At 38.9% G+C, this 63793-nt stretch overlaps 3 protein-coding genes across 3 annotated transcripts in view; 2 read left to right on the forward strand and 1 right to left on the reverse strand.

Moving 5' to 3' along the window:
• The first annotated feature begins 14313 nt into the window (after positions 1-14313).
• On the forward strand, positions 14314-32766 carry dlx4a (distal-less homeobox 4a). Its single transcript, XM_036561511.1, has 3 exons — positions 14314-14722; positions 30018-30205; positions 32342-32766. Exons 1-3 carry the CDS (start codon positions 14479-14481, stop codon positions 32591-32593), a joined length of 684 nt encoding a protein of 227 aa, XP_036417404.1. The 5' UTR covers positions 14314-14478; the 3' UTR covers positions 32594-32766.
• Positions 32767-39346: 6580 nt separating this feature from the next.
• dusp3b (dual specificity phosphatase 3b) lies at positions 39347-42892 on the forward strand. The gene is made up of 3 exons (XM_036561510.1): positions 39347-39680; positions 40950-41182; positions 42611-42892. The coding sequence occupies exons 1-3, from the start codon at positions 39559-39561 to the stop codon at positions 42808-42810; spliced, it is 555 nt and encodes a 184-aa protein (XP_036417403.1). The 5' UTR covers positions 39347-39558; the 3' UTR covers positions 42811-42892.
• Positions 42893-44128: 1236 nt separating this feature from the next.
• Positions 44129-63793, reverse strand: part of LOC118801287 (dynein assembly factor 5, axonemal-like) — a 54609-nt gene continuing 34944 nt past the window's right edge. Inside the window, exons 9-13 of the mRNA XM_036561527.1 lie at positions 63595-63742; positions 54832-54982; positions 50997-51153; positions 49491-49682; positions 44129-44481 (exon numbers count right to left, since the gene is read on the reverse strand). Coding sequence (XP_036417420.1) covers positions 44303-44481; positions 49491-49682; positions 50997-51153; positions 54832-54982; positions 63595-63742 — 827 coding nt within the window. The 3' untranslated portion in view covers positions 44129-44302. The remainder of the gene's footprint in view (positions 44482-49490; positions 49683-50996; positions 51154-54831; positions 54983-63594; positions 63743-63793) is intronic.

Consider the following 63793-nt stretch of genomic DNA (forward strand, 5'->3'; position numbering starts at 1 on the left):
GAGTTTCAGTCCCCTCAACTGACTTTATTTTCTGCACTGCCCACGGGTCACTGGGTGCAGGCATGGATATGTAAGCTATCTACTTACATTTTTAAACTGCTGTCTGTAACGAGTTCTATAAACTCTTAAACTCCACCTCTCTTGTCACATCTCACAGCTTGCGGTTAGCGAACAATATCTGAGGGTCCGCAGCTGATGGGCAAAGATGTCATGCAGTCCGAGCCAAATTAACTGGCACCCAGATTTATTGAAACCCGGAACATCTGAAATCATTTGAAAGGAGTGAAACGCTTTCGCCAGCACATTTTTATTGGCTCACAGTTTATGAAAAAAAAAGAATTCGCATTTCACTTTAGGGAATCAAACTGAGGCCTGGAGAAAATTATTGGCACCCACGGCTAGAAGTGTTTACTTGAACAGCTTTTGGCAAAAAAAAAAACCTCCCGACCCAGAATTAGCTTCCTGCACCTTTCGCTGACAATCAGCCTCACTCTTCAGCTGTGAGAGACGGGCTTATTTCTTCTGTTCATGTCTTTTTTGTAATTTTTTGGAATTATTTTTATTAATTGACAAGAAAATGTGTTAAATGGCCCATATGCTACATTTTTATGTATTTCTACCCACTGAGATTTTTTTTTTCAGTCATAATTCTTCTTTACCTGAACATTTTCTAACCTCTCTTTATCTCTTAGAATTAAACAGGCTGTTTCTGTTGTTCTGCCTTTAAGACTTATATATCACTGCTGATAAACCTCATTTCCATTTTTGTCGTTTTTCAGTTTTTGGCATAGCTTGAAAATGTCTGTTGCTCTTTAAATTGTGCATAATTTTTATGATGAATGGAGCAAAAGAAACGGCCCAAAATTACTTGAAAAGATGTCTGGTTGTATTAACTTACATTAAAAGTAAAGTATGTTTTTTTCTTCTCCTGTAAAGTTACCATTTTGGAGATACGAGGTTTTGTTCCAACACCAGTGATATGTAAATGACCTCTGTGCCAGTTGGATGCTCTGCATTGTGCCTTGTTCAAAATGCAGTCCAGGCTAAAACACTTATAACTTCAGCGTGAATGTGCAGAGCTAAACTGCTGTAGGACGACGGGGCGGATGTATGTAAATGTGTTTCCGTGACATCATTAAAGCAATAAACTTAAAACAGTCAGCTTATTTTTTTTCTTATAAAGGTATGAAACTGTCACTGGGGCAGTTCCTGTCTTGTCACTGGGGTGGATCTCAGTACCTTTAGTCCACACAGCCCGTCTCGTCTCCAGGCTTTTATTTTATTGTTCTGTTTTAGAACATTAGATTATGAAAAGATACAAAAACATAGTTTTCACCTGGAAAAACTTTATTTAAGGTTCACAATTAGACCTTAAAACCACTGTTGCACCTTTGAAGGTAGATTTACATTGTTTGTACCTTGATGAACGAAATATGTACCTGCACAGAAATTATTTCTAACAGTATACTGGGGCAGTGAGTTTGCCTAGAACTGTTAATTCAGATTTTACATTTTTTTTCTGTATTTGAACCCATAATATTTGATTTATGAATAACTTTTAGCCCTTCACCAATAGCACACCATTGCTTCACTTTTACTTTAACCCTGTATTGCACTGTTTATGCAGAATTTTAGCTTTGCTTATAAACTATGACCAAAAACTTGCATCTGGCAAAACAATAAACAATATCATTTTTGTCAACATCTCAAAATAAACAAAACAAATAAACAAATGAAATTAAAAATTAATCATCTTTTAAAACTCAAGTGTAAAACTTTAAAAGTGTTTAAAACACCAAAACCCGACTAGACTCGTCAGAAAAGATTTAAATGTTTCCATGAAAATATTTAAGGCTTTTTACCTGTCATATCCCATAATGCTGTGCAGTACATCAAACTCACAGTAATCAGCTGTGTTATAACAGAAAATATCTTAAGATGAGTTTCACAATAAAAGTATGACAACAGCATTTAACTGTGTGTGTTAGCATTGTTTAACACTTACTGCAAATCATAAATATAACTGTGGCTTTCAGTTTTATAAAGATGATGTGACTGATCCATCGTTGAAACTTCTACTCGTTCTCCAGCTTATGATGTGCACCTCTTGGAAATCTTCCCTGACTGAAGGAAAATAAAAGCCCTGACTTTGATTTGGTTTGTACCCAAATAATCAGATTGTTATTACTTTTTTTCCCAGCAATTAGCTGCTATCACTCAACCCAGGCTGTTCAGACTGTCTGACTGAACTCACAAGTGCTTATTTCAGTGATCATAACAAACTCAAAAAGACAAGCAATAAGAGCCTACAGTGCGAGTTGATTTCTGTTTATTGGCTCTTATTTTTCCCTCAGATATTGAAAAAAAAAAATTCACATTATATATTGGTTAAACATAAATCTGGATGCCCTTTACATGTTTTAGATCCTAACCATGAGTGTGTTTAGTGTCTCTGCTGAGTGGTCAGTTTGGTTGTAACAAAACAACTTACATTACTGCCAACTTTGTACTTTTTCTCAAAACCGGTGTTGGAGTGAAGAAACAGTGATCATTGTGATCATTTCGGTTCCGATTAGTTAAACAACACTAGCGGAGACGGACTTTGGCGCCGGTTTGTTAACAATGGTGTTTTTCACACGATGTTACAAGACCTCCCTCGAATGAAGGTCAACGATGTTCACCGCATCATTGAGACGTGGGCCGTGGCTTCTTCAAGCAAGGTTCAAGATGTACATATCAAGCTATATTGACAACTATGAAGGCAAGCATTCTGTGTCAGCACTAGCGCAAAGCTAGTTAGCTAACAGGAGCATATTAAGCTGAACGATAATCTAATAAGCATTATAAGCTTTTAACTCGGTGCTGAGTTGTCCTATTTGTCTATTAAACAAATCGATATTAACTCTCACGAAATAAAACGAATTATTAGCTTGATATTTAAGCAATAGAACATGAGAGGCAGTGTTATCGCGAAGTAACATCATGGTAGATCATCACAGTCGTGATGTTATTCCTGATAACACACTCCCTCTCGTGTTCTATTGCTTTTATACAACAGTTAGATAAATAAAGTAAGAAATTAATAAACTGGTCCGTGAACGCGGCGTTTAATATGTTTTAATGTTCGCAGTTCCTTCACCAAATTATAGTTCCTTAACAAGCAGCTCGTTGCTACGTCAGAGTAACGAGCTCCGCTCACTCGCTGCACTGTCTGCTGTAATCCTCGCCTTTTGAAGTGCGAACTGAGCCAAAAAACTGAAGCAATATCAAGTTTAGCTCAGTTTTGTCATTTTTTGCCAGATCAGTATTAATGTTGTTTTGTTCCAGCCAGTCTGTAAAGCATCTTACAGCCCATTTAGTTTGGCGAATGGTATTGGGTTCATTTCTGGCTGATTCCAGGTTGTTTAGCTGTTCTTCTGTCACAGCTGCCAACTGAAAAGCTGCTCAGTGGTGATGACAGTTTGGGAATTTAGTGTCGTCTCATCTTCAGAGTCTGACCAAATCGGCTGTCGGTCAAATGTGATCTTCAAAGTATCCATTATCTGTTTGTGGCAAAGTAAGAAGTAAAACCCCAGAAACTGATCTGTCTTTTGTTCACATGTTCCCTGATTTACTTTACTGTAAATCCTGCAGGAGCTGTTGAAGTGTTAGTGTCAAAATGATACCCAAACAAGAATGTTACACAACACTGTAGGCTGTAAGTAGCTGTAGTTTATGTTGTGAAAACCAAAAAATAAATATTGCACGATGTACGCTTTATTTTTTAAACCTAAAAGTTTGGGTGTATTTGACTTCATGTATAATTTCAGACAAGCTTCAAAACTTAATTGATCTGAGGCAACGAGTGACCTCTGATATCCTGAGTAAGCTAAACTCATCAGGCTTCAGTGTAGGTGTCTGCATGGAGCAGGAGGAGTACAGTGACAGTGTGAATCAGGGCAGCACACTGTTAAAATATTACGAAATTTAAGGCCGTCCTGGGCAGGTCCTCGTGCGTTTTTCCGTTTTAAATAAATAAATAAAGAGAATGATAAATGCTCTCCTTTGATCTGCACAAAGAGGCGGACGCAATCACCAGTGCAGCGTTTATGTCATCATCGAGTGCGCAAAGAGGCCCGGAACAGCGCTTTTTTTCCCAACGCTAACATGTAAACACTGCATTATCCTGCCCGACCGTTTCTCCTGATGGTGGGAACTTAGCTGTGCTAGGCTGCTTATCTGGTTAGTGGCTAGCGGTAGCTGACCGTAGTACAGAAAACAATGGTCAGCACTGTGAAAAAACAACAAGATGGTTCTTTAAGGGTTTTTGAAAAGGGTTCTATATTGCACCAAAAAGCATTGTTACAAGCCCATCTACAACACATTCTCCATCAATCTGAAGAACCAATTCACCATGCAAAGAACTATTTAAGCATGCAAAAGGTTCTTTGAGTGTTCATGGTTCTACATAGAACTATTCTCTTTACAAAAGAACCCTTGAAGAACAATCTTTTTTAGTGTAGGCACTAGTACACACTTAAAAAAGATGGTTCTTCAAGGGTTCTTTAGTAAAGGGAATGATCCTATTGAATCATATCATGCCTGAATGTTTTTTTGTGTCATGAAATGTTCTTCAGATTGGTGGAGAACATGTTGGATATGGTTCTACATAGCACCAAAAAAGATTCTGCGATTGTTACAATGTCAAGCTTGTAACAGTAGAAGAACCTTTTTCTGTGCTATTATAGACCCATTTTCAACAAGGATCTGTATAGAACATTGGTCTACATAGAACAATTGTCTTTACTAAAGAACCCTTGAAAAACTAACTAGCTCCTACACTCTTAAAAAAGATGGTTCTTCAAGGGTTCTTCAGTAAAGGGAATGGTCCTATAGAATCATATTATGCTTAAATGGTTCTTTGCATAGTCAAATATTCTTCGGATTGATGGAGAACGTGTTGGAAATGGTTCTATATAGCACCAAAAAGGGTTCTGCTATTGTTACAGTGTCAAGCCATCCACCTGTTAAGCCTACAGCAGTTTAGCCCCGCCCACTCACACTGAAGTTATAAGTATTTCAGTCTGGACTGCTTTTTGAACCAGACAAAGTACAGCCAATCAGAAGAGAGCTCATTTGCATATAGCAAGTCTTAAAAGCAAAGTGATGCAAATAGCCCATTTAATTCAAAGGAATGTTCCGTTCAATTAAGACGCTTTTGAGGTCTGTTATGTTATGATGAAGGGTGCTGATCGCTTAGCAGTAAAGTTGGTGAGTTTGAGGGCTTTTTTACAGCTATTTGGAAACGTGCCATTTGTAGCTGTGCTGTCCGGGCTGGGTGGTGCTGAAACTTCTGAACGGCCCAGAATTAAAGAGATCGGTTTCCAGGGTTTTAACTGTGTGGGCTGTAAATAATTAATATAGGTTAATAGAAACAAGTCAGCGCTTGTGCTGCATTGTGAACAGTCTCAGATAAAAGGCTCGAGGCCATGCTGCCTTACATGCTGTGTGAAACCACACCTAAACTGTAGAACCTGTAGCTGCACTTTTGTAGGGGTTATAGACTTTGCAGGTTTCTCCGAGCACCTTCTCTGTGGGACCTACAGTATTTCTTCTGGTTGGCCCACAGGTCAGGGTTGAGGGTCAGTCCTGGAAGCCTTCCAGGACAAAACCGCTCCTCTGAATTTAACAGCATGTCAGTACAACCACCTCACCGTACCCTCAGCTCAGCTGTAATTAAGATGTGATGTAGGCTGTAAATGAAAAGCTGGACGGTCATTTTAAAGTGCCCATATACTACTGTTTTTCTTGAGGTCCATTTGTGAGGTTTCTTTGGTTTTGTGTACCAAAAACAGTCGTAATTCATTTTTACATGACCATTTTCCAGCCTCTCTTTGAACAGGCTGTTAACTGTACCTGACTGATAGATGCAAATGAGCTTTGTTCTGATTGGCTGCCCTGCATTGTATCTCAATTAAAAAACAGTCCAGACTGAAACACTCCTTAAAAAGACAGAGCAAATGGGCGGTGCTAAATTGCAGTAGATATGCGTAACTGTGTTGCTTTTTTGACAAAAAAAAAATCAAAAACATTACAGATAGTGGAGCTCTTTCCGTAATTTTTAAACATTAAGAAAGTAATGTTTAAAAAATGTTTGATTCACTTTTCTTGTGAATCAAATCAAAATAACTATCAAAAACTGGCCTAAAAACTAAAATCAACAAAAACAAATTTGAAATATAATGAAATATGATGCATGCTTGGTCCTTTTGAGCTATGTTGCCTTGAGGCAACATTGTGCAACAATGGACAGAGCATTATACAAGAAACTGGATTTTTTAAAATATAAAAAATTGCAATGAAACTGAGTAACTATGTTGTGTTGATCTCTGAATGCTGTAAAAAAACAGAATGATTCTATTTCATGCTATTTTCAGTGAAACCATGTTTCACCAGTAAACCCAAAACCAAGCATTTAAAACCACAGTTCTAAAATTATGTTAAAAAATATTTTTTTCTAATTATTTTTCAAATAATACAAATTGCTGTTAATTTTCTGAACAAAACTAAAGAAACTAGTAAATATTTTGGACACTGACTGCTACGTGGTATAATTACCCAGAAGGGAATTTTAGCCTCTATAATTGCATACACATCAAATACTTTACTGTACTTAAAGTTAGATTTCCAAAAATAACACAAAACACAAATAATTACAAATAAAAAACTAAGCAATAACTGCAGTGCTCACTGATGTGGCTGGATAAGTGACACCTTACTCACTGCTGGCTAAATCCGTTCCACTGTCCCACAATGTTGCCTCAAGGCCACAAATACATTTCAGCAATTTCTCATAAGAAATATTTATATGATACTGAATACTAAAAAAATGAACTTCATACTCTAACATATGTGAATCTGATTTTTGGATCTCTACTTCATTAATAACGCTTTCATCATGATTAAATATGTATCATGCCAGTGTAAAGTAAGGAAATGGGCTTGTTAACCTGGGGCAACATTGTGCAAAACATGGTGACATACACAAATTAGAAGGTCAATTTCAACAAATTCACATATAAATTTACAGTAAATTACTGGCTACTCGGTAGCATTATGTTAGCATTTTTTTGTGTAAAAATACAGGAAATTACTGTAGTTTAATTACAGCTTATTACTGTAGGTGTACAGCAGAATGCAGCTACATCACAGTATCTCATTGTCCAAGTGACTGTGGAGCCACAATATGCAATGTTTTGTATTTCTGTCTTACATTTTACTGTTATTTACTGTTAATAGAGTACAGTCAGTAGCTGAGAAATCATAAAAAGGAGCTGTTCACACTGGCAGATCTATTCTTTATGGGCGTGGATGCATCTGTCTGATCTTGATGTTTCAAGTGCATTAAACACACTAACAAATAAATACAGCTCGAGGCCCGAACAGTCCGGTTCATCACCTGAACTTGGGGGCAGCCCGTTCTTTTAAACACGGGCCAAAGAACTTCCACCAGCCTGTATAATCCACCGCTATCCATATATTTTCATGATTATAATCATAATCACATGGTTCAGATGTAAACAAAGTCATTCTAAGTGTTTTGGATTGAAATGTTTCGTTCTAGAAAAATGTGGATAATCTAGAGTCAGAACTGTTCACAGTGGTGGTGATAGGAACCAGACGTCTGAAGAGTTTCATGCCTCTACAAGCTCCCTCACAGAAACTCTGCCTGTCTGAGATATTCTTTTACTATAGTTTTCACATCAGTTTTTGGCCTAAAACATATTTTAATGTCAGTTCATAGTGGAGGGGTGCATGTAGGGTGTTGTGAGGCAAAATAGTCCCCAAAGAAAACAGTTTTTTTCAGATTAATCAATATTTTAACATAAAAATGAAACACTTAGAAGATGTGTAGGTTCTCTGGTGGTTCTGGATAGTGAACAAAATAGCTATAGTTGTGTTGTAGTCATGGCAACCCCTGGTTCCTATCACCACCCCTGTAAAGAAATGTAAAGAGTCAGTGACTTTCTCTACAGTGGACCATTCCACTACATTGACCATCAAACCACTCAGATACAGAAACTGAGAAAAATCAATGGACTTCCCCTTTAAATGAGATGATTCTGGGGATTCTGAGGGAGCAATGAGAAACGGACTAATGTAGAACATCAATACAGGGATGAACACACACACACACACAGTGCACGTAGGAGTGTGTCGCCGTTGAGTCTGCTCTCACTCCAGCAGTGTTGTTTTAAACCTGTGAGTGTGTGTGTGTGTGTGTGTGTGTGTATGACTCCAGGGCCTGGCTTTGTTCAGCTCTATAATGTAGCTCACTCATAATTACAGCTCTGAGTAACTCTCTCTCCTCTCCCTCTCTCTCTCTCTCTCTCTCTCTCTCTCTCTCTCTCTCTCTCTCTCTCTCTCTCTCTTTCTTTTCCTCTCTCTTTCTCACTCTCTGTTCTCTCTATGCTCTCTCTGTTGTTATATGAGGCTTACAAGTTTTGTAAAGTTGCATTATTATATAGTGAGCATTTTTTTACTTTTTTATCTCTCTCTCTTTCGTTCTCTTTCTCTCTCTATTCTCCCTTTTATTCCCTCTCTTTCTTACTCTGTCTTTTTTCTCGTTCACTTTCTCGCTGTCTGTTCTATTCTCCCTCTCTAAAAATATCCTTTCATACGGCTGATGTGTTTTTTTGTCACATTATTTTTACTTTTTTATTCTCCTTTCTGTTCCCTCTTTCTCTCTAATTCGTCTCTCTCTTTTTAATCTCTCTATTTCTCTCATTTGCCTCTCTCTTTCTTTCTCTCTCTCTTTTCCTCTCTCTTCCTCACTCCCTCGTCTCTGTTCTCTCTATTTTTTCTTTACCTCTCTCTCTCTCTCTCTCTCTCTCTCTCTTTAACAATATACTGTTATAAGGCTTACATGCGTTTTGAAGTTACATTAATAAAAGACAAAAGATAATATTGTCTGCATGTTTTACTTTTTATGCTCTTTTTCTCATTCGTCCCTCTCTCCTTATTCTCCCTCTCTCTCTCTCTCTCTCATTCCTCCCTCTCTTTTTCACTCTCTCGTCTCTGTATTCTCTCTGTTTTCTCTCTGTTTATCTTCTAGCTTTTTCTCCCTATCTTTCTTTCTTTCTCTTTCTTTTCCTCTCTCTTTCTCACTCTCTGTTCTCTCTATTCTCTCTGTTTTTTTCTATTATATGAGGCTTATATGGTTTTTAAGTTGCAGTAGTAGATGATCAAAGCTACTATTTGTGAGTATTTTTTAACTTTTCATCTTTCTGTCTTTTCTCCTCATGTTTTCTGTTCATCTTTTCTCTCTTTTCCTCTCTCACTCTCTCTCTATTTTCTCTTTCCCTCCCTCTGTTTTTTCTCTCTCTATTCTCTCTCCTTTTGTCTCTCTCTCTTTATTCAATCTCTTTCTTTCTCTCTTTATTTGCCTCTCTCTCATCCTCTATCGTCATCTCTCTGTTATATTTTTTCTTTAACTCTGTCTCTCTCTAAAACATACTTTTACAAGGTTTATGTGTTTTTGAAGTTAAATTAATAGAAAATAAAATATAATATTTCTTCCATTTTTTACTTTTTTCATTCTCTCTCTCTCTCGTTCTCATTCGCCTCTCTCTCTTCCCTCCCTCTGTTTTCCACTCTCTCGTCTCTCTATATGCTCTATTTTTGTTTAACTCTCTCTCTCTCTCTCTCTCTCTCTCTCTTTCTCTTACATTTTTTCAAAGTTGCATTAACAAATCCCAAAAGCTTATATACTGAGTTCTCTCTCTCTTTCTCTCTCTCTCTCTCTCTCTCCCTCTCTCTCTCTATAGGTAGTCTTTTGTGAACCTTAAATATTTTAAAGCTGCATTACAGATAACAAAAGCTTATATAGTTGGTATATTTATGTTTTTTATGTTAAATAATAAACAGATATGTATATAAATGAATTAACAAAATAACATTTCTGTTTTCATTCATTATCTGTAAATGTAAATGTAAGTGTGAGTGTGAAGTGAGAGATTCCCACAGTGTTGATCAGTGAAGGTGTGTGTGAGAGCTGGTGTGGGTGTGTGTTGGTGTGTGTGAGAGCTGGTGTGCGTGTGTGTTGGTGTGTGCGAGAGCTGGTGTGCGTGTGTGTTGGTGTGTGTGAGAGCTGGTGTGGGTGTGTGTTGGTGTGTGTGAGAGCTGGTGTGGGTGTGTGTTGGTGTGTGTGAGAGCTGGTGTGCGTGTGTGTTGGTGTGTGTGAGAGCTGGTGTGGGTGTGTGTTGGTGTGTGTGAGAGCTGGTGTGGGTGTGTGTTGGTGTGTGTGAGAGCTGGTGTGGGAGTGTGTTGGTGTGTGTGAGAGCTGGTGTGGGTGTGTGTTGGTGTGTGTGAGAGCTGGTGTGGGTGTGTGTTGGTGTGTGTTGGTGTGTGTGAGAGCTGGTGTGGGTTGTGTGTGAGAGCTGGTGTGGGTGTGTGTTGGTGTGTGTTGGTGTGTGTGAGAGCTGGTGTGTGTTGGTGTGTGTGAGAGCTGGTGTGGGTGTGTGTTGGTGTGTGCGAGAGCTGGTGTGGGTGTGTGTTGGTGTGTGTGAGAGCTGGTGTGGGTTGTTGTGTGTGAGAGCTGGTGTGGGTGTGTGTTGGTGTGTGTGAGAGCTGGTGTGGGTGTGTGTTGGTGTGTGTTGGTGTGTGTGAGAGCTGGTGTGTGTTGTTGTGTGTGAGAGCTGGTGTGGGAGTGTGTTGGTGTGTGTGAGAGCTGGTGTGGGCGTGTGTGTTGGTGTGTCTCTCAGGAATGCTGCAGGTCTTTAACTTCTCCTTTTCTTCAGAAACAGCCTCAGTTTCCCGCTCGCAGGCCTCACTGCATTCTTACACACCCAGCCTCCTGAAAGCCTTCTCTGGATTGATGCCATAGAAGAGCCACTGCTGGTTCTCTACACTGTTGCTTTTATGGTATTCGACTGAAATGTGTACGTCGGTTCCACATTAATGAAATATATTACATCAACACGATTACTGTCACTCATTCGGCTCCCTGTTGCTGAACTGTGGTGTGTTTGGTTCATGTGAAGCTGATGTGAACATCTGAAACAGGTCAATTCAAAGCAGCAGTGAGTGACCAGTTTACAGTTTTAAGCACCCCCACATAATGTTAAGGTTCTACACTACTTAAAGTTTTTCTTTCCCTAGAACTGTACCAAGAACCTTTGAAGCACTTAAGCATACAAAACAATATCAAACAGGAATCACCACTGACCTCTCTCTCTCTCTCTCTCTCTCTCTCTCTATATATATATATATATATATATATATATGCATATATGTGTGTGTGTATGTATATATTTATATATATATATATATATGTATATATATATATATATATATATATATATATATATATACATATAAAACAATAATTACAATAAAAAGAAGAAGAAGAAGGAATAAGTAACAACTAATAATACATCATAACTGCAAAAATAAATAAATAAATAAATATAAAAAAATTCACACAGAGAACACACACTATAGATCATTACAGGAACATCACACAAAGAACACACACTATAGATCATTACAGGAGCATCACACAAAGAACACACACTATAGATCATTACAGGAACATCACACAGAGAACACACTCCCTGTAATGATCTATAGTGTGTGTTCTCTGTGTGATGTTCCTGTAATGATCTATAGTGTGTGTTCTTTGTGTGATGCTCCTGTAATGATCTATAGTGTGTGTTCTTTGTGTGATGTTCCTGTAATGATCTATAGTGTGTGTTATCTGTGTGATGCTCCTGTAATGATCTATAGTGTGTGTTCTCTGTGTGATGTTCCTGTAATGATCTATAGTGTGTGTTGTCTGTGTGATGTTCCTGTAATGATCTATAGTGTGTGTTCTCTGTGTGATGTTCATGTAATGATCTATAGCTGTTACAGTAATCTATAACATTATAAACAATGTTTACTTTTCAGTACGATCACTCTTCAGAATGATCACTCTTCAATGAGATCACTCTTCATTATGATCACTCTTCAGTGAGATTACTCTTCAGTGATTTTACTGTTCAGTGAGATCACTCTTCAGTGAGATCACTTTTAAGTGAGATCATTCTTCAGCATGATCACTTCAGTTAGATAAGATCACTTACCAGCATTCATTATGATCACTCTGTGATCCCTTGTCAGTATAATTGCTATTCAGTGAGATCACTCTTCAGTTTGATCATTCTTCATTATGTTTACTCTTCAGTGTGCTCACTCTTCAGTGAGATCACTTTTAAATGAGATCACTCTTCAGTTTGATCATTGTTCAGTATGATCACTCTTCAGCAAGATCACCCTTCAGTAAGATCACTCTTCAGCATGATGACTTCAGTATGATCACTCTTCACTAAGATCAGTCTTCACTAAGATCACCCTTCAGCATGATCACTCTTCAGTATGATGACTCTTCAGTAAGATCACTCTTTAGCATGATCACTCTTCAGCATGATCACTCTTCAGTAAGATCACACTTCACTAAGATCATTCTTTAGTATGATCACTCTTCACAGAGATCACCTATCAATATGATCACTCTTCAGTATGATGACTCTTCAGTAAGATCACTCTTCAGTATGATCACTCTTCAGCATGATCACTCTTCAGTAAGATCACACATCACTAAGATTATTCTTTTGTATGATCACTCTTCACAGAGATCACTTATCAATATGATCACTCTTCAGCATGATCACTCTTCAGTAAGATCACTCTTCAGCATGATCACTCTTCAGTAAGATCACTCTTCAGCATGATCACTCTTCATTAAGATAAGATCACTCGTCAGCATGATCATTCTTCAGTATGATCACTCTTCAGTAAGATCACTCTTCAGCATGATCACTCTTCAGTAAGAGCACACTTCAGCACGACCACTTCAGTTAGATAAGATCACTCATCAGCATGATCACTCTTCAGTATGATCACTCTTCAGTAAGTTAAGATCACTCTTCAGCATGATCACTCTTCAGCATGATCACTCTTGAGCATGATCACTCTTCAGTCAGATCTTCTGTTTATCCAGCTGAAAAAGCATAGATTCCTGTAAAGCTCAAAGCTCCTGGGTCGGTAATGTTTCCTACATCAGGAGGTTTTACACGGACCAGCTGACCACAGAAAGAGGACATTATTGGAGTGAATGGCTATTAAACTCCCACAGTCACTCCACAGAGAAGCTGCAGATGCCTTTTAAATGGGAGATTATAGATTATTTCATACATTCATTTGAGGTTACGAAATAGATGAGTTTTTATATAATTAATGTACTTAATATCAAATTATAATGATCTATCTAGCGGCTACAGTATTAGCTGATATTAGTGTTAGTTTTTCATAATGACTTCATTATATTTTTTATATTTTTGTAACAAAACAAAAAAATGTTTTAAAAAATCCTATGAAGAAACCGCGAACGAACAGATTCACTGATTCATATTAATGGTTAATGAATCATTTCTATAAACGAAACGTACTACTGAGGTCTATATATAATAATAATAATAATAATAATAATGATAATTGTTATTATTATTATTATTATTATTATTGTTATTCTTATTATTATTATTATTATTATTATTGTTATTCTTATTATTATTATTATTATTATTATTATTATGGGTGCATTTTTGAAGTAAGCTTCTTTAAAACGGACTAGATGTAGCACTTTATTGCTTAGACCCTCTCTCTCTCTCTCTCTCTTTCTCTCTCTCTCAGTAAACAAAAGAATACTTTTATTAACGCTACATGTTTTTTGAAGTTGTGTAGATGACAAATGTAGTGGCTGTTTGTATTTTTAATTAGTTAAATAAATAACTAACTAAATGTATAAATAAATGAATGTCAAAATAATACCCAAATAAATAAACAAATAAATAAACAATTGAATTAATAAAGTCCTTTGAAGCGAGGCTATAGAAGAACTACGTTTGGTTTCCTAAAGAACTTTTCAGTACATGGTTCTTTAAAGTGAGAAGAACAATTTTAAAACTATTTTAAAGTTTAAAAATATGATTAAATATTCATTAAAGATCCTCTACGTCAAAAAAAAAAAATTCTGAATAAACATACAAAAAAAACATCAGACAGACAAAAAGATAGATAGATAGATAGATAGATAGATAGATAGATAGATAGATTTCTGCTTGTGCACGTGAGGGTTCCTTGTTTTTTGTTGCTCTACTTTTCTTTGTTCTCGCTCAAACTGCGTGGGCGTGAATGCGACTCAGTGCGCGTGCGCGCGCTCGGGGCCGGCCAGTGCCCGGACAGTGTGCGCGCTGAAGAGAGTTCAGAAGCACTCGCGCGCGCTCAGAGAGAGTGCGAGCTCGTCCTGAGAGCGCGCGGCGTCCGCGGGAATTTATGGTTCTTTTAATATTATGATAAAAGATTAAACTTTTTTTCTTCTTCTCTAAACCGGAAATGCTTTTTCCTTCTCCTGGCCGCGTCCTTCTCGGCTCGCGCTGATGGACCTCGCGCTGGAGGATGACCATGGCTTCTCTGGCCGACAGTCTGGTGACCTCTGACCCCGCCAAATCCGCCTTCCTGGAGTTCAGTCACGGTCACGGATACCCGGCTCGCGCGCAGCCCTACTCGCACTACCCCGCGCACGCGCTGCACGAGCCCGCGGGCTCCAGCGCGGGCCACTACGGCTACCAGAGCGCGCCGCCCGCTCGAGCATTCCTGCCTCACGGAGGAGGCCTGGGGCATGCGGGCCAGCCACATCCGGGTGAGTGAGGAACATTAATGCACATTAATAATTCATAGAATAATTCAAATAGTAAGAGAAATTCGAATTACGCGTTCATACCACTTTATATCGCTTCACTATCAGCTTTTATTGCTTTAATGTGAACCTGAAAAAACAGCTGATTAGAGTTCAGTTTAATTAGCCTCTTGTTATTATTTGTTTACAATAAATAAATAAATTACATTTTTACAAAAGAGGAAAAAAACAAAATCGAATAAAAAAAAATAGTAGTTAATTCGTTTATATTTGGGAATTTCATTCTCGCGCACGCCGTACAGTAGCGCGCACGAGCTGAACGATGGTTCATCGTGCGTTTTACCAAATTTTGATACAATCCATCCATAAAACAACCAACCAAACAAAAGAAAAACGCGTCACGTGCTGTTTGTTTCATCTGAACCCACAAGCTCTCCAGCTCTCGCGCATCTTAAAGTCTTAAGTCAGATCTGCTGGACCACCGTTTAACCATATCAGATCCAGCTGTGTCCCGCCGCCTCTGCTCCTCAGAGCTGCTGGGAGATTTTTCCTCTCCATCATCTTTCTGTCTTCTGACCAGTTGACCTCAGAAAGAGGACAGAATAAATGACCATTAATCTCCCACAGTCGCACAAACTGCTGCCCTGGCGCTGCAGAGCTCAGGCTGTAGATTATTATTTGATGGCTTTATTCTGAAGCTCGTTTCTGGTCTTCATGAGATGGACTCCAGTTCAACTGACCGGCTGGTTGTTTCAGCTAAAGTGGGACACAGAAAAGTCCATCCAAAAGACAAGAACCATATATATATATATATATATATATATATATATATATATATATATCCAAATATATATATCCAAATATCCATAAATAGAAATCCAAAAGAAAGTAGTTGTTGTATATGTTACAATACAATAAAAGTAGTTGTAGTTATTGTATATGTTAATACACACTGTTATATACACTGTTATGTGCATACTAACACATTCTGTCACTAACTAGACACATCAGTTTATTCAACTGGATAATTCAAATTACACTTAACACAAAATGTGTTGAAATATACTCAGTTATGGATAACACAGAATGTGATAAAAACAGAAAATAATATTACACAAAGTGTTAAAATAACACTTTTTGATTGATATATATATATATATATATATATATATAACAAATTATGAAAGTTGAAAATTGTAGTTTATATGTTAGTATGTATATATTAATATGTAATTGGTACACTGTAAAAAGTGGCTCGTCAGATATACTTAAAAAAATACTGTGTGTGGTAACAAGCAACTGAACTTGTTTTATTCAACCTAAATAGATACTTTGAATGAACGATTCTTTCAATCTAGTTCATTTACTTGTTACCCCATGAAGTCACTTTTAGACCTGACGAGCCCCTTTTTACAGTGTACATATATATATAACCCAATATACCTATATATATATATATATATGTATATGTATATAAAAAATACACCCACAACTCACGTGCTGTCACTTCCATTTCACTTCATTCTATTTACGAGCACGAGCTTCTTTAAGTCTTTAAGTTCTCAGTCAGATCCTCCACTGATCTGCTGCTTTCCCCCCTTAGTTTACAGTATATTTACTGCAAAACCAACAATAAACAAAAATAAGCCTCCTATTAACTTCAGCATTGTGGCTTTATGTGTTTCCTAATTAACCCTAATTCATGACCAACAGCTACATTTAGTATAATAAGCAGAAATGAAACAGAACTCAGAAGTAAACTGCTGAAACTCTGTGTAGTTACAAAAGTTTGAACAGCTCTGATCAGATGACGTTTTATTGATTTTGAGTGCAAATAAGTTCATCTCTACAGAGAAGTTAAATATGGCACCTTTCTGCAAATCTTACTGCACAGTTTCTATTTATTTGTTTAACGTATAGGAAAAAATAAAACATACAGTATGAATGTTTTGCACAGGCCACATTTTGTGTTTTTCCCCCAGTATGTTCCATTCAGCACATACACAGTCAGTGTGCATTGAAATGTGTAGGAGTGTGTCCTCTGTAGAGGGTGTGTTAACTTATTAACACTTAGAAAATCAACGAAACACGTCATTTGTCCAGGGGTGTTCAAACTTACGCACACAATATAGATATATTTGTTATTACATACAAAGTTTATACTTTCATTCTGCCACGTTGTGCAGATACAGTATTGACTTCACAAGACATCTTTCAGATGGAGCTCGATGGAGTAGAAACGTTTCTCTTGTAACAACAGAAGAACCCTTTTTGGTGCTATATAGAACCATTTTTTACATAGAACCATGTACAACACATTATGCATCAATCTAAAGAATCATTTCGACATGCAAAGAAACATTTAAGCACGGAATGGTTCTATACAGAACTGATGGTTCTAAATAGAACCGTCCCTTTTACTAAAGAACCCCTTAAGAACCATCTTTTCCAGAGTGTAGTTCTATAACACATTTCCGTCCAGTAAACTCAGAGCGCTCTGTCAGCGGAGCACAGTGCAGGTATCGGTCTGTAACAGGTCGTTTTTTGCTGAGGGCTGACCATTAAACTCCACTGAGCTGGACTGGACAGGTCTATTCAGTGTGAGATTATTAGATGAAGTCCTGGTCATTCGCAACATCAGTAACATATTATTATTATTATTATTATTATTATTATTATTATTATTATTATTATATTTTATGAGACATTTCTGTTTCAGAGAACACAGTATGTACCGTTTGGATTATAGTGAAGACGAAGCTCGTTCAGATCAAAAAAGATAAACAAAATATTGTTTGTTTGTTTCAAATCAGCTGTTTTTGCTTTAATAAAGAAAATAAATAAATGAGTTGAAAGAAGCGCTTTAGACATTTTACATGGCTTAATTTAAGATGATATACTCCGTTATTATTATTATTATTATTATTATTACTGTTGTTGCTGTTATCTACGCTTATATGCTGAGATACACCCTTAAAAATGTTATTTAAGGGTTATTCTCTAAAACGTATTATTTATTTTCTTTTATTATTTTTTTTTTATTTATTATCACCATCATCATCAACAGTATCTACATTTTTTATGCTGAAATACATCCTTAAAATTGTTCTTCAAAGGTTCTTTAGCAAAGTCAAAGTTGTTTATTATTATTATTATTATTATTATTATAATACAGTGTGTCCATTTCTATGCTGAAATATACCCTTTAAAATCTGGTTCTCTAAGGCCTTTAGCATATAGAGAACCGTTGGAACACATAAACGGTTCTTTGTGTGATTAAATGGTTCTTCTCAGTGATGGAGAACATAAAGAAACTTTAAAAAGGTTTCCATAAAGCACCAAGAAAGGGTTCTGCTAGCGCCTCGAGGCTTTTTTGAGGAGAGTTGTTATTTATTTTTCCGTTTGCTTAAAGAGAATCCCCCCCTCACCCCCACCCCCCACCCCACCTTACAGTTCCATGTAAATACATCATCAAAGCCCATAAACCAAGGCTAATAACAGATGAGTCGCGCGCTCAGGACACTGAGGCAGGACTGAGGATCAAGAACGCCGCCATCGTTACCGCGAGCTTTTTAAGAACCGATGACGTCACAGCAATGAAAAGCATCGTTTTTTATGTGTGGAGCGGGTAAACAGCTCAGCCCGGAGAAGCCGGGGTCAGACTGTATCAGCACGGCGCTTCCCGAAAGCGTCGCTGACCGACCACAGCGGTGACCGTGGAGAGAGAGTGTTCAGAACGGTAGTCTCTCTATCATTGGTGGTTGTTCAGCGACGCTTTCGGGAAGCGCAGCCAGTTTAGCAGCTGATGCTGTTGTTGTTGTTGTTGTTGTTGTTTGTATTATAGGCTACTTAAAGGGGAACAAAAATTCTGCATAATTAAATGATTAAGATGTAAACAAAGTCAGAGTGGTTTGATGCGAAACGCTCTATTAAAGAGAAACTTACAGTCAGAATCGTTCACAGTGGTGGTGATAGGAACCAGACGTCCACCTCTAAAAGCTCCCTCACAGAAAGTTATTGGTGACACTGTATTTAGATGGTCCGCTATAGATGATCTACAGATACTTAAATTATCAACAAACCTTCTATTGATAGTTGATTATCAACAACATTAAGGTTAGGATTAGGTTTAGGAACAGGTTTAATAGAATCTTTCACACAACTTCAAGTTCAGCACTTAATAGATGTTTAGTTGAACGTTAGATAAAGACAGACTGAGCATCTATAAAGCATCTACAGTGGACCATCCAAATATAGTGTAACAAAGTTATTACATAAAATGGTTATGAATACACTGCCTGGTGACTGACACATTGCTTTATGATAAAGTTTTGGCTAAACATGTATTTTAATCCGTTTATTCTATTCCATTCGTGGCGGAGGGGTACATTCAGGGTGTTGTAAGGCAAAATAGTCCCCAAAGAAAACGTATTATTTTCAGATTTATGACTATTTTACCATCGTCAACATTACATATATAATCTCAGAAGACACGTGTGGGTTCACTGATAGTAAATAAAATAGCTATAGTTGTGTTGTTGTCATGGCGACCCCTGGTTCCTATCACCAGCACTGTAAAGAAATCTGAGTCTCTACAATCAACCAAACCAATCTGAATGGCTGTTTACATCTAAACGACGGGATTATTACAATTTTAAAAAAATCGGTGGACTTCCCCTTTAATCGTACTTGTTTATTTCAGTGTGAGCACTGATCAGTTCCAGTTTAGTACCTGGATTAAGCCTAGATTTAGACTACAGTGTCAGAGGAGATTAGTCCAGGTTTAGGCTTAATCTGGAGCATTAAACTCAGCGATGACAGTGACCGAGTCTGATGGCGAGTCAGCGGTTCACTGAGTGGATGAATAAAGCTGACGTACAGCGCCTGTTTTGATTCCGTTTGTGGACCATTTCCTTAATATGACAGTTTCCTGGATATAAAGATCATTTTCATAATAGAAATAAATGTATGCGCAAAATTAACGCAAGAGCAAAACAAACTGATAAGAAAAAAAGAAAGCCCAGTAAAATGACCTTATGTAATAATAATAATAATAATAATAATAATAATAATAATAATAATAATAGAGTGTGTTCTCAGCTGTAGTCACGCTGTACTGATTGCTCGTCCTCCTGCTGGGCTATTTGAACACCTCTATGGTGATCATTAGTGTTCAGGGGGTGTTGCTGTTTCTAATCGCTTCAATTTGAAAGGAAAACAAAAAAGATTTAAAAAGACCAATTAATAATAAAAAAACCTCAGACATGAAACAAAAATAACACATATTTATTTTCTCCAGAAAAGCTTCTACTGCGCTGTTCATACGGCTCGATATTATTATCATAACGCAAATAATGACAACAGCAACAACAACGACAACAACACTGATACTAACACTAATACTAATACTGATACTAATACTAATACTAAAACTAGGACTAACTGGATTTACATTTAGTAATGGAGGGAATTGCAAGATAATAATGCATGGAAAGCTTCTTCAGAAACAGTGAAAGAAAGAAAGAAAGAAAGAAAGAAAGAAAGAAAGAAAGAAAGAAAGAAAGAAAACTGAATGAAAGAACGATAAAAAGAAAAGGAGAAAAAGAGAGCGAGAAAGAAATGATAGGAAAAAGAAACAAACAAAGAAAGAAAAAACATCATAAGAAAGAGAAACATTAATGAATGAACGAAAAAGAAAAAGAGATAGTAAGGATAGGAAAAAGAAAGAAAGCAAGAAAGAAAAAAAGAAAGAAAAAAGGGAAATTAATGAAAGAAAGAAAAAGAAAGAGAGAGAGAGAGCGAAACGATAGTAAATAGAAAGAAAGAAAGAAAGAAAGAAAGAAAGAAAGAAAGAAAAAAAAATGAAAGAATGAAAAAGAAAAAAAGAGAGAGAGCGAAACGATAGTAAATAGAAAGAAAGAAAGAAAGAAAGGAAAAAATAATGAAAGAATGAAAAAGAAAGAGAAAGAGAGAGCGAAACGATAGTAAATAGAAAGAAAGAAAGACAGAAAAAAAGAAAAAAAATTAACGAAAGAATGAAAAAGAAAGAAAGAGAGAGAGAGCGAAACGATAGTAAATAGAAAGACAGAAAGACAGAAAGAAAGAAAGAAAGAAAGAAAGAAAGAAAGAAAGAAGAGAGGAAGAAAGGAAAATTACTGAAAGAAAGAGAAAAACAAAGAATAGAGAAAAGAAATGGAAAAAAAAGAAATTGTTATATTGTTACAGACATCAACACTAACAGTAGTAATGATGAAATGCGGTTCTGGGTTGCTGTCCTGGTTGTCTCTGTAAGCCGCTGTTCAGGGTCTCTGTCTGTCCGACTGCAGCTGAAGGTGGTCAGTGTCTCTTCAGCGCAGCGCGCGGTCAATAAATATCTCCATATTACAGTCCAGAGATCAGATCAGTTTAATACACGGACAGAGCGCCGCTGTAAAACAGCAGTGACGACATTAGTGTTTGTAGTTATTGTAGTTTTGTCCTCGTTCTTCTTCTTCGTGAACACTGCGCTGTATGGAAACACAGCCGGGACGGTGGGACATCAGGAAAACCCACCCAGCAGCACATAAAACTCCGACAACTTAAAGAATCAGACAGTCTCAGTGTGAGAAAAAAGAATGTAGCAACAAACAGAAACAGTCCGAGCTTTTAACGTGAAGCGAATCACAAATACAAACATCCAGCGGGTCAGTCAAACGCCAGGAGGGTTTATTTTATTTTGGCATTTGCTTGTATTGGAGAACATTAATAATAATAATAATAATAATAATAGTAATAAAAAAACTGGGATTTTTTTTACGTATTTTTTCATGTTTATTTTTATCAGCCTAAACATCACAGTTCATCATAAACTATTTCGTTTTTCCATTTAGTGAATTAAACATTGCTTTATAAATATAAAAGTCGCGTTACAAACAAATTTTTGTTATTTTTGTCTAGTATTAATAAATGGTGTGAATTATATATATATATATATATATATATATATATATAGATAGATAGATAGATAGATGCGTGATTTAGACCTGCTTGTTGGCAATTTACGTTTTCAAAATGTGTGCTTTTACCTTTACTTTACTGTAAAATAACTTTTACTTTCACGTCAAAGTGAAAAAAAAAATATTCACTGTAAAAAAAAATAGTCAGTGTAAGAAATGATTTAGAGTAAAAAATGATTCAGTCTAAAAATTATTTAGTGTAAAAATGATTCAGTCTAAAAATTATTTAGTGTAAAAATGATTCAGTCTAAAAATTATTTAGTGTAAAAATGATTCACTGTAAAAAATGATTCAGTCTTAGAAAAATGATACAGTGTCAAAAATTGATTCAGTGTAATAATTTAGTGTAAAATGGTTTGGTGTAAAACAATAATTCAGTGTCAGAAAAGTCAGTACACCGCACTCTTTAAATAAATGGCTCTTAAAGCTTTCTTTAGTAAAGGCAACGGTTCTATATGGTTCTATAAAGAACAATGATCCATTGATCTGAAGAACATTTCACCATGCAAAGAACCAATTAATATAGGTTTCCTTTGATGTAGTGTGAACACTGTGAAGCACACATACACACACACACTACTCGCAGACACACTCAACTACTCACACACACACACACTACTCGCAGACACACTCAACTACTCACACACACTCACACTACTCGCACACACACACACTACTCGCACACACACTACTCGCACGTGCACACACTACTCGCACACACACACTACTCGCAGACACACTCACTACTCGCACACACACACACTACTCGCAGACACACTCAACTACTCACACACACTCACACTACTCGCACACACACACACTACTCGCACACACACTACTCGCACGCGCACACACTACTCGCACACACACACTACTCGCAGACACACTCACTACTCGCACACACACACACTACTCGCACACACACACTACTCGCAGACACACACACACTACTCTCACACACACACTACTCGCACACACACTACTCACAGACACACACAAACTAATCACACACACTCACACTACTCGCACACACACACTACTCGCACACACACACACTACTCGCACATGCACACACTACTCACACAAACACACTACACACTACTCGCACACACACTACTCGCAGACACACACTACTCGCACACACACACACTACTCGCAGACACACTACTCGCACACACACACACTACTAGCACATACACACACTACTCGCACATACACACACTACTCGCACATACACACACTACTCGCACACACACACACTACTAGCACATACACACACTACTTGCACACACACACACACTACTCGCACACACACCCACTACTTGCACATACTACTCGCACACACACACACACACTACTCGCACACACACACACACACTACTCACACACACACACACACAGTACTCGCACATACTCACACACTACTTGAGCACAGCTATGAAACACTTGTACGTGTGTGTGAGTGACTCAGGCTGCAGTCTGGTCCTGCTGGTGTGTGCAGGACAGTTTTCAGTGCACCCAGAAGGCATTTGACTGTAAGAGGAAGGCAGAGTCTTACAAAATAAGAGCTCAGCAGCACAAAGCAAAGGGGTTTCTGGAAAAACTCCTTTCAATCTCTCTTAATGATGAACAAAGAATATGATCCCTTTAAGTCATATCCCTTTAAATCTCTTCTCTCTATCTCTTTACTCTCTCTCTTCTCTCTTTATCTCTATCTCTTTACTCTCTCTTTTCTCTCTTTATCTCTATCTCTTTTCTCTTTCTCTTTATCTCTATCTCTTTTCTCTTTCTCTTTATCTCTATCTCTTTTCTCTCTATCTCTTTACTCTCTCTCTTCTCTCTTTATCTCTGTCTCTTTTCTCTTTCTCTTTATCTCTATCTCTTTTCTCTCTATCCTTTTACTCTCTCATTTCTCTCTTTATCTCTATCTCTTTTCTCTTTCTCTTTATCTCTTTTCTCTTTATATCTTTTCTCTCTGTATATCTCTATCTCTTCTCTCTCTCTCCTCCTTCTTTTCTGTCCCCTTTCTCTCTGTCTCTTTTCTCGCTCTTCTTTCTTTTCTTTCTCTCTTTTCTCTCTCTTCTTTTTTCTCTTTTCTCTCCCTATCTCTCTCCTCCCTCTTTTCTGTCTCTTTTCTCTCTTGCTATCTCTCTCTCTCTCTCTCTCTCTCTCCTCATTACATGTGAATATCTTTATTTTCCTTTTTTATTAAATGACTAAATCTCCACTGTAGGACTTTCTCGTGACACTACATGCTCACACTCGTCAGCAAATCGTCATGATGTGGACGTAAGCAAATTTACCAATGGTGTGACAGCAAACGCTCCGCACTCACTCTCTCCTCACGCTGCTCCTCTTAAAGCAGAACCTTACATGTTTTTCAATATTCCTACAGAATTCAAGTGTAAATATGTGTCTAACGTTGTTCAGAGTGGTTTGGTGTGAATGCTTCGCTCTACAGAAACATAATAATCGTTCACAGTGGTGCTGACAGGAACCAGACGTCTGAGACACTGTGAGACAATGTGTTATGACAGCTTTGGGCCTTAACCAGATTTTTACAATTTTATTTACGGTGGAGAGGTACGTGCAGGGCGTTGTGGACCCTGCACTGGTGGTTTTGGATAGTAAATAAAATGGCTGTATTTGTGTTGTAGACATTGTGACCCCTGGTTCCTATCAGCACCACTGTAAATAAATCTGAGTCTGGCACTCCCCCAGATTTACAAATGTAAGAAAATGTAGAAAATCTTCTGCTCAGACAGCAAAAGCCAGCTAACATCTATGAAGAACATTGGAACATCAACTCCTCAATTAGCAAGGCAGCAGTACGAAATATTGAAACTGACATGTAGTAAATTTCACACAGTCACTTTCTATGAACACCGTGTCTATAACAATGCACGTTTATAACACGTTATAATGCCTTAATAAGGAACTATACACATGGCAATAAAGATTTATAAAATGCTACACTTTATGGCCATGTTTATTATGCATTATGAACTGTTAACATAATGCTTTATAAGAAGTGTTTATGAGATGTTATTTTGTCCATATACATAGTGCAAAAAAGATTTAATGTAAAAAAAGATTCAGTATTAAAAAATGATAATGTAAAAATGATTCAGAATTAAAAAACGTTTTAGCTTTAAAAATGAGTCAATGTAAAAAATGTTTGAGTGTATGAAAAATGATTCAGTGTAAAAATGATTCATTGTAAAATAATAATTCAGTGTTAGAAAAAAGATTCAGTGTAAAAAAGATTCATTGCAACACAATAATTCATTGTTAGAAAGATGATTCACTGTAAAACAATAATTCAGTGTTTGAAAAATGATTCAGTGAAAAACAATAATTCAGAGTTAGGAAAATGATTCAGTGTTAGAAAAATGATTCAGTGTAAAAAATGATTCAGTGTAAAAAATGATTCATTGTAACAAATGATTCATTGTAAAACAATAATTCACTCTTAGAAAAACGATTCAGTAAGGAGGACTTCCTATGAGTAGGAAATGACAATGTAATGTGCTTTTACTCTCTGTTGTTATTCCTTTACACCCACGCAATGGCATTAAAAACAGACACGGCTGAGCTGCATTAGGAATAAGAGGGAGACAAACAGACCCCAGTTCAGTCCTGCAGTGCTTAAGCTACAGTTGTGTCAGCATCAATATGGGGCCCAATGATGATCCCACAGATCCCCCTGACTGGCTGCTAGTGTCTTGCATTCTGATTGGCTAGATGAATCCTGCTCGCTGATTGACTACTACTATCCTGTTCCCTGATTGGCTGCCAGTAACCCACTCTCTAAATGGTTAGCTGAATCCTGCTCTCTAATTGGCTGCCACTATCCTGCTCTTTAATTGGCTGCTGGTATCCTGTTCTCTGATTGGCTGCAGGCATCCTGCTTTCTGACTGGCTGCCTGTATCATGCATTCTGTTTGCCCAGCTTAATCATGCAATCTGATCGGCCAGCTGAATCTTGTTCTCTGATTGGCTGCCAATATAATGCTCTCTGATTTTCTAGCCCAATCCTGCTCTGATTGGCTGCCAGTATTCTGCTCTCTGCATGGACAGTTTGCAGTTTGTGTATAAAATGTTTGAATGTGAAGCAATATTTTAGGATGTAACACATCTTTTTGCAAAGTAAACATGTTTTAAGTTACTAAACCAAGAATTAAATGGATGTAGCCCAACCTCAGTGCTGTAGCCTAGACTGCCATACATATTTTAAGTAATATTACGTTTTTAATGAGTTTAATTAAACCTTAATTTTCACACTTGTTCATGATACAGAACGTTGCAGCATGTTAAGCTACTATTCATGGGCATTTTGGAAGTTTATGATAGCTATAGTTCTTTATAGTTTACAGTACAGTATATTTACAGTACAGTTTAAAAATTGTACTATGTTCGTTCAGCAGTGACTTGCATCCCTGTTCGGGAACGCACCCCAGAGTGGTTTGATGTGAAATGTTCCGTTCTAGAGAAACCTATCAGAACCACACAGTAGTGGTGACAGGAACCAGATGACTGAAGTGTTTAGCCTCTTAAAGCTACATCTTAGAAAGTTATTATACAAAATGGTTATGTATATAATGGTTATGTATGGTTATGCCACCTGATGCCTGAGGCATTGTTTTACGATTGTTTTAAGATCACGTTTTGGTCAAAAATATATTTTCGAAATTCCTTCATAGCAGAGAGTATCTGCAGGGCGTTGTAAGGCAAAATGGTCCCAACAGTAAACTTTTTTTTCCAAATTATTTTACATTACATATAAAAACTCAGAAGATTGCTATATCCTATACCTGTGTTGTAGACATGGTGTTTCCTGGTTCCTATCAGCACCACTGTAAAGAACTCTGAATCTGCACATTTCTCTGCAATGAACCATTCCACATCATACCACTTTGAATGACTGTTTGCATCTCAAAGAGTGAATTATTTAGGAAAAAAACATAAAAATCTTCTTTAAAGAAAGCTGTTGGCCTTGTTTTTCTAAAAACGCAAATAGTATTTTTTACTGAAATATGGCTTTGTATCTCTGAAAGTGTAGTGCTTCCTCTTTGGATCGTAAACTCAATTCAATTCAATTCAACTTTTGTCACTATACCTATACAGTGGTACTACACTGGGCTACTTCTCTGGTGCATGAACATTAAGACGAGTCCACATGTACTAGTTGGATAACAGACAGTATGTATACACAAACATATAAAAACCAATAACTAGACAATATATACAGAATAAACTAGAGGCACAGAAGTGTTCTGGTGCATAGACAGTGTGTACACGTATGTGCAACCATATGGCGGCAATCTTTAGAAATAGATCTAGTGTGTAACTTATACTTAAGTGTTCTGTAAACAATGTCATAAATGTTTGTTCAAGTGTTCATTCCAAGTAAACAATACGTGAGTCAACAGTAACACGGAGAGAGTTTGGAGTTGGGTGATCTGCTGGGTGATTTGGGTGTGACCAGTTTTACAGCTACCCAGGTCACAAAAACAACCCCTAAAACACTTGTGGCCTGACCCAGAATAGAACCCATGCCATGGCAGTGAGGCCACCAAATGCTAACCACTACACCACCAAGGTGGAAACAGTCAAGAACAGAGCTCCCCCTTGTGGATGTTTGCACACTCATGCAACCAACTTCCAATAATATTCTTTAAGCCCTAATAAGCAAAAGCAGATCAAATCTGTACCTTATTATTTAAAAAGTCCATCAATATTTACAACTGCTTTGAATGAATATTAAAACTATTAATATTCTTATACATTTCTAATGAAACATACACAAATTGTTCTTTGGCCCAGCCCAGATATTAGAATACACTATTATACTATATACCAGAGAAGGGCAGATTTTTACCTGCCGGTAAAAAGTAACTGGCCCAATTTCAGCACCCAGACTTGGCCCAGTCCATTTTGAGTGACTGCACGGGTCTGGCCTGAGTCACTCGGCCCAACTCTGGAGTCCATTCTAAATTGTTCAGCATAATCTTTTAATATTTCAATGACTCTGGGCCCAGACTGGTTCAAGTCCAGCAATATTAAATATTGTAGTTCAAAATATTCTGCATGTTAATTTTAGAGAAGTAGTTCTGCAGCATTTATTCACTAGATTATTTCATAGGCACTCTTATTGTGAAGGCAGGGCCAGCTCACCAGCTGTGTTCTGTTAAATTAGGAAGAACAAGTGAGGCTAACACTGATGGCAGAGGAAGCAAGACAAAGTAAGGCTTGGAGCACACTGTCCGTTAAAACTCTCTTAGTGTACGGCGTGGCTGTGGCCAACTACAGCCCTTTAATAAAGCACAATGACTTGTGCATCAGCTGTGCCTTCTTCAATAGCAGTAAATGCTACAGTACTTTAACAGTGCTTTTTTATGTAAGCCAAAAATAACCATAATCATTACTTATTTTATCATTATGATCCATTATATTTCATACTCTAATTACAAATACATTATAAGTACATTAAAACATTTTATTTGATCATTATTTTCCTTCACTTCCAATTACTATTTTGCATATATCTAAACCTCAATTTATCAGTTACATGCAGCTCAAGCAAAAACATAGCATTTGTTCAGATTCTCAATCATTTAAGGCGAACAGAACAAAATTACTCAGAGCATCATAACCAACTTACTCCTCTTAGTGGAGATCAGGCCTCCGCAATCCCAGTGTAGACAGAACAACACGGGTTAATGCAGCAGAGCATTCTATCATCTGCCACAGTTTAAAGAAAATAATGTGCATTATCATATATTAAGCCACTGTGTACATGTACTGCTGTATCACGACTTGTAAAGTGAACAGTTTTTGAAGAGCAACTATGTGCACCATGAATTTCAATGACTACACCAGAAATCAGTTTGAAACAATTGCCTTAATTGTCTAAATAGAAATAAAACACAACTTGCCCACATCACAGACAAAACAGGCAGAATAGCAAGGACACATAAATAAACAGTTGCAATGATGCTTAAAAAACAATTACAAAGTAAATTAAAAACTGGTGTGTGCAGTACAGCATTGTGCTGGATTATACGTATACACTCACTGGCCACTTTAGAACAGCTACCTTGTATCTACACTCATTGGTTAGTTTCTGCTCTTCTGCCACGCCAACACCACTCATTCAACGTCTCTTGCTCATATTTGAGGCTTTATGCTCGAAATTCTTTGTGGATGTAACGTAGGAAGCGGGATGCAAGTGCGAGCTGCTTTTATTTAGATTAGACTTGGCTTGAGCCCAGAAACTCAGCAGCAAAGGTTTGTAGCACAGATAAATCCATGACGAGACAAAACAAAGTAAAACAGAACTAAACCAGAAACAAAACCTACAACCAGAGAAACAAAACCTACAATCCAAGAAACAGGCAACAGCAGGTGTATAGACAATGCAAGACGAAGGAACTGAGCAAACACCTGAGACTAATAAGAGGGCGGGGCTACAGACTATATGCAGGTGGAGCAGGTGACAAGGGGGCAGGACCAGGGAGGAGACCGACCAAAACAACAACAAAGGCACATGTTACAAGAGTATAAAATGAACAAATTATGATATTTGGTTTAAGTAATTGGCTGATTGAAAAGCTGCTGTTGCGCCAAATGAACCATTACTCACCAAATGCCAATGTGGTTTGAAGCCTGCAGAAGTTTCCAGAAGCCGTTCTAAGTGCACAGTTCCCGCCTCCACAGTGGAACATGACGGCTCAGATCTGTAAAAGCTCACTCACCCCACCTCAGGACAGGTGAAGGTGGCCCACCTTAGTGTGATTGGTTAGCAGAATCCTGCTCTCTGGTTGGCTGCCAGTATCATGCTCTTTGATTGACTAGCTGAATCCTGCTCCAGTATCTAGATACTGGCAACCCATCAAAGAGCAGGATTCAGCTAGCCAATTAGAGAGGAGGCTACAGCTAGCGATCTCCCTATCACCCCATGGAGCAACAAGTCCTGGTGGTGATGTGGAATCCAAGTCCAGCTCTTCCCATTGATCCTGTATTTGTCCAGCACGTGCCATTGTCTTGTGGCCCAGCAGTCCTCCCAATAGCCAGTCCATCTCTATATGTAGATGAAATATATGTAATGTATTTTTTAAATATATGGAAATATAGTTGCTTTGCATGTGAGAAATGAGAAAAAACAAAGATTCTCTGAGAATTGCGCTCGTCTACTAATATTGTTGGTTAACAACAGTGATATATCTGTGGATTCAGTGTATTTATAATCATTGTTAGCCCCCTTTTTGTCCAGTCTAACCCACCCCCTCCTGTACTTTTAGACAAATCAGCAGTGATTGAAAACGGAGAGATCAGGCTGAATGGAAAAGGGAAGAAGATACGGAAGCCCCGGACCATTTACTCCAGCTTCCAGCTTCAGGCCCTGAACCAGCGCTTCCAGCAGACTCAGTACCTCGCCCTGCCTGAGAGAGCTGACCTGGCAGCAAAACTGGGCCTAACACAGACACAGGTACTGCCCTTACAGCACACTCTCTGGAAGCCCCTGTGTGAAAAACAAACAAACTGCAACAGCACATTCAGAAGCGCAACAGCACATTCAGAAGCGCAACAGCACATTCAGAAGCGCAACAGCACATTCAGAAAAGCAACAATACATTCAGAAACGCAACAATACATTCAGAAGTGCAACAGCACATTAAAAAGCACAACAGCATAATTCAGAATTACAACAGCACATTCAGAAAAGCAACAATACATTCAGAACTGCAGCAGCACATTCAGAAGTGCAACAGCACATTCAGAACCGCAACAGCACTTTCACAACAATATCACATTTATAAACACAACAGCACATTCAGAATTGCAATAGCCTATTCAGAAAAGCAACAGCACATTCAGAACTGCAACAGCGCAGTCAGAACTGCAACATCACAGTCAGAAGTGCAACAGCACATTCAGAAGCGCAACAGCACAGTCAGAACTGCAACAGCGCAGTCAGAAGTGCAACAGCGCAGTCAGAAGTGCAACAGCACATTCAGAACTGCAACAGCACAGTCAGAAGTGCAACAGCACATTCAGAAGTGCAACAGCACATTCAGAAGTGCAACAGCACAGTCAGAAGTGCAACAGCACATTCAGAAGTGCAACAGCACAGTCAGAACTGCAACAGCACAGTCAGAACTGCAACACCACATTCACAAATGCAACAGCATATTCAGAAAAAAAATCCTTCAGAAAGGCAACAATACAGTCAGAAACACAAGAAAATCTGTGGCTGCTTCTGAATTTGCTTTCACTTTTTTGTTCATTAAAATTTAGAATGCAAAGCTAATTTTAGGTATTTTTTCATATTTCTGTCAATTCCAAAGTTTTTGCAATTTACAAAGTTTTAAATTATGCAATTTAGAGCTAAATGCAAAGCAAAATTGAGCACAGTTTTGCAATTCTGCATGGTTGCAGCAGTTAAATTTGCAAGATTTTTTTTTTCATGGTAAATCTATAATGTGCCCAGACAGACTCCAGATGAGTCACCAGTTGTGACACTGAGCTGTGAGTGACATCCAGATAGATTTAGCCAAAATGTTTTCAGCTTCAAGAAATAAGAACAGCACCACTCAACTCCAGATTATTAGAATGGTATTTGTACTGTATTACATTTGCGATGTTTCAGTCATTACTTTGCAACAAAGTGCGAAATACAGGGGTCCTGGGGGGTCCAGGATCCTCTGATTAACCTTTTGTACCACCAGAATGTCTCAAAATCAAAATTCTGTGGGGTTGGATCCCTGAAAATAAACATATTGTGACGTGATGCTGTCCTTTAGGGAAAAATAGAAATTCATATACAATTTCAGGAAAAGGTCACTGTATGGCCTGCTTCAACCACAAACAGCAACCTTCTGTCTTTAATGTTCTTAAATGACTTAGAGATGCAGCACTGGTCTGCCTCAGGGTGGCGCTGTAGCAAATGTAGGTTTCATTCAGTTGGTCTTTCATAACCAAGTACCTCTCACTATGCTTGGGATGCCTCTGAAAAACCTTCTAATATGCCACAGCAAATTTGTAAATCTGAAAACTTGCCCAATTTCACAAGAGATTGGTGGAAAGAGTGAATTGTTAGTCATTTCTCAAACCAAAGACACTAAGGAGATGTGTAAGATCTCAGTTAATGTGAAGAATTGCGCATTAGAAAACCAGAAAAGAGCATTTCCAAACGAAAAATTGCCGAACCAAACATTTGGTTTCCACTGTAGCTAGCGTCAGCATTGCTGTTGCGAGTAAGTTAGCAGCTAGTCAATGCTGGAATAGCCAGCCAACATGGGACCCCCCTGAATACCAGGGAGTATTTTGCACGCTGCTTCGACAAATGTTCAATTGTCATTCATTGAAAATGTTCTTTGGGGAACCAAAAATGATTCTTCAATAGTATCACTCTACAGCAGGGGTGTCAGACTGACTTCCTTCCAGGCCACAGCTCCACAGAGTTTAAAATTTCAGCTAATTAGCAAGGCACTCTCAAGTTGAATTAAGAGCATTAGAATCTGCAGAGCTGTGGCCTGGAAGGACCCCTGGTTGCCACTTCTGTTCTAAAGAGTGAATTCTTCACATGACGCTACTCTGCTGACCTCTGACTCTTTCCTCGCAGGTAAAGATATGGTTCCAGAACAAACGATCCAAATACAAAAAGATAATGAAACATGGCTCGGGTGGGCCAGAAGGAGAACATCTTCAGACAGCTGCAGCTTCAGGAACTCAATGTTCTCCGGCGATGCCTCCATTATGGGATGTTTCCATGTCAAACAACGGCGCCCCCATCCACACTGGAGGATATATGAACTCCTTTGGGCACTGGTACCCAAGTCACCATCAGGACTCTGTTTGGCCGGAACTCAAATGATTTTCGTGGGATGAGTGAAATTCATTTCATTCTGATTCTCACAGCACCAATCAACATATTTACCACTCTGAGAGCCTCTGAAAACATCAACCAAACATAGAGGTCTCCCCTCACGCCTTCTCTTTATCATGAAGACTGACGAGTCTCAACTTTCCTTTTTTTCCTATCTGAGCTTTGGGATTATTCAGAAGACTGAAATGGTGCGATGTTCTCCTGAATATGGAATTTCTTAAATGCATGTCATTTTGAATAAAATACTGATTCTTTTTAGAGTGATGTGCTCATAGTTATTTATGTTTATGGGTATTGTTTTTTCCATTTATGTTTATTAGGGTATAATCTCTTGGACTGATTCTTTTAAAGGAATTTCAGCATCTCTGTCTGAATCAAGAATTAAAACCGATGATTATGAAGCAAATATTTAACAACATTCTCAGAAAGGATGTGTAAAACAACACCCCTTTTGTGTTGTTTTTTTGCACATTTTGTCATATCAACAACACATATATAAAAAAACAAAAACAAAATGACACGTCTTCTGATTTTTATGTAAAATGTTGATAATTGAAAAATAGTGTTAAATCTGAAAAAAGTTCTTTAGGGACTAGATTGCCTTGTACGTACATCTTTGCTTTAAATGGATTAAAAATATATACATTTTAGGCCAAAACCTTCTCAAAACTTCCATAAAACATCATCTCAGGCATCAGACAACACATTTATAGTATAAGCTATTGTGTAATAACTTTCAGTGGGGGAGCTTTTGGAGGCATTCACAAAATTCACGGATTCACGAAAGCTTTCTTAAGAAAAAACTTGCAAAGGTTCTTAAGACAAATACTAAGAAGTTCATCAGAATGTTCTTAAATGCAACTCTTGAAAAAAACCTAACCCTCTACTGCACACATTATGAGAGCAATTAGAAAAAATTCAATTCACTTTTTTGCATAAAATGATCCTTGATTTATTTTTTTGGACCTGATTATTAAATTCAAAAACATAAAAAAAATGTGTGCAGGGGTCCTTTTGGAATATGTTGCCTTGAGGCAACATTGTGCAACAATGGGAATAAATGATATAGAGCCGTGTTCCCTGAAGTGGTGAGACCTGGCTTGTGACTGGCTAAAACCATTCCAGTGTCACGCAATGTTGCTTCTAGGCAACAAACTTTTTTGCAAATTCTCATAAAAAAAGAATTTATATTGATTGTTAAAAATGAGGTTTAAATGTGCCCACTAAGAGATAGTATGACCAATTACATGCTTCTAATTGATCTACTCAAACTTTTCCCTTTATTGTTAACCCTATCATTGTCATTAAATATGTACAATGTTATTGTAAAGTGAGGAAAATGAGTTTGTTGCCCTGAGGCAACATTGTGCAATAGAGGGTTAAGAGGTTCTCAGATATTCTCTTAAGATAATGTTAATTATTTTCGACCATTATTACGACCCAGAAGGATAAGCGGTTTAGATGATGGATGGATGGATGGATGTTTTACCATGTATCATAAAAGACTCAAGATACAGTTTGAATTTGTGTTAACTATTATATCCGTTAATTGGTTTAATTCGCTCAGAGGAGCTAAATGAAGGAAAAACATTAAACCAAGCATTTAAAAAATTTAGCAAGTAACTGGTGGAAGAAACAGCCAACAGTAAAAAAAAAAAATCATAATTGCGAGGTAACAGATGAGGATGGGCAGGAAAAAAACACATTTAAGATTTTCAACCTTCAGACATTTTCGTGAATCTGACGCCTGGTTCTAATCACCACCACTGAGAATTCTGACTCTGTACGTTCCTCCAGAACAGAGCTTTCACATTAAACCACTCTGAATGTCTTTGTTTACATTAAGAAATGTTAAAAGATGGGTGGAATTCAGTTTTAAGGATTCAATGTGTGGTTTTAACACATCTATTTTAAGAGTGTATTTGCTGTAATTGGTTTTAGTTGTGTAAAGTTTAGCAAGGCAGGAACAGATTTGATTATAATGCAAATAACCGAAAGTCTTTAAAATGGACGATAACCAAAATGTGTTAACAGCCATGAAATGACTGGTAATAAATCAGCTGGAAGGATACACTAAAAATTTGTTTTTTAATAATTTGCCTGTTTTTTTCAGTACGGCTTTCATGATTACTTGATTGAAAACCAATTACTCCAAAAATCTTCAACTGTAAGCGTATGCTAAAATGTATGTTTAGAATTTGCCTGTATTCACCATTAGGGCTGTAATTATTACTTAATTAAAAGCCAATTACTCAAAAAAAAATACTGATTAAAATTCATTTTCAATGAATCAGCTTAGTCATACATTTTTAACTTGAATAATACAAGGGGATGCACAGGTCATTATAAAGCTGTGTATTGCAGGTCAGTATGAAGCACCATTACTACAGGTTCATGGATGGGGGGCTAAGCCTACACTGCTGGGTCTACGGGCATGGTCTGGTTGAATAATGACGTGATGACGCAGTTAAATAATGAAAAATAAATGAAAATAAACTATAGATGATTTGAACCAGTAATATGAATTTGATTGGGAAGGGTAGGGGGCTAAATAACATTTAAGGGGGCTAAAGCCCCCCTACCACTGGCCTAACGATGCCCCTGTAAAGCATAAAAATATCTCCACAAGGGGGAGCAATTATCACTCAGTTCTCTTTTGTGAGCATCAATGAATGAGAGGAAACCCACACCAGCAGGATCTCATGAATGCATATGCTTGTAGACACAAATTGTGAAAAAAAATGTTTGCTGTTACAAGTTGTATGTATATTCAGTAGATTATATATAAGATATGGCAACATTTAAGTAACATATAGTAAATAGTTCAAGACAGTAACGCATCTCAAAGACAGCAACTGACACTAACAAGGCTATTAATCTAACAAGGAACAAAAAGCATTTTGAATGTGTTCTGTAGTGTTTTAAGTTGTTGTCTGCTATGCTGAGCTAACACAAGTGGACTGAGCGTCCCACTGCAATACAGACTAAAGAATAAGGAGATGATGAAGACTCATATCTGAACGCACAAATTCGAATCTCTGGTGTTGAAGAAAGATGAAAAATAGATTTGTTGTATTTGCTGAGCGACGCACACACACCAACGCACAAGTATAAATGCTCACAACAGCGTAGGGCACTTTCATGGGCTACAGCATAGATTTGCAATTGATGCAGGGGCATAAATCGGCCTAAAGTTTGGGCTTTTTACCGTTGTGCCAATGTCACTGACCCATCATGAAGCACAAACAAACTGACATCCCACGTTGCGCATGGGTCATCTCCCAAACTGGAAATTGCCAGTCTGGAAGACAGCAAACTTCATTAAATGTCTATCCCAGACTTCTCTTCTTAAAAGCTTTGAAAGGAATAAAAGATAGAGAAGGGCTAAAGGTTATTGTTATCTGACCCTTATACAACCAACAAATTGCTAAGGATCCAGTTTGGAGAAGAATCTCTCGTGACAATACTGCCCTTCTGCTGGACGCCTTATGCAGCACTTGTGGTAGAGGTACCACTTGAATGGTTAGAAGAGACCCGAGAGATGTTTTCAGATGTGTCTACTGTCTGCAGGGTGTGGCAATTCCTTTACTAGACAGCCAGTCAGGACACTATCAAAGGTACCTCTATACAATGTAGTGATAAAGGTGGTGGAGGGGCTGCTGTCCTTCATGGCTAAGGAGGTAGTGCTGAGAGGTCGTCTGAGAGAGCCTCAGTACGACATTGACACTATATGTTAGTATCATTCCATCCATAAAAAAGGAAGCAGGCAATTAAGTGGGATGTGTTCACAAGTTTTGTTTGTTAGAGTCTGAGTTGAAGACAGCAGGAGAGATGAAAAAAGAATGGGAATTGATGAAACAAAAAGAAAGACAAAACTACAGTACACAAAAGAAAGCTAAAAAAAGAGACATGCACCAAACACAGATGAGTATACTTTTAAAAATATGGTTCTTTAGTAAAGGCAACGGTTATGTTTAGAACCATGAGTCCTACAATCAACCATTTCATGCTTAAATGGTTCTTTGCATGGTGACATGGTTCTTCAGATTGATGGAGGATGTGTTGTATATGTTTCTATATAGTACCACCACACAAGCATGAAGTAGTTTCATATAGAATTCATGGTTGTAAATAGAACCATTGCCTTTACTAAAGAACTCTTGAAGAACCATCTTTTTTGAGTGTGCAGAGAAACGCAGAACAAATACAATGAGCAACCAAACAATGCAGGACAGAGCACAGTGAAACACAGGGATTATAATTATACATATGATCCTCAAAGAGGACAAAGTCATGGGGGAGCTAGGATCAAGTAAGGGCCCATAAATACACGCTGGGCCTGGACCAGGGGCAGGGGATTGGACAGATTGGACAGAGACAAGAACCAGGCCTGGGACAGAAACAGAGCCAAGATAGAGAAGGCAACAGGCAAAGGAACAGAGACAGTGAGTGTGTTTACATGCACTTAATAATCCAATAACTGCAGAAAATCAGATTTTATCAGTAATCCAATCAACGTGTTTACAAGCACTTGAATAATCAGATAATGGGGAAACTCCGGGTCTACATGAGTCAGACAGTAATCAGATTTCTGCTTTGCAACCAATAAACTCACAGAAGAAGACGTGGTGTAAACGTAATGTAAAACTCAAACTTCATGACGCAGGTTTTTTAAAACTTGAGCCACTTAACCTGAAAATATGAACATACATCATCTAGAAGATGAAGAACATTTAAATCCTTAATTTCGTCAAGCATGTAGCTGGTTTCAACGATGCTCCAAAAGTGTTTTATTGCCATCTTGTGGCTATGCTGCTTACTTAGTTCTGGTTCCGTGGTCTGTTTCGCACATGCAAAGACTGAAATATCCGAAAGAAATCAGAGTAAGAGTTTACATGCACTGAGAAATCTGATTACTGAGCTAAAATCTAGCTCTCTTTATCAGATTTCTAGGCCTTACTCCAATCTAAGAAACCAGATTATTCAAATGGTCATGACTAGGAACAGGACTTGGCTTAAGAGCTGGCCTGGATTTGGAGAGCTGGACCAGGAATAGGAACAAGATAACAGACGTGAGTCAAGACAGTGGTCACAAATGTCTTATATGGAAGCTAAAGACATATACTTCTCAGAAACATAGACTGATGAAGCTGTCTGAGATTGTCTGGAATAGACGCAACACAGAAATCCATATTTTTTCTTCCGCAGTTGGTTGCTTTGAAGTCTAAAATCAGCTGCATGTTTTGTCTGATCAGTGCAGCCACAAAACCATTGTTCTCTTTTGGAGAGCTGGTAAGGAGACTGTTCCTCACTGTTCCTCGGCATATTCTATAAATATTTCTCCAAGTCAGAAAGGTGTAATTCTTCTTCTTTTAGAGAGGAGAATGAAAAAGCCGCTGTGTAGACACCGGCTGACTTTAGAGCCGCGTTGTCCAAATCTGTGCCAGTGTTGGACTGCTACATTGGTCAGTTGGAAAATTGCTACATCAATAATGCAAAAACAGTAATGAACACTGTAGAACGTTGCATGTTGTGTCAGCCAGTACCAGATTTACATTGTTGCATTGAATTTGATATGCTAATCGAATTTCTGTTCCACCTTAAATAGTGCAGCAGTTACACGCTAGCACCCGTACAAGCATCTGAATGTAACTGTTACATCATTTAAGGTGGAACGGGAAACGAGAATAAAAAGCTAACTTCAGCTTCACCTAATCTTCTAATCCACTGTACGAGACTCAGTTACAGTCAGCAAACCGGGGCTGAACGACTTGAGGTTGCCAGGTTGAGGACTCTGAACCTCCTTGAATGAGCACAAGGCTAGCACAACAGTCAATTTTGACATTGGCAAGCAATGACGAGTCCTACACTATGGCCTGATCCCGTTTCTTATTTTTACACTTACCTCTTGTTTTCGAGTGTCATTTTGCCCCGTGGAAATGAGATACAAGAGTTAGTGGTTGAAATCTTCCCAACTTAATGGGACCCTCAAATAAAAAAGACCATTACTTCACTAATAGGCTACTAGCATTGCTCTGTAGGCATCCCTGCCAGTCTGTAGAGACAGCAGAGGAGGGTAAAGTTCAGCAACCTTGCTGCTGGGCTTTAGTTAAATTTAGGGCATCATATACCTTCAAAGATGAAGAGGAAAACATATTTAAGGTACATAATTAGGCCTTAAAACTATTGTCATACCTTTGAGCATCCATTTACATTCTTTTGTAGCCCAATGAATGAAAAATGTACCTGTGCAGTACCTTAATTTCTCAGTGAATACATCACCTGTAGTTACATTGTTGTTGCATGCATTGTTCATTTGTAACTACATAGTTATTAGACTACATCTACACATATGAAGTGGGACCAACGCCCTTTCTTGAAAATGCTTCTTCAATTTATATTTATGTTCAGCTTGTCCAGCCAGCTAAAACCATTGACGTCATCCCCCAAAATGAATGCTCCTCCTCAAAAACTCCTCTATCCTCTGTCTGTTTGTATGAATTTACTTAGTTAAGTAGTGATGATTTGCTTTTGCTTCTTTTATTCATTTACTTATTTTATATTTGCTGCATTACTGCTTTAAGGTCAACCCCAAAAGAGCTCTAGTTTAAAACTATAGCTATATCTAACCCATTTCTATATTCTAAATAGGTTATTGTGCTCTGAATATTGCCAGATGAGACATTTCCTGCACTGGTTTATACTTCACTCTGCTGACACCTAGTGGTTAAAAGCGGCAGTGAGGGAAGTAAACAAGCACTGGACAAACAACTCCAACCAGCTCCATTCTTGAAACACAAACCCCAGTGTGGAGAAGTGTGTAGAGCTCACTTTAGCTTTAAAACTGATGTGGACATGCTGGAAATGAAGACCGTATTCCATAAAGGACCTGAGAGCAGCCTTACACCAAGAACGAGGAAGGACTGAAGTGAATCTGAGGTCATCAGGTGAAGATGTCATACTATGGGGTGTCTGTGGAGCAGCTCAATGACCTGTTAACAGACGAGAATGGAGATTTCCGCATGCCGTCCAGAGATTTCAACCAAGTCTGGCCTGGAATTCTGCTCGGGAATGAGTACGCCTCTTACTTATGAGTGGAAGTACAGTTTAAAAGCGTTTATACTGCACTAGGTGTACTGGTTGAGATGAATTATGGGCATATACTGCTTTTGAATGACTCTGTATGTGAACGTGCAGTAGTAGCTTTGTAGAGTGCAGAGCTGTTTAAAATAGACTTTGGCTATTTATAGAAAGGCTCCTGAGCAGAGGAGTCACACACATACACATAGTCGGTTCTGGTGGCACCTTTAAAAAGGAGTTCTTTAGTAAGGACAATGGTTATATATGGATCATTCTACCAAAGTTGAACATTCTACCAGAGTTGAAAACACATTTTGGACGTTTAACCAACTTGGACTTCAGACTACACTCTTAAAAAGATGGTTCTTCAAGGGTTATTTAGTAAAGAAAATGGGTCCATATAGAACCATGAACACTCAAAGAACCCTTTGCATGAATAAAGGGTTCTTTGCATTGTGAAAGCGTTCTTCAGACTGATGGAGAATGTGGTGTAGATTGTTCTATATAGCACCAAAAAGGGTTCTTCTATTGTTACGATGCCAAGTTTGTTACAACAGAAGAACCCATGTTGGTGCTACATAGAACCCTTTTCAAAAGCACTACTAGAAGCTCTATATAGAACCATGTACAGCACATTCTCAATCAATCTGAAGAGCCCTTTCATGATGCAAAGGTCTTTGAGTGTTCTTGGTTCTATACAGAACCATTTTGAGAACCCTTGAAGAACGATCGTTTTCAAGAGTGTGGTCTGAAGTCCAAGTCGGTTAAATGTCCAAATTGTGTTTTCAACCATTGTTTTTTGTAAGGAACCTTTGAAGAACCCCTTTTAAGGGTACCAACAGAACTATATAGAACAATTTTCTTTACTAAAGAACCCTTAAAGAACCAGCATTTTTAAGCGTATACAGTTATTTCGCTTTGAGTGATGCTATAAGTCAATTGTGTTTATTTTATTTAAGTAAATAATTGAACATTTCACTTACAATCACTACCGAAACCTTCCCAAATGTTTCGGTAATGACTGTTTCAGTAGTGAAAATCAAAAATGCTAACCAGTACATAAACTAGCAAACACAGCTTTGAACTAACAAAAAATCTTAATCATAAAAAAAAAAAAATAATAATTGCAGAGAAAATATGCGTTTCGGTAGTGACACTTCTTAACGTTACACACTGATAATCATTACTTACTGTGTGGATCCAATTTAATAAATCAATTATAAAAATGCACAATAATAAATACTTTATAAATACATCTGCGCAGGTCTGTGGCTCTAAGTGTGCGGCGTTTGCAGCAGCTGGGAGTGACCCACGTCCTGAACGCTGCAGAAGGAGACTCGTTCATGCATGTAAACACGGGAGCAGAGTTTTACACCGGAACGGACATCGTCTACCACGGAATACCGGCCTGCGATACTGACCACTTTAACCTCAGCGTTTACTTCGAAGAGTGCTCGGACTTCATAGAGGAGGCTTTAGCATATAAAGGAGGCAGAGGTAAAGATAAACCTATAGTAAACTATAATTAGTAAGCTCTTATTTACATTACATTACATATAACAGGACTACAGAGTTCTAGATAAGGGTAGGCGATATTGCAGTCACAATACATGATGCTACATTTGATTATTCTGTGGTTCGAAGTTGGAACAGACAACACGCACCAGCAAAACAGCAGCACTACGTTCAAAAAAGGTTCAATGTATTTTATTTTCTTGTTTTTAAGCACCAAAAACAGTCCATTTATTTTTGCATGACTATTTCCAGCCCCTCTTAATCCAGGCTTTTGTTGTTACTTCATCTTTAAGACTGATTTATTCAAATGAGCTATGTTCTGATTGGCTGACTTATTTTGTGTCTCATTCAAAAAGCAGCCTAGACGGAATGGGCGGGGCTAAACTGCTGTAGGCTGAACAGGTGGATGTGTGTTGGTTTTCATGACATCACTAAAGCAATTAATTCAAAACAGTCTGTTTTTTGCAGTTAAGTTTCCATATATGGACTGTGTGGATTGGAAAGAGAACCATAGTGTTTACAAACTACCACAAACTGTTTTGTTTAGAAAAATTCAAGGCAAGTTGTTCGTTTTTCCATGATATGGGCCATTTAGGGCATGTTTACTGGTAACCAAATGTCACTAAACTACATTTCCCAGCAGCCCACACTTTAAACTGTATCATAGCATAATTTGTGGTGAAAGTCAATGAACATGTCTGCTTCCTACTGACCTTTAAGAGGGTGATCAGATGTTTGGGGGCAAGAAATATATGAAACAGCAGAGTTTTTTTGTGCACGCTTCCTTATTGCATCTATACCATATACACTGACCGGCCACTTCATTAAGCATCTACACTGATTGTCAATTTTATCAGCTCCACTTACCGTATTCGTGCACTCTGTAGTTAGTTTAGTTGTGCTGGTGCAAATGGATCAGAAATAGCAGTGCTGTTGGACTGAGAAAAGTCCACCAACCAAAAATTTCCAGCCAACAGCATCCTGTGACCACTGATGAAGGACTAGAGGATGACCAACACAAACTGTGCAGCAGCAGATGAGCTATTGTCTCTCACATCTACAAGCTGGACCGACAAGGTAGGAGTGTCTAATAGGGTGGACAGTGAGTGGACACAGTAACACAGTAGACACTGATCCACTCGTACCAGTGTAACACACACTAACATACCACCACCACGTCACTGTCACTGCAGTGCTGAGAATGATCAACCACCCAAAAATTGTCCTGACCACTGAAGAACAGGGTAACAAAGCATGCAGAGAAGCAGATGGACTACAGTCTGTAATTATAGAACTACAAAGTGCTTTTATATGATAAGTGGAGCTGATAAAATGGAGTAAATTCATACTACAATTTATATATTCAGTTAATTTCATGCTATTATTGTTATTTTTGTTCACTCTCTGTAGGGAAGGTGTACGTACACTGTCAGAAGGGATACAGCCGTTCAGCTTCGCTAGTCATCGCATACCTGATGCTGAGACATAGGCTGGACGTGCGAGCTGCTGTGGCCACAGTGAGAGAGAGACGGGAGATCGGACCCAATGACGGGTTTCTTTTGCAACTCTGCCAACTCAATGACAGACTGAGAGATGAGGGGAAGTTGTGAATTTTCTTGCTGATATGTTGATATGTATCATATGTGCAAGAGCCACCTGTGAACACAAGCACTAAAGTTTATTGAACCGTTAAAGTAGGTTACTCTAATAAAATTTACTTGATGAACTGGCTTAGTGATTTGTTCGCAATTTAAATCATAAACAGCCTCTCCTCCAGCCGTGCTTAGCAGTCTAATGATCCTCCACAAGGAGGAGCTATTAGCATTCAAGTTGGTTTTGTATCACTGAAAGAGAGGAAACCCACACCAGCAGGATCTCACAAATACATCCATGTTTGTAGTTACAAACTGCATGTATATGAAGTAAAATTAAATGTTTGCTGTTACAAACTGGGTGAGTATAAAGTAAAAATGTTTATGAAATAAATGGTTTTGTAACTAGGTCTAGATTGAACAGCTCAACAGTCAGATAACAGGTTAACAGACTACTCCGATAATATTCAGAGTTAGGCTGTAGCAAAGGTATCACTGTAAAACTGACACTTGAACATCTGTTACAAGCTTCAAATGCTTCAAATGTCTGTGTTTAAGCAGAGAAAGTGGTATTAAAGCCAGCATGGCAAGGTGAACGTACCCCCCACCATTAGCTTTGAGCTAACAATACACTGAAATTCCCATAGAGCTGCTACACTGAAAAAAATGGTTTGTCGGTTTAACCCAAATAAATTAATGTGTTAACAACATGGTAACAATTACTTAATGTGATAACACACACAGCACTGTGCAAAAGTTTTAAGCAGCTTAGAAAATTCTATTGTATATGAGCATTTATTTATTTAGAAAAACACTAATATTAGAATAAATACAAATATAAATACAATAAATATTTGTTTTACACAGCTGTTTTTGTTTTACCATTTCCAAACTTTTTCTCATAGCAAACCAGTGTTATTTGTAGTTACCATCCAATACTTGGTTTGGCTAATAAATAGTTGATTATGTAATTAAGTGTGCTGGTAATGGAATTCACCAAATCTATGTGGAGGCATCAGGGAGAAATCTGGAACCAGAATTTGTTCTTCAGACTAGCGTTTTTTGAAAACAAGAAAATCTAGTTTTTAGTTTTTTCCGTATTCATGTTTGTTTGTATTTATTCTAATAAAATCTGATGTTTTCACAAGCAAAAACACACTTTTTGCCAAGATAAAGCTTTTGAATAATGTGCTTGGGTGCTTAAGACTTCTGCACAGTACCTTCTATTAATGGTCAATTTCTGACCGCAGTACTGGATATTTTGGGTGGATTTCCAATGACGTAAACAGGGAGTGTACATGAGGGCATTTGAAAACAAAACTGGTGCAAACAATAATTAAAAATGGCTCAGTATTTAATTAATCAAAGACATTAAAATACTCAGAGGCACATTACAGATCCGTAACAATCTGACAACGTCAACAAACTGAACAGTAACCAAAAGATAAACAACAGGAAAACGTTTAGTTACTGCATAATAACAGATTTTCACACGTGTGAGTGTGTGATGTCAGAGCAGCTGCTCTGCGCTGTTTGTGGTGTGTGTTGTGTGTGGTGTGTGTGAGTGTATGTGCTGGATGTGCTGGAGCAGCTGATCACAGAACTCAGCACTGCGCTGTTTCTCCCTCACTGCTTCAACTTCCTGCTGCAGAAGAACAGAGTCCACCACACTGCCCACCTTCAGAACATCTGAGAGAGAGAGAGAGAGAGAGAGAGAGAGGAGGATGAGGATGAGCAGGAAGGACAGAGAGGCAGAGAAAGGGGTGGACAGGGAGAAAGAAAGAGGCCGACAGAGAGAGAGGTACAGAGATAGAGAGCGAGAGAGAAGGAAAGAGACAGAGAGCGAGAGAGAGGATAGAAAGACAGAGCGAGAGAGGAGGAAAGAGAAAGTGAGAGAGGAGAAATGAGAGACAGAGCGAGAGAGAATGAGAGAAAAACAGTGAGAGGAGGAAAGAGAGAGACAGAGAACGAGAGAGGAGAAAAGTGACAGAGAGCGAGAGAAGAAAAAAAAAGAGAGAGAGAGAGAGCCAGAGAGTAGGAAAGAGACAGAGAGCGAGAGAGGAGGAAAAAGAGACAGAACGAGAGAGGAGGAAAGAGAGACAGAACGAGAGAGGAGGAAAGAGAGACAGACAGCGAAAGAGGAGGAAAGACAGACAGACAGCAGGAGAGTAGAAAAGAGAGACAGACAGCGAGAGAGTAGGAAAGAGAGACAGAAAGTGAGGGAGGAAGAAAGAGAGCAAGAGAGGAGGAAAGAGAGAAGGAAAGAGAGAGAGCGAGAGAGGAGGAAAGAGAGAGTGAGAGAGGAGGAAAGAGAGACAGAACGAGAGAGGAGCAAAGAGACAGAGCGAGAGAGCAGGAAAGAGAGACGAGAGCAGGAAAGGAGGAAGGAGAGAACGTGAGAGACGAGCAAAGAGAGAGAAAGCAAGAGAGCAGGAAAAAGAAGGAGCAAGGGGCAGGAAGAGAGAGACAGAAGGACACAGAGGGAAAAGAGGTGAGACACAGAGAGAGAGAGAGAGAGGGAATGAGAAAAAAAAGGAGAGAAAGAGGAGAGAAGAAAGACTGTCATCAGTCAGGCAGTTTTTTGTTTTACCACCAGGTGGCACTACGCACTACTTTTTTTTCTTTAGTATTTTGGACAGATATCAATAATTTCATCTGATTCTCCTAAAAAAATAATATGGAGAAAAATGAGAACAGACCAGCCTTTAACAGTGTAACAACAACAACAACAACAATAATAATAATAATAATCATAATAATAATAATAATAATCATAATAATAATATGTTTTATTCAATAGAGCATCTCTGATACTCAAGGTCACTGTAAAATATAAAACGTAAAGATAAAGCACAAGCCAATAAAACAAGATTTTAAAATGCATATGTAAAACAGAAACGAATGAGACGTGCAGGCGCTCTCTCACAGCTCCCTCAGACCTTCTCACAGTCAGCCTCTCTTTATGAAAAGCCCAGCGGTGTAACTGTGGCTGTACAGTGACATCATCGCGGACATTTGTGTCAGTATAAATGAGCTGCATAAACACAGCTCACCTGATATCCCTGAAAAGGAAAGGTTTGTACTGCGTGGGGGGTGGAGGATCTTTATCGTGCTTGTGTTTCAGTGCGGTACAGAACAAAGCTGCTCTGTGTACAGAATGATGGCTAAATTGCCATTAGCTAATACAGCAGGGTTAGATAACACCAGTGGAACATGCTGAGTTAAAGAGCCCATATCGGTCCTGTTTGGTCATTCTGTGTTCATTCAGAGAAATACATACAAAACATTACACAAAAGCACAAAAACCTCCATTTTTTGGGAGTTTTTTCAGCTTTATATAGAAATCTGCAGGGATATTTTTCCACACCTCCAAAGTTCAGTCTTAGAAGTTGGTTATACTTTCTGCATCTCACAAATCAAGTAATCCCAAACACATTCAGTGCCGACTATTTTTACATGACCATTTCCCAAACTTTCTTATGACTCTTATATATGTAAATGACCTCTTTTCTCATTGGCTGCCCTGTACTCTGTCTCGTTCAAACAGTAGTCCAGGCTGAAACATACTTTAGAACTTCAGCATGAATGGGTGGGATTAAACTGCTGTAGGCTAAAGCGGTGCATGTATGTAAATGTGCTGGTTATTGTGACAACACAAACACAACAAATTCAAAAGGAGCTGTTTTTCAGCTTATTTTCCATAAATTAAGTGAGGAACACTGAGTTTTCCGTTGTATGGCCCCTTTAAACAGACAGGTTAGCATCAAATACTTCACTGTGCCTTTGAAATATAATGAGCGCATAAAAGCATAATAAAGAATAAAGGAGAATAAGAAGGTGACTGTAGAAAGAAACCAGAAACAAAGTATTGTGTTCTCATTATATTACACATATGTTGTAAATTAATGCGTATCCCTGACAGCTCATCACGCACACTCTTCTGCCTCTGACCACAACAAACACTGACTGTTATTCCTTGAAATGGTTCAAAAAGCTCCCCCGGCGCTGTTATGGTCGTTACTGCAGCTCCTGCCAAGTTCTGAAGAGTTTAATGTCTGGGGAGATTATAAATGTTCTGCTGGAAAAACCATCAGCCTCACCTGTCCACCACCTCAGCCAATCACAGCCTACATACAGACCACACGGGCCAATCCCGGGGCCTTTCCCACGTTTGCATGGAAACTAGATGACTTTCAAAGGGAAGAAAACAGAAACAGAAATCCTACAAGAGAAGAGAAGGAGATAGCAGGCCTGAAAATTTTGGTCTGAACCCAAATACAGTCCAAGAACTTTCCTTTGGAGTCAAACCTGACCTGCAGCACCAAGGTTTGAGTCTGAAACTGACCCGAGTCCAAGAAAATTCTGTCTGAAACTGCCTCAAACTGGCCCAGCAGCGCCCAAAGGGCCAAATAAAACCTGATATTTCTGATTATAGCACAGGATAAATTACTGCATAGCAACAATAAAAGTGTGATTAAAACTATCATCAATAAAAAAACATAATACACTAAACATATAACATATGTGACCAAACAAATTAAATGTTAACATCCACTTGGCTGCACCAAACTGTCCTCTCCTTGATCGATTCAGTGCTGTGCAAAAGGCAGAGAACACTCTTTATTTGTTTAATTTCCACCCTAAATAACTAAATATTATTTTCAATATTTAATGTGTCCCCCCATGTGCCCTCATTATAGCTTTCGTTCTTTTCAGGAGACATACTTTCAGTTTTTCGAAGAAATCTGCAGGGATATTTTTCCACACCTCTGAAGTTCAGTTATAGAATTTCATTTTCTGCTTCTTATGATCAAACTGGACTCTGGGGTGGTCAGTCCATTGTTCTGAGAAGACCAGCAACTTCTTTCTTTGATTTCTTCTTTTTTGTCTGTTTCCTTTTCTCAGTAAGGGCTTCTTAACAGCTACACATCCTTTCAGACTCATAGCGCTGAGTTGTCTTCTCACAGTGGAAGGATGGACAGAAACACCTGTAGATTTTTTCAGATCTGAAGCAGCTTGATTTTCTCCTTAAAGATGAAAGCTTTTAAATACTGTTTATCTGGTGGGGACAGTTTTTTTGTGGTCTACCAGATCTTGCAGGTGGTTGTTAAGGAGCTCCATTTTCTCTGTAAATTTTTGAACCCCAGTTTTGGAAACTGCTCTGTTTTTCACCTAATTGTCTTTGACTTTCCTTCCATATGCAAGTAGATCATTGTGTATCGAATCTCCTCAGAAATATCTCCTGAAAAATAAACTTGCTGACAAACTGTTTAGAGGTAGTAAAAGCTGCCAGCGTATGCAACTGGGTTCCATCAGGCTCGAACAAATATTTCAAGCTCTAGGGAAGATGGAGATGTAAAGGAGATGAGGAATGGAGGAAGGAAAGAGAGAAATGTGGAAGGCGCAGAGATGAGCAGCATGTGGTATTGATTAGAAGGGTGTGTGTTGAGCGCTGGTCAGACAGGCCAGTAGCAGATCAGAGTGTGTGATGGATGGAGTGTAAAAAAAGGAGAATAAATGAGGCTCTTTGAAAGGAAAGAAGAGAGGGATCAGTGAAAGAGTTCCATGATTACATCCATCCTTTACTCTCCATCAGAAAAGCCAGGGCTTAGGCCAGAAACATGCTTCACGCAAGGACGCAAACACAGATGCTTCAAGCTATGCAGACACGGTTTTGTGCGTAGCTGTGTTGAAAAACGTCACGCCCAATTCATTGTATTGTAAAGCATGCCGCCGCAGGACTCTGGATCAGTGGACATGTATTCTGTGGAGTGACGAATCATGCTTCTCTGGAAGAGTTTGGTGAATGCCAGGAGAACGTTATCTGCCTGACTGCATTGTGCCAACTATGAAGTTTGGTGGAGGAGGGATATGCTATGGGGTTGTTTTTCAGGGGTTGGCCTAGAACCCTCAGTTCCAGTGAAGGGAAATCTTAATGCCTCAGCAGACCAAGACAATTCTTTGCTTCCAAGGAAGAGTTTGACTGGCCCGCACAGAGCCCTGACCTTAACCCCATCAAACACCTTTGGGATGAACTAGAATGGAGATTTCGAGCCAGGACCTCTCGTCCAACATCATTGTTTGACCTCACAAATGCTCTTCTGGATGTAGGTGTAAAATTCCCACAGACACTCTCCAAAATCTTTCAGAAAGCTTCCCAGAAGAGTGGAAGCTGTTATAGCTGCAAAGGGGGACCAACTCCATATTAATGCCTATTGATTTAGAATGGGATGTCATAAAAGCTCCTGTGGGTGTGATGTGTAGGTTCATATAGTATATGGTATACAACCTGCCCTATCTTTAACTAGAATAAGAATTTCCTGATTTACATGTGTTATAGTATGAATTGTGAAGTGGGAAATGAGAGCTCAACAGGCTGCACCAGCAGCAGAGGCAACAGGTTGGAATTGGGAAAATCAGAATCGTTACACCCCTAATGTGAAGCGAAAATGCCATCTGTCAGCGTGCTATTGTTTGAATGACCTACAAACTTCAAAGGTTTCTGTTTAAGCTAAACTGTTAGTAGTAAACACTTAGTAGAGCTGACTGAGGAAATCTGCATTGTGATAAGACATTTGGCTCAAGTCATTTCTAATCTATAAACGAATATATTGGGAAAGAAACACCAGATCTTGGTGAGTACAGAACAGGAATCATGATTCATCATCATATGTCACATCATCATCGAGATCTCTTACCCAGCACTATGAGCTGTATTCTGTGGTCAGGGTCATCCAGGTAGAGCAGCAGCTGCTGGTAGAGGAATTGTAGGTTGGAACGTTGTGTTTCAGTGTCGTAATCTTTCCCTAAAGATGAGAACCAGACACTCAGGGCCTTCAGGGCTTCAGCTCGCACCTCGTCACTGCTGTCATCTACACGCTTTAAAAGCTCTGTAACAGAAAGAAAAAAAAATAATGTGACTAGCAGGGAAAAGATTGTGACTAAGTTGGCTTGACAAAGCCATTGTTATGAAATCCCAGGTGGTTGTTAAGGTGTTGCTATAGTGACCCAGGTGGTTGCAAAGGTGCTGTTAGGTCAGTGCTATGGTGTCCCAGGTGGTTGCAAAGGTGCTGTAAGGTCAGTGCTATGGTGTCCCAGGTGGTTGCAAAGGTGCTGTAAGGTCAGTGCTATGGTGTCCCAGGTGGTTGCAAAGGTGTCGTAAGGTCGGTGCTATGGTGTCCCAGGTGGATGCAAAGGTGCTGTAAGGTCAGTGCTATGGTGTCCCAGGCGGTTGCTGAAGTGTGCTATGCTATACTATGTTTGCAACATGTTTCAAAAACAGTTGGGATGGGGCTTTTTAAGACTAGAAACAATGTAAAATGTTTAAACATTTTACACAGGAGATGCAATAATGCTTGAGTATGAACATCCAGAAAAACATCCAGCCTACTCCTTTATAAGCAAGGACGGGTCAAGTCTTGCTACTTTGCCAAAAAAAACGTAGCAGCACATAATCTGACAGTTTAAGAACAACCAGATTGTTACCAGTATAACGTTCAAAATCCAGGGTTTGTCAAAGTATGGGGATTTTGTGCCCACTGCATGGTTAACATCTGTGAAGGTACTATTAAAGCTGAAACATAAATATACATTTTGGAGCAACGTATGCTGCATTCTTGATGACGTCTTTTTCAGGGATGTCCATGCTTATTTCAACATGACAATGCCAAGCCACATTCTGCAGGCGTAACCAGAGAGTGCAAGTGCTAGAGTGAACTGCCTGTGGTGCAGACATGTCTCCTATTAAAAATGAATGGCACATTATGAAGACAAAATATGACAGTGCCTCATATGGTTGTGCAACTTAAGAAAATTCTGCTTTCAAGACTTGATCAGTTGGCAGTTGGCAACAGCCATGAGAGGCACAAAGGCAGGATGCGAATCTCGCCTCCTGTTCCGCAGCGAGGCCGCTTCACAAAACCTCACGTTCGATCTAGGCAGCAGAGATGCAGAGCGGGGCAGGGACATGGAGGCAGAGCAACGAGCTCTCGTCCCATTCGGCTGACGTCCTCCTCCCGCCGTCACTTGTGTCCCTCGGCGTTGTTGGGAATTCGCCCGCCGTCCCCCACGCACTCACTGTCCTCCTCTCCCTGCCGCCCTTGCTTGGAGTTTGGGTCCTGCCTTCTTGCTGGCTCTTGTGGCCGTCATATACATTATATATACATATACTTATACGTCATATACATACATTATATTGTGTGTACCTGGGTATATCCTGTTGAGTGTATCTGTGCCCAGGCAGTGCGCAGTGAGCGCAAGGAGCGTGTGTAGCGATCTGCAGGCGAGCAGGCGTGCGAGCTGAGAGTCCTCCTCCAGTGCAGAGATCAGATCAGCACTGAGCTTCACCTCCACACTCACAACCTAAAATACACAACACATACATATACATTCATATACACACAAAATAGCCGCATTTCAACAGCCAGGCTGTGGTCCAGGTGGGCTTTAGGCTGCTATGTCATTGAAGGATGTTCCAATTAGAAGGATCTTTTGAATACAGTCGAGAAATGCAGCCTTCATTCTGATCGTTTTTGAGGACACTACTGAGTAACCTTCATGGTCTTCTGTTACCCATAAACCTTTGCACACTTGACCTGAAGAAGGTTTAAGAATGATGGCAGAGAGAAAATCCTGTTTAAAAATGCCAGTAAAATATATAGTAAAATACACAGTATGCTACTTTTTAGCCTCTTTCTGTAGGTGGAATCGTAATTGACTCAGTGTAAGCTCACCGGACAATCAATTTGTCACCCTGCATGTTTAAGGTGGTGGTAACTTCAGGCTCCTGCAGATGGCATCGCATGAGGATGAGTGGGCTATAAATTTCTGCAGGGTGTGCGACGGGATTCATAGATTGAGAAAAGGTGGTACAGTGCAGTGAATGTCTCATTCAATGTGTGGAAAATGGGTCACAAAGCAGATGTTAATGATTGGCAAAAAGGAGTGACTGCATTTGGGCGTGCCAAAGGCCATAGTGTGAAGGAAGTAGCTAAATTTGCGTATGGTCATACAGGTCGACCAGCAGTGGCAAAAAATCCCAACCTACAGGAGACTCTTGTCAGAATTGTGGCTGAAAGATAAACTGATGGACAGGGAGTGCCGGCGTGATTCACGGTTTGTGAATAAAAACTGTTTCGCCTACAGGCAAGAATTGCTTCTTGAACTCAACACAGGTTCTTCACAACCAATTTCTGAAAGAACGCTCCGCAGGGAACTGCATACCATGAACATATGGAGCAGAGTGGCACGCAAGAGGCCTTCGCTCACTTCTGCTCACAGTTGCCCTGTTACAGTGGACGAAGAGACACAAAAAGTGGACTGTTCATGACTGGAAACGTGTTATCTGGTCAGATAAATCTGTATGTGAATGATGCCAGGCGATATGTTCATCGTAGACCGCTAGTGTCCAGTGAGCTTACATTTTTTATTAATATAACCAAATAAAATAGTATTTAACACAAAATGTAATTAAACTGTTATTAAAATATTTTTAAATGTTTAGTAAAAAGGATAAAGAGGGTGTACATCAGTGGTCTCAAAATCAAATTACCTGGGGGCCCCCTAGCCAGGTGGTCATCTTCTATATTTCAGGTACAGATAGGAATCTGAGGCAACAAATATTTTTTACAATCAAATTAAAGGGGAATTTATCCAATATTTTTTAAGTCTCTTTTACTTTTGGCAAAATTTAATACAACTGTAGTGAATAATGATGCCATTCAGAGTGGTTTGATGCAAAAGGAACCTACAACATTGATGACGGTGAATTTAAAGCAAATCAGAAAATAGTCTTCTTTGAGAACTTTGTTGCCTCACAACTCCCTGCATGTACCTCCCCCTTAATGGATTTTTAAGAATACATTTTTAAACCCTCCTCTCAAATGTCTCAGGCATCAGGCAGCATATCTCTAACCACTTCAGGTAATCGCTTTCTATCAGCTAGCATTTAGAGGCATTAAACTCTTCGGATGTCTGGTTCCTATGACCACCACTATGTACAATTCTGACTGTGTAGCATGAACCACTTCTCGTCAAACAAATCTCAATGACTTTGTTCACATCTTAATGATGTAATTGTTTAGCAATCTTGTAAACTCAGTTGAATGCTGCTTTAGGGCCCTATCTTAATGTACCAGTGTGTATTAAAGTTAATGTATCTCTGTTTGCCTCAAACAACCCTAAGCTCTCTCTTCTCAGCCTCCCTCTCCAAATGAGCTGATACCAGCAGCTTATCACATCTGTGTGGAGGAGAAACACACACATACACACACAAAGTGGGGCAAAGAGAGAGGGAGGATGGAAAAACAAAGATTTTGGCATGAAGAACATGAAAGATGACATCATTGTGTGTGGGGTAGCGCTGGATGTAAGCGGAGGAGCTGATAGTTTTAGCAGGAGGAAGTGAACACTGTTAGCGAGATGAAAACCTGCCTGCCTGAGAACAGCTCGGCTTGCACACACCATCACCTCATCCAAACACCAGCGCCTGATCCAAACCGGATCGTATTCACCCCGATTAACTTCTGCTACTGTTGTGGGTAAATAGAAATGCACTTCTGTAATCCATGTCGAGACTTTAAGGGGAATTCCATTGACTTTTCAACATTTCTGCATAATTAAAATCATTCATATGTAAACAAAGTCATTCAGAGAGGTTTGATGTGGTGCTGACAGAAACCAGACACCTGAAGAATTAAATGCCTGTAAAAGGTACATCACAGAAAGTTTTTACACGAAATGCCTCCAAATATGCCACGTAATACCCCTTGACATTGTTAAATGATGCTATAATAATAATAATGATTTAAAACATGGCCTCTTATGCTTACATCTACATCAACCTTTAAAAAGTGAGGTGTATGAATTGAAATGAATGAATGAAATGTAAAAAAAAGAGATATTACAGATCTCAGGAGGGCTGTTACAGTGCAGATTTTGATTGACAGAGTGGGTGGGGCTGTTACAGTGCAGATTTTGATTGACAGAGTGGGTGGGGCTGTTACAGTGCAGGTTTTGATTGACAGAGTGGGTGGGGCTGTTACAATGCACGTTTTGATTGACATAGTGGGCGGGGCTGTGACAGTTCAAGTTTTGATGACAGAGAGGGCAGCACTGTTACAATGCATGTTTTGATTGACAGAGTGGGCGGGGCTGTCGTTTTGTGCTTAAATTCACCATATTTCATCATCATCATGATACAATTCAACAGGAATTGACTTATACTGAGCTGTGCAGTGGCATAACTGTAAGGTTTTCCCCCCCATCATCGGGACAGCGTGTGTATGAATCCCTGCAAAAAACAGGTAATAATTATCGCTGATATTATCACAAACTGATATATCAGTAAAGTCCTAACTTTTAGCTATGGTGCATCAGTGAGCTGGAATACTGAAGCTCAACTCGTTCATCTCTTTTAAACTTTCGGCTTCCAATTATTATCAATCGGCTTGTAACTGATTTAAGCTGAATATTTTAGATCTGTTTTAGCGGCTTGTTTTTATTTGCTTTCTAAACAATTTTAACTGCTTTACTTTTCTTGTTTTTTATTTAAAAGCCTGTTTTACTAACTTCCCTATTTTAATTCTAATTGTTTATCACTTGGTTTTACAGTTTCACAAGTCTACTTCTTACGCTGTCATATTTTGATACTTGTTTCATTGAATGAATGAATTAACTTAATATGTAATTACTGATGTAGATGTAATTCTATTTAAACAGCATAGCAAAATGACAGTAATGACTTTAGGCTTCATGCTAGCATGCTAACGCTCATGGTCCGTATGGTCAGCAGGCACACAGAGACGGTCCTGTATCTGCTGGACACAAGTGTGAGAACCAAAATGCACTGTTACTGAGAAACACACACCCCCACACACACCTGCTGCACAGCTCCAGCCAACACACACAAACACACGAGAGAGAGAGCAGTTTGAGGGAAATGTACGAGGCTCGTTTCCGATTGGTTAAAACATCAGAGCTGTCAATGTTTTGACCAGCCGGTTAAACATCAGCCAGTGGGTGTGTATGTGTCTGTTTTACCTGTTCCTTTGAGATAGCCCCTCCCTGCAGCAGGGCGAGCAAGCAGCTGAGGGCAGAGGTCCTGACTGCTGCGGCTGTCCGGCCTGCGCACCACACCAGGTTCGGCATCAACAACTCCTGCAGAAACACCTGAACATGCTCAACAAAACACCTACAGAGAGAGAGAAAGAGAGGAGAGAGAGGGAGAGAGAGGCTTATTTCTGCTGTATGGAAAATGCACTGAATGGAGACACCACTCTATCAAACTGAATTATGAATTTTGTGACTCATTATATTCCAAGCAGATGTGCAGCTTCTGTTCAGGGCCATTCCGCAAATGATTAAAGTATCTGGACAGACAGTAGCTGAATTATCAGTGGACGGCTCACAGTAACGTTTCATTTTCAGCTACACAGTTGAAAGACCTTTTGCTTCTGATTCTCTTCCTGTCTCTGATCCTCTTTGCACACAGTGTACCACCCAGAACACACACGTGCGCGCACACACACACACACACACACACACACACACACACACACACACACACACACAACATTAACATATCTCAGCAATCTACTTGAGCACCTCCATTCAGTTTAGAAGGTATGCTGCCGAAGCATCAGCAGGGGGCGCTCACAATCCACAGGTTTCAATCGAAGCACAGAAAACAGTGCTTATGTTCAGTCTGCAATTTTAGCAAAACCTGCATATCACTTTCCAGCAGGGGAGGAAAATGACCAGAGAAAACTGCAGTTAAGTGAAAGTAAGGATGTGAAAATCTCACTGAATAAAAAGTCAAAGTTTGAGCCAAAGATATGGTCACTCTCAGAACAAAACCCTGTATCTCCGAAAACTACTTTAAAGGAGAGTTGAAAAACATTCTTAACTTCTAATTGAAGTTTATGTAACAAGATCTTTTTAGAAGTAATTCTGGACCATTTCTGTTGGTCAGTTCCTCGTGAGAGTGTAACACAATGCAAAGGGTAACCAACATTTTCAAATTATATAAAAAAGATTTTAAGGCTGATATGTGACAGCGACGATATACCTGAGAAACAGTCAAAAAGTATTGAAATTTAAACATTTTCGAGTACACAAACAGGTTTAAAGTAAATGTTTTATGAGGACATTTTTTATGAAATGAAAGTAACCTTAATGCAGGACATGAACTGACCACTCTGCCTTATCATAAACTTTTTAAACTCTGAAATATTTACATAATTCAGATGCACAAAGGAATAGTTTGGCTAAAAATTAAATTTACATACTTTTCTACTTACTTTAAATGCAGCCAATCAGCCAAGACATGTTTGGTGTCCAAGTTTTGCTCCTTGAGTTTAGAACTGGAGCTGCCAGGCTAACAGTGCTAACAAACAATGGGAGTGAATAGTCACCCAAACTGTTTCAACAAATACATGGCAAAATTGTAATATATCTGGTGCAAATTATGCTTCTAAGCTATAAACACATTCAGAAAATAAAAAATAGGTAAAATTGCATGGACCATGCACACTCTCTGTGGATGTGATGAAAGTAAGTGTTTGTTTCTTTTTGTTGTGCTCACTCAACGTCATGGCGCATATAGCAAAAAGGTCTAGTTGTGAATTGAGTCGTTTGCAAGAAACTGAAAGAAAAGGCATGTATTTGTGAAAATGGTCTGGGTGACTATTGACTTCCAGAGTGTGTTAGGTACATTAGCCTTTAGCATCCGTTCTAAATTAAAGAAGCAAAACTTTGACACCAAACAAGTCTTGGCTGATGGACTCCATTTGGGGTAAGTAGAAAATTATGGAAATGTATTTTTTCACCAAACTATTTCTTCTTTAAACACAAGAATAAACTTAGCATACAATACATAGTGCAGATGAGTGTGGTGCGGTGATAAAACAGAGGTAGTGACCCTAGCACTTAGACAATAGTATATTTCTGAGCAGTTTTACACTGATTTGAATTTGGCTGGATCGGCGAGAAAAAAAGAGATAAACGTCCCGGCCTTTGAACTTTGTAACGAAGGTCTAAATGAAAATGTAAGGAGCAAAGAAAATCTTCTTTTGGAAATATAACTCAGCAAGGGTGTTTTTCCACTGCACAGGCAAAAAACAAGAACTGACCCAAACGGAAACCAACAGAACATATGGTTCTAGTTCATTTTCCACCTAATTGAGACAGCTGGACCAATTAATATACTTGTGACTAATGATTCCATTGTTGTTTATGATCATTATATGCCACTTAAAAGTGTTCCATTTGGCTAGTTAGCTAATTAGCTTGAACAGAACCTTTGCAGCAAACACAACAGTCACATCACTTTATATCTGATTTACTTACAAAATAGAAAAACAATAGTAATGGGGGAATGTGCAAAAGTTTGGGCACTCTTCCAGCTGTGAATTCTTACAACTTATTTAACTCGTTACTACTTAAGTGACACGTTAGGATTGGTTAAGCAGGCCGAGAATTGTCATGAGAAGTTCCAAAGAGTAATACATTCTATGACTCTTCAAACTTTGTGCTAACACTCAACAACCATGGGCTCCTCTAAGCAGCTGGCAGAGAATCTAAGAATGAAGCTAACTGATGGCTACAAAGTAGGAGATGGCTATAAAAGCCTTATCACAGCATTTTCAGTTTATCAAAGGTTGTTTTTCTCTGACGACTGTGAAAACGTGAAAAAACACACATTCTGTGGAGGCTAGTATAAATACTAATAGTGTCTTTCACTCTGCAGTTCAAAAACATAAAAATACCCACATAAAACTGTAAAAACTGTGGGCTCTTTTCTCTCTTGCACTCGTTCCTTTAAGCAGCTATCATTAAGGCTGGATTCTGCTGCAGGAACAAAACACAGGTCATGAGGGACCATTATTGTGCTTAATTTGAGAGGAGTTTGGGGGGGGGGTTGTTATGGTGAAAGCCGTACTTTCTGTGTCTGTGATCTGTACAGAAAAGCGCCTGCACTGAGGGAGCACAAAAGAACCAAGGATGAGGACGCAAGCACTCACCTGCAGCACCTGCGCAGGCATAAACAACGCAGGTAGAGCTCAGGTGGCAGAAGATTTCAAAGCTTTCAAAGGTTTCAAATTCGATTTGTGTGTGATTCTTTAGGAAACGATTCTGTAGCCGGGTTTCGGCCTACGTCACCGCAGCAGACTGTTCAGATAGGAAACAGTATAGTGACTTTTGTTCAATTCATGTTATTATTTATTTGAATAATCTGTTTTCGTTAATATATTTTGAATTTCTTTGTTATCAATAAGTAAACCTTTTCACCTAATTCAAGGTTTTGTATGCGCATTTTCAAAATTAGCAAAAAAGCAGTGGATGGAAAACTCATCATGAACTCATGAAAACTCAATTCACTTTTTTGTAAGATTTGGTTTATAATTCATTTTTAAATTATCATTTTCCAAAGTCTTAGAATCAAACAAGCTGTTTTTTACTATGTCTTTAAGACTGATTTATATATATATACATACATACATACATACATATATATATATATATATATATGTATATATGTATGTATATATATATATATGTAAATGTATGTGACATCAAAAAAAAAAAAAACTATCTATGGACTATATAGACTGAGGTATGAAGAGTAGGTTTTGAAATCCAGAAATATTTTTAAAATACATGGTATATACAAATGTAACTGGAGGAAGTATTTACACATAGTAGTGTAACACAGGCAATAAAAACCAAAATACCAAGCTTGTTTTTGGCTTTTATATTTGAAAAAAGTCTATTTTATTCTAGAATGTATGCACGTGACGCCACAGTTGGCGGGAGTCACTGGGGTCACGCCTACTATGTGGCAGAAAGACTAACTGAGTGGCAGCGTTAGTGCTGAAATGTGTGTGAATGTCGCGAAAACACAAAAACATCTAAAATGGCAAAGAGCTGTTGTGCGATTGTCTGTGCAAATAGATTCAGCAAGAATTTGGAGCTGTCTTTTTCACAGACTGCCGAAAGCTAAAGAAAAGAAAAGCAAATGGATCACGCGAGGCTGAAGTTGGCTTCCTATTTGCATATTTCTTGTTCTGATTTTCCTATTTCACCTTAAATGGTGCAGCAGTTACATTCTGGCGCCTCAGGTCAGAACGTAACTGCTGCACTATTTAAGGTGGAACAGGAAAATTTGAACAAGAAGCTGGCAAATAGGAAGCTGACTTCAGCTTTATGCGGATAGCTGCAAACTACAGAAACAACTGGAATCAAGGTACCAAAACGTGGATTTGCAGCTGTCATTTTGTATCAGGTACACTCTCAGAAATAAAGGTACTAAACTGTCACAGGGGCCGTTCCCCTCTTGTCACTGGGGTGGGACCCTCAAGGGTACATCTCAGTACCTTTAGTCAGGGAAAATAACTGTATCATAATCCACTGAAATGATATGTTCTAAGCTGTACTGACTCCACACAGCCCGTCTCGTCTCCAGGCTTTTTATTTTATTGTTCTGTTTTAAAACATTCGGTTATGAAAAGGTACAAATCTGTACTTTTCACCTGGAAAAACTTATTTAACGTTCACAATTGGACCTTAAAACCACTGTTATACTTTTGAGGGAACATTTACATCGTTCGTACCTTGATGAACGAAAAATGTACCTGCGCAATACCTTTATTTCTAACGGTGTATGCTGGATTTTGGGGTAAAATCACAGCTTAAGTTATACGCTGTATTGACTACTCATCAATTACATATTTAGCATCTTCATTTTCATATATATTCTGTGTAACTGTGAAGTTTTTGGGAGCGTTTATTAAAAAATTTCCATGATGATGAGCCTTATGTTCTAACAAACAAACAAAAGGGGGGATGGTTAGAATATTTTAGCTAGTCAAATCAACCCCAGTTTTCCTTACAAGGGGTTCTTCGGTAGAGAAACCACAATGCAAGTGTAGACATGCAGATCATTTTGTAGATTTGGAAGCTATATTTGGAACAGAGAAACTGGCGGGAAAGTGACGTCAATGCATACCCTCTATAATGAATCGGTTGCATTGCCACTCGCAGATCAACGCACTCCTGTTATCATTCCACAGCTGATGTGTTAGTGTGAATGACTAAAGCCTGCCCAGTCTGGAGTTTATCTCGACACATCTCTCTCAGAGTCTGAGTCATCATGCAGTCTAGCCTGGCGCAGTCTGAGCAATGCAGAGAAAGCAGCTTTGGGAGGTTAACGCCCGCACTTACTAATGCTAATGCTACACAGCCAATGAAGTGGCACCATTTTCTTTCATTTTTTATTCTCCCCTAAGGTCCACTTATGGCATCTGTGTGCTTTATGTGGTCATTTTCCAGCCTCATTATTCCTCATAAAACTGAAGGTTTCTGTTACTCTGCTCCTAAAACTGTCATACGTAAAAAAGCTCTGTTCTGATTGGCTGCTCTGTAAAGTGCCTAATTCAAAAAGCATTCCCAAGGCGGAAACACTACTTAAAACTTCAGTAATATGGTGAATGGGTGGGTCTAAACTGCTACAGGCTGAAAGGGTGGGAATGAAAGGATATATGCAAATATTGGAACATCTTAAAAACAATGAAATTAAAATGTTATTGCAGTTTAGTTTCCATATATGGATAGAATGGACTGCTGAGTGAACAGTATGTTTTGATAGGTAACTCAAAGTTCTATATTCTGGTTCTAAAGTAATATTTACAGCTGATTACTAGCTCAGGTAACATAAATGTCATGACTATGATCAGTGTACAACAGTAGCTCTCAAAAGCTGTCACCATGAAGAGCCTGCTCGGGGTCGCCTGGGATAGAGGGAGACGATGGCAGGGGAAGAACACGGAGCAGCTGGCAGACAAAAAACAAACTCCACTGTAACGTTAGCTCAGTGAACGAAGGAAATGGAGGGAGATACTTTCCAAAAAGGGAAAAGACAAACAGGTGAGTCACATCAACATTATGATGTCTGTTTGAGTGTGATTTGTGAGCAAACGGTCACTTTTTGCAACAAGAGGAGCAGCTGTCTTTGTGTGTGTATGCGTGTGTGTGTGTGTGTGGCGGGTGATGAGTTGCTGTGTTGAGTGATCTGCACAACTGTAGTGGTCTCACAGGGTTGCAAGAATTAGAGAGCACACGCCCCAGGCTTAACGCATTCCCTTCGATTACCCCCGAGGGTCTGAGGGGCAGAAGGGCATGAGGCGGACAACTGACCAATCAGCAAATCAGATGCTTTGTGTGTATTTGTGTGCATGTGTGTACACACACACACACACACACACACACACACACACACATATACATACACACAGGTTGGTTTTATACAGTGTGAGGACATGGGGTCATTCATATGCATATGTAATAAAATACATACATTTATTTTAAAGCATGTTCATTACACATACAATAAATGCACAGACTACCATTGCCAGCCAGCTCTGCACTGAGCTCACAGACCATTCCTACCAGCTCTGAGTTCACAGACCATTCCTACCAGACTCGAGCTCACAGACCATTCCTACCAGCTCTGAGTTCACAGACCATTCCTACCAGCCTCGAGCTCACAGACCATTCCTACCAGCTCTGAGCTCACAGACCATTCCTACCAGCTCTGAACTCACAGACCATTCCTACCAGCTCTGAGCTCACAGACCATTCCTACCAGCTCTGAGCTCACAGACCAGTACCAGCTCTTCATTGAGCTCACAGTGTGGATGAGAAGGAGCAGGTGTGTGTGTGCGTGTGTTAAACAGCGACGGCCGATGCTGGAATGTTCTAGAGCTTAACGGGACGTCTGAGGAGGAGCATGTCCTTCTCATAAAATCACCCACATCAATTTAACACACACACCGAGACAGTCTGGCTGACTCTGACACACACACATGCACACACACGCTGCAGCCGCAGAAAGAGCTGAACGCTGCTGATTCACACTGGGGAACATGCTGGAGCCCTGGAGGATCTTCAACAACAAACCCAAACAAAAGCGTTTAAGGATTAAGTTGAATCATCTCAAAATCCAGGTTGAAAACTACGGAATGTCACAGACATTTACTCATCCTTAAATTGTCTTTTATGTGGGTCAAAAGAATAGTGACGATGTTTAAAGATGAAAGAAGATCTGTCAGGCATCCTCACTCAAATGACCCTATTTTAAGCAGAGCACAACCACTATGAAAATGTTAAGACCAATTCTGATTTCAAGAGCCCAATGTAATTGTAGATGGTGAATGAATCATTTTAGTTAAACAGAGCTCGTCTGACCGATATTATAGATGCACATCATTTTAGCAAATTTTCATCCAAAAATGGCACTTTTGGTTTTAAGCTGAATGAGAAAAAAGGTCTCCATTACAGGTTTGATGCCACTTGAAAATTCAACATCCCTCTCCATACTCAGACCACAGCAAAACAGTAGAAAAGAAAGAGCCGGCATGCTGATGCCATCTGCAGCCATGGTTTCTTGAAAAGAGAAATGACAGCTACACAACAGCCAAAGTGCAAAGCGTAACTGAAAAATAATGTAATGTATTATTTCATATGACCAACTGTTTATTTCGTGGCCTGTTCTCAAGCTTACATACTTTAATTTATTAAGCTCATTTAAGTAAACTGTTGTCATTTATTGTCACCTTTTTCGGTTTTCAGTCCAGCGTGCTATGAATTTTGGTTTGAGCCAAGAAATTTCATTTTGGTGCATCACTAACTGAAATGACCGTGAAATGTGAAACATGATTAAAGCAAATCTCAAGCATATAAAAAATACATTAGCAAAAACTAAGAAAGTTGTAGCATGTAGTATGTATCTAAACAAACTGTATATATATATATATATATATATATATATATACATACATACACACACACACAAATGCATATTGGTACAAATTGTGCACTAAAACTACAGGAAAATGTCATATTTAAGTGTTCTCTGTAGAGGATGTGTTAACTTTTTTCAGTTAGAAAATCAGCAAAACAAACAACTTGACCAGGGGTGTTCAAACTGCATCTGACTGTATAAAAATAACATACATAATACAGTGCCGGAGCGGAGTATCCCAGAATTCTTAGCAAGTTTTTTTGTTATGTTAACCAGGATGGTGCTGTGCGCGCAGCTTAACATGTATTACTGAAATACAGGTGAACAAACCTGTTATGTTAACCATGCTAGTGTTTTGTCTTCAGCTTAATTTTGTATTACTGTAATACAGGTGAACAAACAGATCAGTAGTCTTAATGAAGACTGGTACAAAATAATGAAACCATTGAAATTCTCAGACATTTTGCTTTAGAGATGCCTGTTCAGAATTTCCACCAATACTAATATCTGTGAAATCTTAATTTTGGTCAGGTTTAGTGGGCAGGCCCTAATTCTAACATGTGCTAGACTCAAGAAAACCGAGAGGTAACTTCCATTCTCCACCCAGGAAAACACTGAAATGGAAGAAAAAACTGTTTGGTAGAGAAACATAGATGACCTGTTTCTTTTAGGCTAATTGACCATTATTAAGGGCAGGGAAACTGAATTTTTAGTAAAACGCCTCTGGCAGTGTAATTAGAGGTGGAGACACTGTGCAAGTGCGTGAGCTGTCTGAACCCAGGCCCAAATGTTTCAGCATAAATTTGGAGCCACGAGCCATACACTGCTCCAATTAGACCATGGAAACCACAGAGACCATGGAAATTATGGTCTGACAGGAGCAGGGTAAGGCTTATGACTCCAGATTTCTGCTTTGAGCCTCAGTATGCTTCAGCGGTGATATATGGACACTCAGTTATTGTGTAATATGTCTGTTTGGGAGTGTGTGCATGAGTTTGACTCACCCCTGTGAGTTCAGCGTATTCCTGGAGTTCAGCAGAAGTTTGGACAGCACGGTGAAAACATGCAGGCGCAGCTCAGCGTCTCTGCTGGGCTCCAAACAGCTCCGCAACAACGTCAGGAACGGAGGGAGAAACTCTCCCAGCACAGGACCTGCAGACACATACACTCTGTCAGGACGTGGAGTCGTTCATGTCCTGATGT

This window comes from Colossoma macropomum, unplaced genomic scaffold (assembly GCF_904425465.1).
Source record: "Colossoma macropomum unplaced genomic scaffold, Colossoma_macropomum, whole genome shotgun sequence".
Classification (NCBI taxonomy): Eukaryota; Metazoa; Chordata; class Actinopteri; order Characiformes; family Serrasalmidae; genus Colossoma; species Colossoma macropomum.

Coding starts and splice junctions, on each gene's coding strand:
- dusp3b (XM_036561510.1), top strand. CDS start 39,559: ATGTCATACTATGGGGTGTCTGTGGAGCAGCTCAATGACCTGTTAACA. Junction 39,681..40,949: donor GGAATTCTGCTCGGGAATGA/GTACGCCTCTTA, acceptor ACATCTGCGCAG/GTCTGTGGCTCTAAGTGTGC. Junction 41,183..42,610: donor AGCATATAAAGGAGGCAGAG/GTAAAGATAAAC, acceptor CACTCTCTGTAG/GGAAGGTGTACGTACACTGT.
- dlx4a (XM_036561511.1), top strand. CDS start 14,479: ATGACCATGGCTTCTCTGGCCGACAGTCTGGTGACCTCTGACCCCGCC. Junction 14,723..30,017: donor TGCGGGCCAGCCACATCCGG/GTGAGTGAGGAA, acceptor CTGTACTTTTAG/ACAAATCAGCAGTGATTGAA. Junction 30,206..32,341: donor TGGGCCTAACACAGACACAG/GTACTGCCCTTA, acceptor CTTTCCTCGCAG/GTAAAGATATGGTTCCAGAA.